Consider the following 69,810-nt stretch of genomic DNA (forward strand, 5'->3'; position numbering starts at 1 on the left):
GGGCAATCAGCTATTTGCAAGGCTGTAATGGAATAACTGGCAATTTCATACAGCTTTGGGATCGATCCTCCCCTTATTTGCCATCTACCTATGCAAATAAATACCCCATTCGACTCAGCTCCACATTGTAGTATCTGCCTGCTTCTTTCTCAGTCCTTTAATATTGAATTATTTCAAACAAGGAGAGAAATCTCTCGTGGGGATTTTTGTCTCAAAAAATAGCTGACTTAACTCTTAGCGTTTGAGAATAACAGAGGGGAGGAAAAAAAGATGGGGGAGAAAAAAGATGAGGGGGAGAAAAAAGATGAGGGGAAAAAAAAAAGATGAAAAAACACAATTCTTTTAAAGTCCCAAAATTGAAACTCAAATAAGAAGGATGAGGAAAGGGCAAAAAAAAAAAATAATCTTAAAATCCAGAAACCAAATTTCCCCCTCTCCCTTTTTTACATGTACAATTTTGGGGGGGGGGGGGGGGTTACTGTAGCTATTCATAGTCATACCTAAATGCAGTCTCTAAATTGACTAATATATTATTTAAGATGTAACTACTAGTATTTAAAAACAAAACAATCAAATATTCTGTTGGCAACACATTTAATTGAAGAGGCAGCTGGTTATTGCCAAACGTGCTTTTAGAGATGGGACAGAGAAATGAAAGAATTTCAGGAGGCAGTGAAACAAACCATTCTCATTTTCACCGTTACTTCCAGATACCCTCTCATCCACTCCATGAGTGCTTTAAGCCTAAATCAAAGGGCTTCAGTGAACAAAAGTGTACAGATCACATCAAGGAATATATATATATATATTAAAAAAATACATTGATGCTCTATTTGAAGAGAGAAAATAAAATTGCTGTAGCACTCTGCTGGCTGAGAGGTCCGAGGAGCTGCGTTTACAAAAGCAACCTGGGTTGGTTTAGCCTGGACTTTAGAGAACTGTTTCAAAATGGTCAGGATTGATGCAAATCCCTTCTTTAATTTCAATGTGCCTGTGCCCATAAAACTTTGAGGCATCGTCCTTCTTCTTAGGCTCCCTTCTGACTTTCAGTATCACAGATCTGCAAGATTCTCCAAGGCATAAGAGTAATAAATAATACTATTAACCATCCAAAGCAAGCTCAGCCTTTATTTATATTCCCCCCCCCAACAAAGTAATTTGCATTTGGTTTGAACCACTTCAGCATAACTCCTTATCAGGAAAGCATCTGTAGGAGTTAGTGAGGCTTTTTAAATCTTGACAGCTGAAAGCTGACAGATCTGCTGAAAAGGAAAGAGGTCAGTGGTGCCATTCAGCCATGGGCCAGGGATTTGCAGCTTCCCCGGGTTACATGTTTCATGTTGTCATGGGTGTCAGGAGGACAAGATATGGGGACAGAGAGAGTGAGCTGGGGGTGATGTCCTGTTACAGCCTTCCCTATCATGTACCGGGCCAGAGGGTTCTTATACAGCACAGCCTTACCAAGACAGTGCCAGACTTTGGTCCATAATTGGTTAAAAATTGCATGAGGCTGGGGAAGGGTGCGAGAGAATTATCTGCATCTGGAAAACCTCTGGAAGAAGCCTGCCTTTTAAATCAAAGATGTGGCAAAGATGGCATGGGGCTGGACGTGCTCAGTGGGACAGGGACAATCCTTGTGCGCCCCATGGTAACTGCTGTTTACTCACAGATAGTGTTTGGGAATTAGGTAGGCAGACAGGCCTTCACCCATGTGGGAGGAAAGTCATTTCTGACAGGCAAGTCTGCACTGTCTCCTGGCAGTGAGAGCCAAGAAGATATGCCAGTTACTTGGGCAATTCTACAAGAACATTATCCTGGGTTTTCATCTGAGCACGAATGCAGAGCTCTCCATCATCACAGAAGTTCTTCTCGCAGGGTCTTGGTCCGAGTGCGATTTGTCGTCCCAGGCAGGGTGTGTGTATGTGGTGTGGAGGCAACAGCGTGCTCCGAGGCAGAGCGGGGAGCCGTGTCGCTGCACCCAGGCACAGGCTGGCTGGCTGCATACCCCTCCACAGCTTTTTGGTTGTCCCTTCCTCTATGTGTCCCTCCATCCCTCTGGTCCCATCTTCTGGGGTGTCCTGCGCCACCCCCCTCTCCACCTCCAGATATTAGTAGATGCCCAGTGCTACCTACAGACACCTAAAGCCTCTTTGCATGGGGCGTGTTGGGAGCAATACAAATTGGGCTGGGAGCTTGCAGACGGGCAAGGGGTCAGTGGGCTTACTGGAAGCCAAACTGGGCAGGGGCAAGGTACAGTCAGGTGCTCCTGGGGTACGCTGGAACAGTCAGGCTCTACCACAACATTCAAGTTTTTCCACTTCGAATCCTTTGCCTCACAGTAAGGACCAAGTCAGATGATGAGCATTCCCATTAAAACAGAGGGGGGGGGGGGGGGGGGAGGAGGAAAGAGAAAAAAAGAAAGAAAAGAGAGGGGGGGGGGGAAAAAGATTAATAAAAAGAAAATAGAAGGATGCCAGGAAAAGGAGCCCCGATGAGCACTGCAGTTCTTCACTCCCTGCCATTTCCATGCGCCTGGCTGCTGCTCCCTCTTCTCCTCCCAGCCGGAGCCCATGCTTCTTCCGATACCCAGGAAAACATTTTGTTCTGCGCTAAAGGCTAAAACTAACACATGACCAGCAAGAGGCAGCAGTTTGTTTAGCTCTTGGAGTTTATTTTAATTGTGGCCTTGTTTTGTAATGAGGACGGCCGCGGCAGGGGGAGCCTTCTGGGATCCGGGGGGCTGTTCCGGAGGAGTTTCCTTATCAATAAAGAGAAGCCTCGTCTAGTTAAATTAACAAGAACCGGATGGGATGTGTGCTCAGCTGCTTTGTTTTCTTGGAAGTTCAAGCGTACACATTTGGTTATTAAGGATTCAGTGGCTGGCTGGGATTGCAGGTCCCCTCCGAGTACTACCTTGAATATCCTCCAACCTTTGTCGTGGAGGAACGGGACGGAGGGAGATGGACACTGCATTCATGCAGCCAGGCAGAAAACAGCCTGGTAAAGCTGAGTGGTTTGTTATGATGATGATGCATGATTAAAAAAAAAAAACAACACAAAAGTAAAATCATGTGAGTTTTATGCAAATCACATGAATTGGACGGTTATAAAAACCCCTAAATGTCAGGTAGATAAGATCACATACACCTAGAGCAGTGTCATGATATGCTTTGTACGTTACATTCATACTGGAAACCAAAACGTGTTACAGAAATCAGACACCCACAAAAAGCTCTGAGATTGCACTGAGAACAGGTTTCTGCAAAGCACCAACTTCTGACAACAACAACAAAAAAAAAAAAAGAAGAAAAAAAAAAAGTAGGTTAGATTAGAAAACAAGATAGTTCTACTCAGCCAGGGAATAGGCTGTCCCCATGCATCACGCAGCCTGCCCTCAGTGTATGCACACTAATACGCACAGAACTCCTTTTAAGTAACATCGATGCAGTGGCACCCAGTTCTGAAACGGGCAGGCTGCTCCCACAAGCCCATCCTCGACTGCCATGGGGAAGGGGAGAGATTTACAGGCTCTCACCTGTCAGGATTAATTTTTCTCTCCCAGACACTTCTTTAAATCTTTAGAAGTCCTGGCAGATATTTTGCACTGGGATGGGTAAACCTCGTGGCCTGAAGGAGTTAATTTCAAAAGCAAAAATGATGGTGGGGCACTGTTTATTTAAACAGTATTCTGTAAAAGATGAGGCAATTCTTTCCAGAGGTGTAGTTCACCTGGGAAAAATATGTGCTGGCTTTGACAGCGCTTAAAATCCTGCTCCGTGTCCCAGAAAGATGACCCAAACCCTGGTGGGCTCTCATTGCTACCAGGCAGCAGCTTCAGCTCTGAGGAACTTCAACACCGAACTGCAGCTTTCATGGAGTGCTCAGTAATTTCACACCATTTCGTGCCCCGCAGGACAACACACAGGCAGAGGGGTGGCTTTCCGTGGAGGGAGCTTTTCCAGAGTGGGGGGAAAGGGAGGAGCTGGAGTGGGACACTCCACAGGGGTTGCAAGGCACCTGTAGCGATGTCCAGCACCACTCCAGCCTCCACTGCTGCTTCTTGGAGGCACTCCAGCGTGCCCGGTAATGCCCCTGACAACCCCAAAGGGACAGTTTGCCATCAGCATCGCTCCTGCCCCGGCATCACCATCCGTTTGCAGGGCAGCACGTTGTGGTTCAAATCCCTGCCTGGGTGAAGGGCTCTGTGCAGGGGCGAGGGGTGCTTTCTGTGAGGAGGGTGCATGTGGCTGGCTCCCCACAGCTGCATTACAGCAACCTCCCACAGCAGAGCCTAGCGTGCCACATGCCCAGAGCCCACGTGCCACGCAGGCACCTCAAGGGTGTGCACAGGCCTCCCCGAGGACAAGGCCGGTGGAGAGCATCTTGGCAATCAATATGGGGGCTACTTGTACCTTCCAACCCACCTCTCCTCCTCCATAACCCTCTCCACCATGGGACCACCTCCCCCTCACAGTAAAGCCACTTGCTTTCAGCAGGCGAGGGAGGTCATCCTGCTGGAATGTCACTGCCCTGTCCTCCTGGCAGCCACCACGACCACCAGCCACTGCCAAGCTGGTGCCCAGAGCTGGGACACAGATGAGACAGGCAAGGGAAGACGGTGGCAAGGCCTCACTTGGCACTGATGGCTCTGGCTGACAGGAAAGAGGGGTCCCAGGGAAATGGCCTCATCCCTGGCAGCTTGAAATCTCTGGTGAGGACCATGGAGACCACTGCTGCTGCCTTTGGGAGGCAGAAGGAAGCAGTGGGAGGTGAGGACTGGTGGCAGAAACCCCAGGGGAGCTGCAGCTGGGTCCCAGGTGACAGAGCCAGGGGAAGAGAAAGTATGAAACCAGAGCAGAAAGGCCGAAAAACCTTCAAAGGCGCCCAGGCAGCCTAGTTCCCAGCACGACGGGGATGCCGGTGGCTGCTCTCTATGTCCTTGTAACGAGAAGGGTTAGAATGGAAACTCTGATGCAAGCCCAGCTTGGTGGCGGCCAGGAAGAGCGAAAAATCTCCACTGTAAAAGTGCTACTTAGACAGAAGTCGTGCTCGACCTCAGGTCTCCACCAGAAAAAAAAGAACCCCCAGCGGCAGCTTTCTTGCTGCTCCCCAGCGTCCCGTCCCACAGGCGCTGGGCTCTGCTGGGCTCTGGCTAAAGCGAAAGCGTCACACGCTGCGGAGAAACGACAAACAGAGAAGATCTACCTCCCCTCAACAACCCCCTTCATTTTAATTACATTGCTGTAAAAAACAAACAACACCCAAGACAAACAAACCATACATATCAAAACCGTAAAGCAGAGTTCGTATTATTGGGTCTGTTTTGTCTGCTGGCTGCTTGCGGACACCCGGGAGCCTCCTCCTCCCTGCCCGGGACTGTAGTGGCACAGCCCAAGCTGCCCGCACTAACTGGGAATTACATACTGCATTTTAACTACAGGAAAGCCACCTCTCCAGCATATCTGTACCATCTCAAGTGTCTCGGGAGTATCATCCCTGTCTTGTCACCAGGCTGTTTTTGATGATGAGTCGCATTAGCAGAAGGACTTTCTTCCTAATGCACCCCCCCCACCTCCGCTTTAAAGCAGTTTGCTTCAAGAGCTCAACCGAGAAATCAAAATAAAAGCAGCACCCGGGGACTTAGCATCCAAGGTGGCTGCTCCACGGGGCTCAGCAGTGACTGAATCAGTAGCTCCGAGCAATTCTACTAGAGGACCGAGGGCACTGTGACCCGCGGTGGTTACTCTCATAAACAAATTTCAATTAATTGCAAGGGCCCGGGAATGCCATCGCAGCCCGGAGCATGCCATCTCCCTGCTCCATGCCACCACGCCTCGCAGCCCGAAAATCCGCTGGGGAGAGAGAAACGAGACATGCAATTTGATGATCCATTCTCGACCCCCCTCTCTTCCCCCCCCTGCAAGACAAACAAACCCTCGCAGCAGGCCCGCTCGGAATAAATACACAAGTCAGGGGTACAGGCATAATCTCGAGGGATTTACATACAGGGCAATACATTTCCATACAGGTCCCGGGGAAGGCTGGGGTGGACCCTTCCTCTGCACCCCCCTGCACAACCCACCCGACACACGGACCGCACAGGCTTTGCGAGATGTCCCCACCACCCCCCCCCATCTCCCAGCAAAGGCCTTTACCCAGCAATAGGCAAACTGCCGAAATAAAACCCCTTCCAGAAAAGCCAACGCGGTTTCGCATCCCCGACAGAGTGCAACATTTCCATACAAGCAGAGTTATTTACAGACTTACAGGTTATTTAGCATTAATAACAACAACAGCTACAAAGAATGAACCCACCACTGCAGAGTCCTGGAAAGGAAAAGAGAAAACGGTTGAAAAGAAAGAAGAAAAAAAAAAAAAAAAAAGAAAAAAATGGGGGGGGGAAAAATCGATTTGGATCTGCAGAATCCTGGCAGAGGAATATATATGAAAAAAAAATTTAAAATAATTTAAAAAAAAATTAAAACCAAAAAGGAACAACGGAAATGGAGTGCATGGAGGGGAAGTCTTAAGAAAAAAGCATTTTTCCCCTAGAATAAATCCCGTCGGAGGCCGTGAGCTGAGTGTGGCTCTGTGCAAAAATGCTAAAAAAAACCCTGGTTGGGGGGGGGGGGGGAAGAAATAATTTGCAAAAATCCAGTGCAATGCAGCAAGGATCCAGGTTTTGCTTTGCCTTCTGAGCTGCTTTTTTCTTTCTTTTTGGAGGGGGGGGGTTGCTTTTTAAATGCGAAAGTAGAATCCCCCCGCCCCAAGTTTAACGCAAAAATAAAATAATAATTAAAAAAAAAAAAACCACAAAAATCAGGGAAAAAAAAAACCACAAACACAAAACTAAGAGCTGGGTTTGCGCTTCCCCCCCCCCGCCCCAGCTCTCTTCCTTTTCTCTCTCTTTCGGAGAGGAATAGGAGAGGACAAGGGAGGGTGTTGGGGGGGGAGGGTGGGATGTGTGTTTGCACCGGCGTTGCACCCGGGACCCCCCGATCGCTGCTCGCTTGTCGCCGTCGCCGTCGCCGTTGTCGCTGCTCCGCTCCGCTCCGCACCGCGCGCGGCGGCACCGCGGCCGCGCGCCGCCACCCCGCCGCGCCCCCACGTCACACACAGCACCCGCCGGCCACGTGACCACCCGGCCGCCCGGCCGAGACCATTGAGAAAGGGGAGAGGGGAGGGGGTCGACGAAGGGAAAACGGCTCGATGGGACCCTCGCCGCTGCCGTCGCCTTCTCGGATCCCGCGCCCCCCACTACTCCGCCCGTGACGGGCGGCGCGGGGTGGGCCGCGGGAGCCGGGAGGGTAGCGGCGGAGGAGATGAAGCGGAGGGGGGAGGTCCGCGGGCCTCCCCGTGCTTGCCGCGATGGTAGAGTCCGCAGCTCAAATTCCGAGAATTGGGCTCTGTTGATTCTTAGAACTGGGGTTCTTAGAAGTGGTGATGCAAGGAGTTTCTAGGAAAGCCCGGAGACCAGGTGATTGCTGCTTCTATTGCCGCGGCCGATTTTACCCTTTAATTCTCTCTCGCTCGCTCGCTCTTTTTTTTTTTTTTTTTTTCTCTTCTCTCCATTTTTTTTCCCTCCTCTTTTTCCCTCCCTGCCCCGCTCCGACGCCTGGCGCGGAGCCGCCTCTATATATTTCTACCTTTTTTTTTCCCCTCTCCCTCCCCTCCCCTTCCCCTCCTTTCCCGCGGCAGGTGCTCCGGCATCCCTTCAGTGTTATTCTTTCTATTCTCTCCTAAATATTAATTATTGTTTAGTGCTTTATTTACTTAATTCCACACACACACACTCTCTGTCCTTCCCTGCTGTGAAAAATAGGGGTGTCTGCATGTCTTAACGCTGGGACGGTGTAGAAGGGGAGGGGAAGGAGGGGGAGGGTGTCTCCCCTCGCCGTCTTCTCCCGGGGATTATCGGTGATCCGGGATTATTGGCTTTCCCGCACGCGTGACGGCCGGGTGGGGACGGGGAGGACGGCGGCGGCTCCTCTGCACCTGCAGCCGCCCGGCGAGCGCGGCCGCGGGGCTTGGGGTGTTTTGCGTGGCTCGGGGTCAGCTCCCAGTGGCTGGATCCTTCGGTCAGGGTGTGTTATTTTTCTTTTTCTTTTTTTTTTTTTTCTCCCTTTTTTTTTTTCTCCCCCCTTTTCTTTCCCCCTCCCCTCCCCTTCTTTCTGTACGTGTTGTGTCACTGTTGTCGTTCCATCACCGCACAAAGCCGCCGTAGAGTGGGGCTGGCGGCAGCGCGGGAGCTCGGCACCGGGTACCGCCGCTCCGGCCTCTCCGCATCGTTGTCCCTCCTCCCTCGCTGTTTTCATTATTACATTAATATACCGCTGTTATTGTTATTCCGGCCCTCCATGCAACTGCGAAACGGCTGATGCGTTTTGCAACCTGTGGCGAGGCTGCGCCGTGATCTGTCAAGCCCCGGGCTAAGAGCGGGCGGTGATGGAGAAGACTTGCGGCATTTCTCTGTCCGGGGAAGGGGGGGGAGCCCGCGGGGAGGCTCGGCCATGGCCGGCTGCTGGCCCCGTAGCGCGACGGTTCGCCGGGCCGGGAGGAAACCGCGTTCGCCTCGACGGTGTGTGCCGGGGCGGCCACCACGGGCTTTCGCCGACTGGGGCATAAAACGCGAGTCAAAGCTCAGGCAGGGGAGGAAAAAGTGTATGGAGCAACACGCAGGGCTCAAAACAACAATAATAGCAACCACCCCGCGGGGAGGAGAGGGGTCCGCGGCCGGGAGGAAGTCGGCCGGCGGGGAAAGTGGAGTGCAGCCGTGCAACCGATGAGGGTCGCGGGTGCGGGTCGTGGAGAACCGCCTGGTGCCCCCATCTCAGCCCTTCCCCTCTGTTTACTACCGTGGCGGACTTGGCGCGGCGACAGGCGCTCGTAAATCTGCCGCCGACAGCCGCGGGGCTGGCCCCCGGCCACACGCTATTCCTGGAGCGAGCGGACTGGCCGCGGAGAGCCGCGCAATCTCCGCGCCCGACCCGCGACGCTGCGTCCTCTCTGGCCTCCCTCCGGTTCCCCCCAAAAAACCCAAAAGCGGGTGGAGAAAGGAGAAGGCTTTTATTGGTTAGCTCTTTGTGTGTGTATTATTTTTTAACCCCCTCCTTTAGAAATAAAAAAAAAGGCAAAACAGAACCGAAAAAGCCCAACTTTGTTATGAAAACTTTCGTGGTCGGGCGGCAGCGACCTCTCTCGGCAGCCCCCCCAAACCCCCCAAGCCCTCTGCCTCTACATCTGCCCCCCCCTTCTTCCACACACACCCCCCGCCTTTAGTTTGCAAAGTCACAGTATGAAATGTTATGAAATCGCCTCTTGGGAAGGAGGAAAACAGAAAGCAAGGCGTTTGTTTAGTAAAATCCGCGGCGGCCTCTCAGATGTGCCTAAAAAGCTGCCTTTGACCTCCCCCCGTTGCATTTCCAGGGAAGAGGCAAATCTGGACTTAAAATCATGAGTCAGAAACAAAAACAAACCCGGCCCGGGCTAGTTTTTTCCACTGACTTCAGTAGACGCAGGATCGGTGTGAAGGGAGACTGGGTCTAGACATAAGAGGCTGAGCAAGAAGTGCAGCGTTGGTCGAACATCTCTGTCTGGGGCCAGATTTATACCTGTGCCAGTGGAAGTGTCAGCAGGGCTGGGTATAGGATCAGGTCCTCGTTCGCTCTGGGGATGCTTATTGATTCCTCTCCTGAGGTTTTAGATGCTTTTAAAATTACCGTTTGCTGTCTTGTTTCAAAGGTTTAAACTGTAAGTGCTTTAAGAGCAAATACAGGCTAGTTCTTGGGGAATGGGGGTTACAGTTGAGAAATTGCTTTTAGAATAGGTGAAACCTCTCTCTGTACATGGAGAGGCAGAACCTAAGGTTTGGTTTATTTTTTTTTTCTCCTAGCAGGAGGATCACAAGTTTCGAAACTCACATTTGTAGATGGCAATTTCTGCCCAGTGAAACAAATCTTCAAACCATTAAAATATTCAAAGGCTGTCTAGCAATTTTCCAGAAGAATGGATTATTACATTGTTCAGTAAGACAGGACTTCATCTCCGACCATTCAACTTTGACTGGCTAAACAGATCAAAGATCTCTTGGGGTGCATTTCAATTCCAATTTCCAATCCCCCTTAGTTCTAAGTGAGTCAATATTGGGAGAGGAAGTGGAGGTTAACTGGTTAGGTATTATTGTGAAGGAAGAAGTCATAATGAGAAATGATTCTTACAAATCCCACCCCCCAAAATAAAGGGGGAGGGGGAGGGGGGGAATGGAAAGAAAAAAAAATCAGTCAAAACTCTTTCAGACACTTTTCAGACATGTGCTGGGAGGACCTCAGCCTGCTGCCTGATGAGACAAAAATAAACCCAGCAGAAACATTAAGGTTTTTTTTTTTCAAAACAAGGCTGGAAAAGCTCATAAAAATAATGTCACTCAGACGCGTTTTAAGAGAAACAGAATTGCATCGACAAAATTATATGTTTTCCAGGTTTGGTTGGGGTGTTTTATTTTCCAAAGGGGAAAAAAAAAGAAGCTGCAAAGCTGACTGGTGCCATCTAGTGCCATGTGCGCTGCCTGCGCCCGGCCGGGCTGGGGCCGGAGCCGCCGGGCAGTGGGAACTTGTTTATTAACCGCTCCTTATAAAAAGAACAAAAAAAATAAAGTTTAAAAAAACCCAAATGCTTGCCAGCTTGGGAGGAAGGTGGCAGAGGAAACTCTGGATGCCACTGAACTTACTTAAGGAGCCTAATTGGAAACAACCGAGAGCTTATTAATGTCACTGACATTTCCATATGGAGCTCTCTCTGGTCTGGTCATGAAATCACATGTGAGAATCTTTCCGAGTTGCAGTGTTAATCTGCCCTTGAATTGCTGCCTAATTTAGGAGAGATTGTAAAGCTATGCTTTTTTTTTTTCCTTTTTCTTTGCTTTTTAAATCTTTTTTAAATTATTATTATTATGGGCAAGGGAAGCTTTAAGCCCTCCATGGCATCAACCTAATATTACTTTGTAGGAATGATCTTTGGGTCTGTTTGTTTTGTGTAAGAGCTTTTTGGTGGGTCTTTGATTGGGTTTTTCGGTGGTTTGTGGGGTTTTTTGGGTTGTTGGGGGTATTTTTTAGTTAACAATAATGTTGTCCTCATTACAAGAACAGGTGGTTAAACTTCACGAGGCAGTCTTGTGTTGTAAAAGCAGAGGTGGAAGTCCTCATTTTTTGTGACCACAGTATTAGAAAGAAAATCTTGTTACAAAGTCTATAGGTGAGTAACATTGAGTTCTGTGCAGTAGGTGCACTTTAAACCATGCATTACTTAGCCTCCTGTGTTTCTGGGTTTGAGGTTGAAGAACCATTTCATGCCATTTGTCTTGTGAACTCCACATCAAGAGCTTTTACAGGTTCAATTGGAGCCAGAAATGTTGTTTTCAGATTTCTGAGAAGTTTGTAAAATCTAAATTTGGTGAGAAGTTGCCTGCGTGCTCATAACCTCTCTCGCTCCGTTTTATAGTAGCTATAGTTTTATAGGAGTCTATAAACAGGAGCTCTGTACACCGAGTGCCTGTATTCTTTTCTTGATCTATTTTTAAACCATTCTTCTGTTTGGCAAAAAGTGACACTTGGTTTCCATGTTTACAGCAGGCATTGGCAAACCTCAGGAGTTCACAGTTTGCAGTTTGGTTAGAGGAGTATCCAAGTGTCAGCATCTGACCAGTGAATTCCTTCAGACTGTAAATTTAGACTGCAAATGTAGTCCTCCCTGCTTTTTATGTGTTGGGGTTTTGTTGGTGTTTTTTTTTCTCTTCTCAAATCCATGCTAGGCTTTGTGTGTCCTCAGTGCTGCAGGATGCTGGCAGCCAAGACACACACCCGTAAATAGGAGCAAGTAGTACAGTCTTCAGGATTGCTTTAAAACCCCAATAATCACAGTAGGTTTCACATCTAAAACTGGAAAAGCTAAGAGCATTGAGAGAGGGGAGAAATTTTGAGGCTGTGTTATTTTCCTTCCCCCTCCCTTCTCCTGGTCAATGTGCTGCCTTTAGGCTGCATGCTGGGTACCCATGAGGAATGTGCGACCCCTGTTTATGAGGTGAAGAGCTTGGGACAAGCACGCTGCAGGACAGTAGGTCCTGAGGAACGTGTCCTGGTTTACAACCCCCCCTGAAATGGGTCTTTGTAAATCTGCTTATCTAAACATAGTGTCTCTCCCCTGGCTAAGGGACCCGAAGCTGCATATGTGTCTCATTTCATCCAGGTGGGGTGCCAACACAGTTTTGTACTGCCAAAATTATTTGTGCCACCCTCAACCCTAAGAGGACAGCAACAAGGAGGGGACAGCTCATGATTTAAGGCCTCGTTGTGGGGTGGAGGATGATAAGACACTACCTGGGTGCCCAGCTGGGCCGGGGACCTGGGTCAGCACTCTTCCAGCTGTGCTTCACTGTCAGATTGGCATTTCAGCACAGGAATCAGTGTTTTCCTTTCACAGCCTATGATCTAGTTTTCCTCACCAAAACATTCTAGCCTGCTTCAAACTAGCACAGCTGGGCACGGTGTCTGTCCCATGTTCTTTGGAGTAGCTCGCTTGACTTCACCAGGGACAGGGTTCCTGCCTTCCCTTGAGAAATCAATGTGCCATATTGCTTGGGGTCATCTGAAATGCCAAAGAAAGCTTGACTCCTTCCTTCCCAAGGGCATGCACCACTTCTGCCTCTCAGCCAGAGCTTGGCTCTAGAAGTCAGGGGAGTCCTCATCAGTGGAAAACATTGGAGGCAGCTTTTGTGTGCTTTCCCTCCCCTCTGCATTTTCTTCTGCAAAGACCAAAACAATGCAGAGACTTGAGCTGGGCCAGCTTTCAAGGGCAATCCTTTTAAACTCTCTTTTGAAGTACAAACTATAAAGTTCCCTGCAGTGCTCGAGAAAATATGCAGTTTTCCTGGTTCCAAATGCTGATAATAAACCCGTCCAGATAATGTATTGCATTTCCTAGAAACATTTGTTAGCTGGCAGGAAATTGGAGCAGATTGAAAGTTAGCAGAGGCTGCTCGATAGAGTGAGTGCAGTCCACGCACTGAGGGGTGCGTTGGAAAATACAACGGAGCTTGTACTAGTGATGCTGCTTTTGATCTGTGCTGGCAGTGTGCTAGGACTTCTCTTGGTCTCCTCTTGGGTTATTATTAACCCAGCCACGTTTTGGCCTAGACACCAACCAGAAGCTCCTAAATTAATAAAACTCTGCTGTGACAGCTAAAGGACGCTCAGTGCCCCCTGACTGCATGACGTGGGGAAAGCTGAGCTGAGTGCTTGCATGTCCCCAGCTGAAAGCATCCTCTTCACTGTGGCTTGTGGCACCCATGACTGTGTCCTGGGGATGCCCCCACGCCACCCCATTTTCTTGGTTGTCCCTCTGGTTTCCTATTCAGGAGAAACCAGGCATTGTTGGCAGGGCGGCGAGGCAGCTGGCAGTATGCCCTGGCAGGCAGAGGGGATGTTCCTGTGAGGCTGGGACCCTGCTGAATGCTGGAACTGGGGAGGAAGGAGAGGGCAGGATGGAGCTTCCCCTGGGCGGGCAGTTTCAGAGCACTGTGTGGGATGAGGCTATGGGGAAGGGAGACTTCGCCCAGCCACCCCTCCAGGATGATGTGAGGCAGTCGGCGCTGCAGGCTCTGGAGGGGTAGGAGACTGGGGCCCAGGGAAGGTGACTTTTCCCCAAGACTGCATTTAATGGGTGGGAGAGGGCAAATACCATGGGATATAACCTGTGCAAAGAAGGATGGGGCAGCAAGAAAATCTCTACTGTGCATGGGATGGGAGAAGGATGGATGAAAAGGGATTCCCTATAGATGGGAGAGTGAATGGATGGAATGCTTTCCCTGCGTGTGGCAGAAAGATAGATTTGGTAGGGTAAAGGTCCCTGGTTCTTCCTTTTGTCTTGGGGTGAGGGTCTGTGAGGGTCTCCCCTTTGCATGGGGTGGAACTGAGAGGGGTTCCCCGACAGACAGGTGCACCCTCCCCTTGCTCAGCGAGCTGGCTGCAGGGAGACAGGAGCCAGCCCTGGGTTCCCTTCCAGGAACGGGTTTTCTCAGGGAGGTGCCGGCAGGGAAAGGGCCATTCCCTGAACCACTGGGGCAGACCCGCAGCCTTCCTGGAAGGCAGCAGCGCTGACAGTACCATGTGGCCACCCCCTAAATGAGCCCTATGCCTGGCCCAGACCTTCTTCGCTGGGCATAGCAAGTCCTGGCATGCAACCCTGAGCACTGCCGGAGAGCCCACCCCTGCAAGGTACTGCGCAGTAAAACGGTGGGGTGGGTTTGGGGTGATGCTCTCAGCTCAGCTGAGTCTGGGCGTCCCCCATGGACTTGGAGGGTGGTGTGAATGCTGAAGACCGTATTTTGCTGCAGTAGTCTCTGTTCCCCACCACTGGTTTCTGCATGTTGCTGCTATCTCCTTCTCTGCTGGTCTCTGATCAAGGCATCCTGCCAGGCTGAGGCGCAGTCGGTGCTGTGCCGAGGCCGGGAGGGGCAGGGTTAACTGGACTCGGCACAGTGAGGGGAAGGAAGGTTCCTTTCCCTTTTGCAAGCCCACATCCTGCAGCCGGGAGGTGCTTGGGATGCACCTGCCCACCTCCTGGGGACGTGGATGTTGCAGCAGTACTACACCGGGGAGGGATAATTCGGGGAGGGTGGTGAGGGGGCTGTGCTGAGGTCCAGCCATCGGAGAGAGGAATCTGGATATCTCCCCCGACAATGCTGTGAGTAAGGGAAATTTGGTGACAGCAGCAACTTCTCACGTGATGCTCAGGGGCGCAGAGTTCATCTTGCAGTTACTGTAACTTTGATTGGTCACCTCTCCACGTCTGACGGTGGGGTCAGTCTCCGGGAGTGCATCTGCTGCTGTGCCCAAGGTCAGGATGCTGCTCGGCTGCCCCAAAAGCATACATCCACTCATGGACACACGGATGCATGCTGGGCAACTTGCAGAGTGCAGTGAGTCCCTTGGCTTGTGATCAGTAGCGAGCAGCTGGCAGTGAGCATGTACAAAAAGGTCAGAGACTGCAGTATTTGGGAAATGAGTCACTTTTTGTGTGTGTCTAAAGTTTTAAGCTAGCCAGGCTTAGAGTGGCTCTGAAGATTTGCATTTGATGGCTGGAATGGGGCTCTAAGACGCCCTTCTGGGTGATACTTTGCCTTCAATCTCACCTCTGCATCACACTCTGGTGTCTCTAGGGACACGAGGGGAACTCGTGCTCCGTATCTGCACGTCTGCCACAGAGAGGGAAGGGGGTGCTTGTCCTCAAAGGGCTGGATGAGTTCTCTGCAAGTGCCACCTGTCTTTGTCACCACTGAATTCTGGGGGGCATTGGTCCTGCAAATAGTGTGATGAATATCTTGGGGTCTGCTGGTTCACTTATTTATTGCATGTATCCCCACTGGAGCATCTGCTGAAGACCTTCTTCCTGTACTGGTGCCAGGTCAATTGTCTCTGTTGGCTTTAAGTAAACTTAGGAATAGTAGTGTGACTTCTGGAAGGCAGTTAACTCCTGGGTTTCATTGTTGTGTTGCTCCAGCTGCGTTGCCCATGATGTCAGTGACTGCAAACAAAGCTTGTGGTTTAGGTGAAGGTTTTTCCAGCAGCCAGAGGAAGGCATTTGTTCTGGGTCGTCATCCGTCTCCGCCACTGGCTTCCTATGCGATTCTGGCCAAGTCACTCTGCTACTTGACGCCCATATCCTCCCAAGGCTGTTCCTCAGTCCCATCCCAGGGCGTTTTCGCTGGTGGTTGGAGCACGTGGGTATTCTGAGAAGGGCTGTAGCTGTTTCAGAGGACTGGATTCAAGCTCCTTCCAGGTTTCTGAATAAAGTGCCAATGGTTGGTTGAGTGTAAGTCACCTGTTAATGAGGTGCTGGGAATATGGCATTGGTCTTGGATGTGGCACTGGCCAGGAATTCGGTCTTGGCAGGGGAAGAGTTATCTCCAAAAGAAGCGGTGAGAAAATTCTCGCTTGACTTCCCTTCCCCACCTGCCTTTAAGTTCCTGAGTCATGGAAATTAAAATCTCCTTGGCATACGCCCATGGTTTGGGTTAGAGGGTGTGGAAGAAGCTATGATTGGATCCTCAAAGCCTGTGGTTGTGATAAGAATGTACTGTACCGGAAGAAACAAATGTTAACCTTACTGGAGAGTAGAAGGTTTGTTATCTGTAGCTTTTATCCAGCTGATACTCGAGTGAAGCAGCAGGCTTGTGCCCTGCCATGGCCCATTCATAATTAGCAGCTAATGTGGCATTTGTTTTCTTGTGCTTTACTTGTAGGTTTGAAAGAAACTTTTGGACTGTGAATTGAGGCATTGGGTATGTACACTTAAATTCTGTGCTTCCCCTCCTAGGCCCTCCCCTCCCCCCTTTTCCTTTACTGTGTTGAATGAAATGTTTCATTGAGCCCACTTGGAATTTGTTTTCAGGGGAGAAGCTGTTCATGTGCTGCTGAGGAAGGAGGAGAAGTTGAGGTTGTGGGATGGGGTTGATTGTGGAGGAATTTGACACTGAAGATGCACACTCAAACCTGGACTTTAGGCACAGGTTGATGAGGGCTCGCCTGGGTGCTAGCTAGGAGGACACTTTTGAGATGTGTTGATAGGAATTGCGTAGAGGGAGGGCCTCATGCTCCTCAAGTAACCTAAGCCTCGTTGACTGGGAGAGACTGGGCTGTGATATGGGTAGCAGCCCAGCAGGTGCTGGGTAGCACCCAGGAGGTGCTGCTCCTCATTGCTGCCATGAATTCATTGGGAAGCTGTGGGCAGGGCTTCTCCGGAGTGGACATCACTGGGGAACAGGAAAGTAGTTAGTTGCTGGGTGAAGGTTGGTGATCTATTGTGGGCTGGATATTCCAGTTACTGAAGTCCTTCAGCTTCAGCTGGGACTTTTAAGACTTGATTTGTTTCTCTTGCTGGATTTCCATCCAGCCAATCAGCAGACAAGTGAGGAGGGTAACTCTTGAGGAAGTTCTGAAGGCTAGGAATCTGTGTCGAGAGTGCCTTGGAGATTAGCCCAGGAGGTGGTGGGAGGAGTGGGCTGGGGTGGAGCCACCATGGGTGAGGCAGAGAGAAAGAGGAGCCGGTTAGCTAATCCTCAGGAGGGTCTGGTTGCCTTTACCTGCCAGCTTACTGGGTGGAACTGAGACATGCCAGGCAGAGACCTCACTGGGCAGCCTGGCAGGTGCTTGACATGATGCAGTGCTGTTTGCCTTGGGACCAAGGAGCTGCTGCTGTCTCTGCCAGCAGCAGTTGGCCATTTGAGCACATCCTAGAGCAGCAGCTGTTTCTTCAGTGGCTTTAGGGTACTTGCCTGGCTGCTTCTCCATTCCCATCCTCCTCCCACTTCTGTTTCAAGCAGACTCAAGATGGCCTCGCCAGCAGACAGCTGCATCCAGTTCACCCGCCATGCGAGTGACGTCCTCCTCAATCTCAACCGCCTTAGAAGCCGGGATATCCTGACTGATGTTGTCATAATTGTCAACCGTGAGCAGTTCAGAGCCCACAAAACAGTCCTCATGGCCTGCAGGTGAGAGCTGGGTCCCCTCTTGGCCAGTCACCCTTGCTCCCACTGCTATAGTCCCAAGGAGGCTCCTGGGATTTACAGACAAAAAAAAATGGAGGCACAATAGCAGAACTGAAGGGGACTGCTGAGAAATTTTTACCTCTAATAGGATTAGAGCTGGGAGTTTTTGCCTTCAGTGTGGTGCCCACAGCTGCCAACATGCAGCCCATGCAGACAAACAAGAGCATGGGAGACATGAGGCACATCCTTGAAGGCAGAGCACGAATGCTCTTCAGGGACAGGACAGGAGAGGGGAGGAGAGGATGCTTACTGAGAGGAGAGGATGCTTACTGAGATGAGCAAATCCTCTGTGACTGCATTGTCCTCTGCTGCTGCTATTTTTAGAGCTATTCCTAACTGGCTCCCAAGCTGCTGGCTGCACCCACCTTTGAATTTATTTTTAGTTTTGGTTTGGTTTTCCCAAGCTTCTTGGGGTTTGAAATTCCAACTCTCTAGGATTGCTGGAATTAGTTCCTAGTGAATGTTAATTAACATCCCACCATTGCCTGGTTGAATTACAGCGGATGCCTTCCAGAGTTTCCTGCTGACAAGGGGTAAAGGTCTGAAAAAGTCAAAGTTTGACTTTTAAGACATCTGAAAAATGTTTTGCTAACATTTTTTTTCCTTTTAGTGTTTTGCTTTGGTGTGTTGGAGTTTTGGGGTTTTTTTTGTTTGGTGGGGGGAGTTTTGGTTTGGGTTTCTTTTGCCTTTTCAAGAGTGAGCATCTATGCCCCAAGATCCTTCTGAAAGAAGTGAATCACAGTGGGAATGGGATGATGATAAGAACAATATGAGGAGTTAAAAAAAGGTAATTTCTAAATGAAGGCAGTGGGCAGTGGGGTGTTGTTGAGCAGGTGACATCTAAAAGCAAGCTGTTCCAGTTGGGAAAAGTGTAGTGCAGAAGGTGCTTACTAAGCTGGGAAACCAAGCTTGATAATGGAGAGGAAGCTCAGGAAATTCTGTCATTGCCTCCTCCTCCCTTCCCATTCACAAACCCCTCTGTGCAATGGGATTTCAGATAAATGCTCCTTTTTCTTTCCCCCTCTGAACTGTCATAATGCTTTCCTTGCTTCCTCTCTCTTCTCTACAGTGGCCTCTTCTACAGCATCTTCACTGACCAGCTCAAGTGCAACTTGAATGTCATTAACCTAGACCCTGAGATTAACCCTGAAGGGTTTTGCATCCTCTTGGATTTCATGTATACGTCACGCCTCAACTTGAGGGAGAACAATATCATGGCTGTGATGGCCACAGCACTGTACCTGCAGATGGAGCATGTGGTTGATACCTGCCGAAGGTTTGTCAAGTCCAGGTGAGCACCGTGAGTAAACTTCGAAGAGCCTAAGTTGGTGTGTTTGGGTGGGAGGGGGAGAGCTGGGAAAGCATCTGCAAACTTCTCCTTAGAAGCTGCAAGTGACCCTATGTCCCTTTTTGCCTGGTTCCAGCGAAGCAGAGATGGTGTCTGCTGTGAAGACCCCAAGAGAAGAGTTTTTGGCTGGGCGGATGCTGAGCCACCCAGAAGTGATGGCTTACCGGGGCAGAGACGTCTCGGAGAACGGCATGCCTCTCCAGAACGGCTCCCTCTGCAACGGGAGGGCCTTTGCACCTGGCTTGATCAATACTTTGTCTGGATCTCCCATTTCCTACCACGGATACAGCCCTCTCCCTCTAAATAGCTTCCTTGTGGATGATGAGTTGCGGGAGATGAGGATGCCTCTCTCTGAACTCTCAAGGGTAGGTGCCTTCCCCAAGGAGAGGATCTTGCCATGTGACAGCTCCAGGACAATCCCCACAGAGTACATGAGAACCATTACCGACATCTCTGCCAACATGTGCCATGCTACCATCTATGCTCCAAAAGAAGGTGCTGCTGAAGACGCCAGGAGTGACATGCACTACAGTGTAGCCTCTGGCCCCAAACCTGTTGTCCCTTCAATCCGGAACAATTCCTATTTCTCTTGTGACAAAGTGGCCAAAGAGGAGGAGCGGACCTCTTCAGAGGATGAGATCAGTCAGCACTTTGAGCCCACCAACACCCCACTGGACCGCAAGGGACTCATCAGCCCCCAAAGCCCCCAGAAGTCAGACTGTCAGCCCAACTCGCCAACCGAGTCCAGCAGCAGCAAGAATGCCCGTATCGGTCAGAATTCCAGCTCCCTCTTCACCAAGAGTCCCACAGACCCCAAAGCCTGCAACTGGAAGAAGTACAAGTTCATTGTCCTCAACTCTCTGAATCAGAACACCAAGCAAGACAATGCTGACCAGAACGAGATGGAAACTCTCTCTCCTCGCACGTACATGCCCATGTCTACTTGCCAGCAGTCTATGGAGCCGGAGCATCTCAACGTGCAATCCCCCACCAAGATGAGTGTGAATGGAGAAGATTCTACTATCCCACAAGCAAGCAGACTCAACAATATTGTTAACAGGTGAGAAGATTTCCTCCCCCTGCCACCATGAGACAGATCTCCCTGCATTGTTGATGGGGGTTTGAAAAAGCTTTAGCTTTGGGCTGGGGAATTTGGTCATGAGCAGGTGGAAGCCTCTGTACCTGATGGAGCACTGCCAGTGACATCAGCTGGGTACCAGCTGTCCCCACCATAGCAGTGCCAGCCTAGCATGGCAACAGAATTGAGAACACTGGGTCAGGAATCTCTGGCACACTTTGTCAATCCTAGATGGTTGTTGGAATGTCTATTTGCCCATCCTGGTTTTGCCCTCAGACATACCTCAAGCTTTTGCTAGGCTGTAAACACTGGAATGGCCAAACTAGCTATGTACACTGTCCTCTGAACCTGGATGTTCCTAGAGAGCTTTCAAGTCATTTAGCAATGGAGACCTAAAGGATTGAGGCTTGGGGATCTGTTGTTGATCAGGGCTATGCTGTGCATCTCACCACAAAAGTGGCCCCATAAAACATGGCTCTGCCTTGTGTCTGGGAGGGTTCAAATGAGGGCCCAGTAGCTCAAGCACAGCAAGAGCCTTCTCACAGCTGTGTGCATTGCTGTCCTTCCACAGGTCCCGGGATGGGTCCCCTCGGAGCAGTGAAGGGCAGTCCCCACTGTACATGCATTCATCGAAGTGCAGCTCCTGTGGCTGCCAGTCCCCACAACATGCTGAGATGTGCCTTCATACCCCTGGCTCAAACTTTGGAGAGGAGATGGGGGAAACCCAATCTGAGTACTCTGACTCCAGCTGTGGTGAGTCTTGCATCTCTGGTCACTTTTTTCAGTCAGCAGGTGAGGGGGTCATGCAGTCTGGCAACCCATTCACCTAGTGTCTCGTGTCCCAATGTGCTGCCACACTTGTCTGTGATGCTGGTGGATCTTAAGGTGCTTTACTGTCCCCTCGTAACTGGCTGACCAGCTGTGTGCGTGCAAATGAGGGACATCTGCATGTGGGAATCGCTTCCTTCCTCTCTTTCCTGAACACCATCCAGATACCTTGGGCAGAGAGTTAGTCACCTGCTGCAAAGCCAGCAGCTAAGGACAGGAAACAGAGTGCACCCCACCCCACCAGACCCACAGGAGAACAAGCCTGGCAGATGTAATAACCCTAATGGGGATTGGGCAAGATGGTGTCTCATGCATCCGTCATGATATCTTTGTTATCAGGGAACCCAGCGTGCACATCTGGAGAAATGCAGATAATGAGGCTTGAAATCTTGTTGCAAAACTCCACAAGCGCAGAGACAAGAATCTGTGCACCCATCTGCCTGTAGCTCAGGGAGGGGCAATGCAGATTTGTCACCTGTGGTGTGGGCAGAGATCCACAGAGGAAACTCCACTGTGGTGATGCTCAAAGCCACATATAGCATTTAAGTAAGGCACCTGCTTACTGGGAGGACCTGCCTTGTACTTCAGATGCTGCTGATCTTGCCATGCTCAAGGAAGACATCTGTACATGTAAAGCTTTAAGACCTCTAAAGGTCCTGGAGCTGCTGCTAATGGGAGTGCCTTTGGGGAACCTCTCTGAAAGGTGTCTAGGTGAGATGCTGGCTTCTCAGAAACAGTTTGTGTTGCATTGAGGCTAGGGACAGCTTTGCTCTCTCAAACTGTTCGTGTTGTAGCTGTGTGCAGAAGGAGATCAAGATGTGATGGCATGGTGCAAGCACTGCTGACAGTGAACATCTGCACTCCACTTCTTGTGCTAACACTTGCTCTAGCTGCCCCTTTCCACCTTCCCACACCCATCCTGTGGCCCGTCGAGGAGCTGACCCTCACAGTGCCCATCTCATTGCTCTCCATTTTCCCAGAGAACGGAGCCTTCTTCTGTAACGAGTGTGACTGCCGGTTCTCTGAGGAGGCCTCTCTCAAGAGACACTCTCTGCAAGTCCACAGTGACAAGCCCTACAAGTGTGACCGCTGCCAAGCCTCCTTCCGCTACAAAGGAAACCTTGCCAGCCACAAAACCGTCCACACAGGTACAGCCTCTGCCACAGGGACAGCTTGCTGGGAAGCATTCAGACTGAGGGCTGTGTGGGCATCTATGGCTGGGCTTGTCCCAGCTGCAGCATCCCGTGCTCTTTCTCACCTGCTGTGCCTGATGGGGTGAGCAAGGTGCTTTTCTCAGCTCTGCCAGAGAGCACCAAACCTGGAAATGGAGAGGACCATGACTGGCCTCAGCAGGGCTACAGCTCAGGCTGCTTTGCTGTAAAGCACTGGAACACAAACCCTATGAGGAGAGGCTGAGGGAGCTGGGGTTGTTTAGCCTAGAGAAGAGGAGGCTCAGGGCAGAGCTCATTGCTGTCTACAACTACCTGAAGGGACATTATAGCCAGGTGGGGGTTGGCCTCTTCTCCCAGGCAACCAGCAATAGAACAAGGGGACACAGTCTCAAGTTGTGCCAGGGGAAGTCTAGGCTGGATGTTAGGAGGAAGTTCCTGCCAGAGAGAGTGATTGGCATTGGAATGGGCTGCCCAGGGAGGTGGTGGAGGCACCGTCCCTGGAGGTCTTCAAGAAGAGACTGGATGAGGCACTTGGTGCCATGGTCAAGACGACTGGATGGGGCTGGGGGATAGGTTGGACTGGATGATCTTGGAGGTCTCTTCCAAGCTGGCTGATCCTATGAAACCACTGTCTCAAAATGCATGTCTGGGAGCAGATGTGTGGCCTTCAGGCTATTTTATTGTAGGCTTAAAACCCAAACAAAACCAAACCAAAACAACCAAAAAAGGTGTGGGGGAGAAGGGGCATTTTCTTTCCCCCCTTACATCTTAGAAATCCAGATCCTATCTAGCCTGCTTGAAACTCCGCTGATGGGAAGTTCTGCTAATGGTTGTAATCAGCACAATGAAAGCTGAGAAAGGAAGGGGATGTTGAGGGTTTAGTCATTTGATGACAAACCTAATGTTTGGGTTTGGCTTTTTTGTTGCTTTTATTAATGCTTAACATGTCGACAACCAGTTCACCAGCTGGGGAAGAGCAGTCTCTGCTGGTAACTCTTACACCAAATAAGACATAAATGCCCCCAGTCCCAGCAGAGATCCAGGAGGGCTGTGTAGGTGAAGGAGACAAGTGCCAAGGGTGTGTGGGGTTGAAGCCTGGCAAGAAAAGAGAAAAGGATGAAGGATGGCTGTTTCCTACATCCCACCAAGCCTGTCCTCAACCATCCTAAAGAAACCTTTTTGCAGCTGCCCCATTGCTGAGAGCCAGCAGTAGTGACTGTAATGAAGTAATGACTTGGGAGCTGGGTTGCTGAATGTGCCTTGTCTTTCCACTCTGTCAGCTCTTTTTACTCCTCTAAAGAGGTGATGAACAGCTGAGACAGGATGTGTTGGTGACCTCAAGGAGCCTGAAGGGAGCCAGGTGGCCGTGTGTGGCTTACTGATGGCAGTAGGGAGGTGTAGGTGACAGCCACTGTCACAGGGCCAGGAGTGACAATGCTGTTAATCCTTACTGGCAGAGCTACCTAGCTTTGGTTGGGTTTTTCTAATGTATTTTTTTCTCTCTTGCCCTGAAGGCTGCAGCTCCCATCACCCCAAAAAAACAACTGTCTGCAGTGCTTAGGTACCCCCTGAGCTCACCATGCTCTGGGGACACTGAGCTGTCCTCATCGATCTTGCTTGTCCACAGGCAGCTCCAAAAGGCACAGGAGTTGGGGCTAGTGCTTCATGCCATGGGGTCTGGCGTCTGAAGGGACTCTGGGGAGTGCTGAGGACCACAGAGGCTTGCTCACAGCTGTAGTCTTTACTCTGGGCTCTGCAGGGGAAAAGCCGTACCGCTGCAACATCTGCGGGGCGCAGTTCAACCGGCCGGCCAACCTGAAGACACACACGCGCATCCACTCCGGAGAGAAGCCCTACAAGTGCGAGACCTGCGGCGCCAGATTTGTCCAGGTACGCCTGCCCCCTGGCACCCGCGCTGCCTGGGCGGGTGGGACACGGCCAGACCTCTGCCCGAGCCCAGTGATGCAGGGAGGAGGCCCATGGGCCGTGTCTTGGGCAGCTCTTCTGTGGATAAATAGGGTCTTGTGGCCCACGTGGGACAGTTTAGCTTAGGGAGAAGCCTGGTTGATGGTTTTAGCTCTTCTCCTCTGTTTGCGAGACCTGGGCAGACTGAGAGCTGGGCACAGAGGAACTAGACGAAGGTCAACAAGGACAAGTGCAGAGTCCTGCATCTGGGGAGGAATAATAAACTGCACCAGCACAGGCTGGGAGGTGATCTGCTGGAAAGCAGCCCTGTGGAGAGCGACTTGAGGGTCCTGGTGGCTAACAAGTTCCCCATGGCACAGCAATGTGCCCTTGTGGCCAAGAAGGCCAATGGGATCCTGGGGTGTATTAGGAAGAGCGTGTCCAGCAGATCAAGGGAGGTTCTTCTCCCCCTCTACTCTGCCCTGCTGAGATTTCATCTTGAAGACTGTGTTCAGTTTTGGGCTCCCCAGTTGAAGAGGGACATGGACCTGCTGGAGAAGGTCCAGCAGAGGGCTACAAGGATGATGAGGGGACAGGAGGGCATGGCTTATGAGGAGAGGCTGAGGGACCTGGGGCCTTTTAGTCTGGAGAAGAGAAGACTTAGAGGGGATTTGGTACATGTTTATAAGTATCTGAGATCTGGTCGGGAGTCAGGGGACAGGCTCTGCTCACTGCTCCCTGGGATAGGACAAGGAGCAATGGGTGTAAGTTGCAGCACAGGAGGTTCCAGCTCAACACAAGGGGGAACTTCTTTAGTGTAAGGGTCACAGAGCACTGGAACAGGCTCCCCAGAGAGCCCCCCCCACAGACCTCACAGAGGTCGTGGAGTCTCCTTCTCTGGAGCCTGTCTGAATGCGTTCCTCTGTGATCTGTGTTAGGACAATAGTCCTGCTCTGGCAGGGGGGTTGGACTGGATGATCTCCTTGGGTCCCTTCCTACCCCTAACATCCTGTAAGCCTATGACTGGAGACAGTGGACCTGAGAAGCACATGGCCATGGCTCCCAGCTGGACCCCAGGAGAGAAAAAAGACATCTAGGCAGAACCTTGTTTCCCAGTGGGGTGCCTGTGCTCCCAGCCTTTACCCCTGGGGCTGTGCTCACCCCGAGCTGCTCTTTGCAGGTGGCACACCTCCGTGCCCACGTGCTCATTCACACGGGGGAGAAGCCCTACCCCTGCGAGATCTGCGGCACGCGCTTCCGGCACCTCCAGACCCTCAAAAGCCACCTGCGAATCCACACGGGAGAGAAACCTTATCATGTGAGTGATGGCTTTGTTCTTCCTGTGCTGAGGGCCCTCACCTGGGGCCAGGGGGAGGATGCTGCCAAACCCAGGGCGTTGGGAAGATAGAAATTGTAGCACCTCAATGCCCTTCACCAGCATCGTGAAGCCCTACACCAAGGTCATGTCCCTGCTCCTCATGTTCCATCCAACTCTTGTGCATTAGCTGATGCTCACCTGACATTTTCTCATGAGTGGCCATGTTGGAGATGCTGCTGTGCAGCTAAGGCTGGGTGCATCTACTGTGCTTCAATCCCATCTGAAAAACAGTCACACTTCTCCCAGTAGCTCTGGATTAAATTACAGCTGCCCACCTTGTGCGGGGATTGGGGAAAGGAGCAGACAGCCTGGCCTGGGGGTCCTCTGCCAGTGCCACCTGCACTAAGCCAGCAGCCCACCCACCTTGTTTGCAGCCCTGGGGGCTCTCTGCTCTTTGCTGAGACCTTCCTAGATTTCTCACATCTACTAGAGAGGGAATTGGAGCAGGGATTATCATCTAAACATCCCTCTGGAGCCATCCAGGTTTATGGCTGACAAAACCATCTACAAAAATGGCCCTGTAGCTGGTTTGTGCCTCTAGCTTGGGCTGGGTTGCCACCAAGTGCTGCTTCTCCCACTATGTGCTCACTTTTCCCTTGTCCACTGATACAATGGGTGCAATACAGGATCACAGAAGCATTTAAGGTGGAAAAGAGCTTTAAGATCATAAAGTCCAACTGTTGACTGAGCACAGCCAAGTCCACCACTAAACCATGTCCCTAAGTATGACATCCACACTTTCTTTTAATGTCTCCTTGGATGGTGACTCTGCTTCCCTGGAGAGTGTGTTCTGATGCTTAAGAGTGCTTTCAACAAGGAGATGTTTCCAGATACCCAATCTAAAGCTCCCCCGGTGCAACCTGAGGCCATTTCCTCTTGTCCCCTGTTACATGGGAGAAATGACCAACCCCTACTTCACCTCCTTTCAAAGAGCTGTAGGGAGTCTGAAGGTTGCCTCTGAATGTCCTTTTCTCTGGGCTAAACTGGAACAGGAACAGCTCCAATTCCCTCAGCCACTCTTTGTAAGACTTGTTCCCTAGACCCCTCACCGCCCTTCTCTGGATACACTCAAGTTTCTTCTTGAAACGAGGGGCCCAAAGCTGATCCTAGTATTGGAGCTGCAGCCTCACCAGTGCCAAATGCAAGGGGACCATCACTGCCTTCATCCTGCTGGCCACACTGTTTCTGGCAAAAGCCAGGATGCTGTTAGCCTTCTTACCCGCCTGGCTTTGCATGCATCCTGGGGTAGCTGTGGAAGCCCTGCCCTCAAGTGAAAGACCTGCTCCCTGCCATCCTTACCGTCGCGTTTCACACCCTCTGCCTTTGCCTCTTGTCCCGCAGTGTGAGAAGTGCAATCTGCATTTTCGCCACAAAAGCCAGCTGCGGCTTCACCTGCGGCAGAAGCACGGAGCCATCACCAACACCAAGGTGCAGTACCGCATCTCCGCCAGCGAGGTGCCTCCGGAGCTCCCCAAGGCCTGCTGAAGGCAGATTTCCCAGGAGGAGGTCGTCTTAGAAGGGGGAGTGAGGGGAGAAGAAGCTGTCCAAAGGATACTTGCAACACTTTAAAAGAAAAAGGAACAAATATATATATATATATATATAAAAGAAAAGAAAAATCATCACATGATGGAGTGCCTCTAAACCCATAGTGTAGATAGGTGGAACAACCATTAGACATTAAAAGAGAGTAACAAATAGACACGGGTTTTATTTTTCCCAGTTATGTGAAAGGAAAAGGAAAAACAAACCATAAAAAAACAAAAACCTCTTCAGATCTTACTCTGTGTATATAGAAAACCAGAAAAGAAACCCAGAAACAGTCCTTTTAAATGTCTGTGCAGTGGAGTGTTGATCAACTCTGGAGTCTGACCTTCACAGCCTTTGCAGTTTGAAGATGAGGAATGTAATGTTGATTTATTTGGGTTTTGTTTTTTAATGGGAACAGATCTATTATTTTTTTTTTTTGGTTTCTTGTGGTTTTGTTTGGTTTGGTTGGGTTTGTTTTTTTCTTTTGTATGCAAAAAGTTGTTTTAAAGAGAAAAGTTATGCTATTAAAAGAGAGGGCTTTAACTTTTTTAACCAAAGGTGAAGGAATCTATGGCAGAGTTGTAAATATATATAGATATAAATATATAAATATATATATATAAAATAAATATATATAGACCTTTAAAACAAAAAAAAACCCAACAAAACAAAAACAAACAAAAAACTATATTAAAAAAAATATATATATATAAAAAAATGCATTAAAGGCTCAGTTGGACTCTGCAGGCAGAAGCCACTCTGAGAATCTTTATTATGATAGAGCACTTAAGGAGATATTTTAAATATTGCATCTGTACAAGCAAGAAAATATTTTGTCTAAAATGCATCAGTGTATTTGTATTTTTTTGCAAGTGAAGGTTTACAATTTACCAAAAAAAAAAAAAAAGAAACAAACAAAAAAAAAAGAAAGAAAGAAAGAAAAAGAAAAATGTGTATTAAACCAACAAAAGCTGCAGAAGGAATTTAAAATAATAATAATAATAATAATAAAGTGTAATTTTTTTTTTTTTTTAGTTTGGGTTTTGTTTTTGGTTTTTTTTTTTTGGTTGTTGCTGTTGTTGTTTTGGGGGGGGGGGTGTTGTTTTCTGTCCTAGTTCTCAGTCTGTATATATGTACAATGTGGTTTCTCACGGTGCCTTTCTTTACCATGGAAGTTGTTCAATGTGTGGACTACACTGAGCTCAGTTTCTTCAAGGTACAGCCTGATGTTGCAAAAGGAATTTTGGTGGAACTCCTCTGTTTGAGAACGTTCTATTATTATTATTTTTATTTTGAGGTTTGTGTTTTGTTTGTTTTGGTTTTGTGTTTTTTTTTTTTTCCTTTTGGGTTTTGGATTGTTTTGTTTTGGTGTTTTGTTTTATTTTTGGTCTTATTTTACATGCTTGTTTTATAAACAACCTCGGGAGACAGGGTTTGGGCTGTGTCTAAACTGCATTAATGCGTTCTGTAAAATATAGCTGTACAAATAAAAGAATAAAATGAAGAAAAATCAAGTGTGGTGGAGTGAGGGAATCTGTTCATAGGATGTTAGGGGTTGGAAGGGACTCAAGGAGATAGAATAGAATAGAATCAACCAGGTTGGAAGAGACCTCCAAGATAATCCAGTCCAACCTAGCACCCAGCCCTAGCCAGTCAACTAGACCATGGCACCAAGTGCCTCATCCAGGCATTGCTTGAACACCTCCAGGGATGATCATCAAGTCCAAGAAAGAGCAGCTCCAGGTGAGGACAGCCCCAGGGATAAAGACTGGGAGCGAAGACATCCCACCAGGAACAAGGTTCTGCCTAGCTGTCTTTTTTTCTCTCCTGGGGTCTAGCTGGGAGCCATGGCCACGTGCTTCTCAAGTCCACTATCTCCAGTCATAGGATCATAGGATGTTAGGGGTTGGAAGGGACCCAAGGAGATCATCCAGTCCAACCCCCCTGCCAGAGCAGGTCAATACTGTCTAACACAGATCACAGAGGAACACATCCAGACAAGCCTTGAAAGTCTCCAGAGAAGGAGACTCCACAACCTCTCTGGGGAGCCTGTTCCAGTGCTCTGTGACCCTTACAGTAGAGAAGTTCCCCCTTGTGTTGAGGCAGAACCTCCTGTGCTGCAACTTACACCCGTTGCCCCTTGTCCTATCCCAGGGAGCAGTGAGCAGAGCCTGTCCCCCTGCTCTTGACCAGCCCTCAGATACTTATAAACATTTATCAAATCCCCTCTAAGTCTTCTTTTCTCCAGACTAAAAGGCCCCAGGTCCCTCAGCCTCTCCTCATAAGCCATGCCCCTCTGTCCCCTAATCATCCTCATAGCCCTGTCACACAGGCAGTTAGAAAAGTTCAGCCCAAATCCCAGAGAGAGGCTCTGTTAGCTATATTTATGTTCTTGTACATCTCATCAAGCCTATGAGTGAAGCAGACATCACTACTGTTTCCTTTTCACAGCCTATAATCTAATTCTTCTCACAAATATACCCCAGCTAGGCTCAAACTAGCACAGTAGTGCTAGTTGGAGCAGCCTGTTTCAGGCTTGAGTGAAGATGATCTCTAGCATGGTGGTCTCCAGCTTGCTGCTTTTCATCCTGAAGGGAGCTGTCCTACTGTACCACATCCTTAATACTGTGTGCATTTGTGCCAAGTAGCTGGCAGAACTGGGGCAGAGCCTAGGAGAGACCTTTTGCTGACCAGCCCAGGGCTGGTTCCAGATGGCTGAGGAGGTACTTATATTTCCTAGAAATGGATGCAATTGCCAGAATTGCCAAGGGAAGAAGGCTGCCTGCTGCTCCTTTTGCTTTCCTATGCCTGGGGTGGGGGCTGCCTTGTGCAATGGTTCAGTGGAGCAAGGTTTGTAACCCCCCCCATGAACTTGCTGGCCAATAGCATCTCTAGGCTGCCAGCAAGCTGACTGTGGGCCAGAGCTGAGAGTTTCAAGGACTTCTCAGCAGGGAGACAAGATCTGTTTGGGTGGCTGTCCATAGCTGGCAGGGGGTGAAGCCATGGGGTGACCAGGACCTTGGGAATTAGAGATGACAGTGATGCAGGCAAGTTCCTTGTGCTATCACAAGAAACCCAGTACCACTTTGCTGGCGAGGGCTTGCTGGTTGCACAAGCCCTAAGAACCTCATGCAAAAAGTTTCTCTGAACCAAACAGACTGACCAGTGCTCTGTGGAGCATGGCTACTGGAAAACCAAGCCCAGGCTCTGGTCTGGGCCTCACAGGCTATGCTTCATTTCTAGCTAATTCATGGATAATTTTGGTGCAGGGGTTGAGGGTACTTGGAAATCAGCTGGAAGGGGAGAGTCTGCCTGTTTGCAGGGTCTCAGGAATGACTGGAGCAAGCAGGAGCTGGACTTGAAGAGGAAGATGAGCTGTTCAACAGGCTGTGGAATAGAGGTGCTCATGAGACATCAAGAGCAGTCCTGCATAGAAGTGGAATGCCAAGGAGTGGGAGAACCAATTTGCAGCACAGCTTTGCTGCACCTCTGGCATGTGTCTTAGCAGAGCAGATCTGCTGGCACATGAAGCCTCCCCCAAAAAAATGAGGGCTGAACACTGAGCCAGCCTCTGCCTCCTCCTGCTATTTGATTTGACTGGGTAGGATGGCTGCCTGGTAGGAGGCTGCAGGGCAGACCTTTTGTGGGGTGAAGTCCTTCCAGAGCAGGAGGCTGTTTGTCACCCCTCAGGCTGGGTGCTGACACTTGATGGCTCTGCAGAGCTGAACCCAGCACAAGCTTTCACCAGCTTACTCATGTTAGGCACAGGATAGGGAAACATGACAGCAACTGGGGCACTGCCAGAGCATTTGGAACAGCAGAAACCTGCTCCCCCACCTTGCTCCCTCACTTGCTTATTCTCCTCTCCCTCTCCTCTCCCTCTCCTCTCCCTCTCCTCTCCCTCTCCTCTCCCTCTCCTCTCCCTCTCCTCTCCCTCTCCTCTCCCTCTCCTCTCCCTCTCCTCTCCCTCTCCTCTCCCTCTCCTCTCCCTCTCCTCTCCCTCTCCTCTCCCTCTCCTCTCCCTCTCCTCTCCCTCTCCTCTCCCTCTCCTCTCCCTCTCCTCTCCCTCTCCTCTCCCTCTCCTCTCCCTCTCCTCTCCCTCTCCTCTCCCTCTCCTCTCCCTCTCCTCTCCCTCTCCTCTCCCTCTCCTCTCCCTCTCCTCTCCCTCTCCTCTCCTCTCCTCTCCTCTCCTCTCCTCTCCTCTCCTCTCCTCTCCTCTCCTCTCCTCTCCTCTCCTCTCCTCTCCTCTCCTCTCCTCTCCTCTCCTCTCCTCTCCTCTCCTCTCCTCTCCTCTCCTCTCCTCTCCTCTCCTCTCCTCCATAGATTTTCAGTGTTTAGTACAGCTGACTGTCCTCATGACGAGCTTTTGACACACATACTGCCCTCAGCTGACACATGTACTTGGATTTCTACCCCTCTCTGCTAGAAGCTGCCTGTCTATGAGCTCTCTACCTCTCTGATTACTGCAGTTGTCACTTTTGGAAGTGGCTAGCAGCCCTGCTTGCCCCAGACAAGCAGGCTGGGTAGCCACCACCTCTGTTTCCCATGGGCTTGCACGGCTGCATTTGAGAAGTGTGTGCTGAGTTTTCCTGGACCATGGCTGTGTTTCCTCCTCCTGATCAGTTTTTGTTTCATTCAGACAATGATGTCACGGCTTTTCCAGGCAGTTGAGCTGCAGCAGTAGCAATTGCTCCCCTACCCTTCGCGGGGCAGAGGTCTGCAGACATCTGGCAGGGGCAGCTTGAGCCGGCGACCCCGGACGGTGCTTGCAGTGCCAAGTTGCTGTCATACACCGGCTGCACTGGCGTGGGGGTTCAAGTTCGCTGGGTCTGAACAGGCCTTTGGAGGTGCCCATAGCGGTGCCCTTGTGGTGAGCGTGACCTGCTCACCAATTTATTCTCCGGTTCTTGGGTCTGGTTTTGGTGCCGGGAATGCTGCGCTGGGTGAAACAGGCGGCAGGGCCCCGCGGGCTCCGCTGTATTCTGCTGTGTGTCCACCAGAGGGCAGCAGGAGACGAGCTTTGAGCGAGAGGTCCTCGCAACGAGAGCTGGACCTGCACAGCCCCAACTCTCACCTTCCCTAAACACGGGAGATGGTCCAGCCCACCAGCCCGCTTGCCACCTTTTGTGGCCTCCTCTGGACCCGCTCCAGCAAGTCTATGTCTTTCCTGTGCTGAGGACACCAGAGCTGGGCACAGCATCGCAGGTGAGGTCTCAGCAGAGTGGAATAGAATGACAGAATCACCTCCCTCTACCTGTTAGTCACACTTCTTTTAACGCAGCCCAGGATGCAGTTGGCCACCTGACTTGTGAGTGCACATTGCCAGCCCACGTCCAGCTTTTATCCACCCAAAACCTCCAAAGCCTTCTCCACAGGTCTACTTTCAATCCCTTCACACACAACCCTCCCCCCCCGCCGCCCCCCACCCCAGCCTCCATTCATAAGCATGGATTACTGCAGCTCATGTGCAGGATCTCACTCACACTTGGCCTTGTTGAACCTCATGAGGTTTACACAGGCAAACTTAGCAGATCTGACCAGGTCTCTCTGAATGGCAACCTCTCCCTCAGGTATGTCAACTGCATCACACAGCTTGGTGTCATTTGCAAACTTACTGAGGGCACACTCAGTCCTACTAAGTCATTGGTGAAAATATTAAAGAGCACTGGTCCCAGTTTAGAGAGGATGATGTGTGGGAATGCATCTAAGGCCTTACAGAACTCCACATAGATGAGATCATAACTCCACATGATGAGAGAGAGAGAGAGAGAGAGAGAGAGAGAGATTGCCACCTAACCTGAGATGTTTGCTGCTATTTGGGAAAATCTTACAAAGCAGGGCAAGATTTGCAGGCAGAAGGCAGGTGCTTGTCCACATCTTGTTCCTAGAACCATCTCATGTCCCTTCTCAGTGTGATTCTGCTGTGGGGAATAACCATCTGCAGTCCAGGGTGGCCAAGAGAAAGCCCACAGGGAGGATGCTGTGTCACTGGGATGCACACTATCTGTTTGTGGGGTTGAACCCAGGTGCTCATGACTACCTAGAGCCTCCTCACCTGGCCTTTCTGAGAGCATCACAGACAGAGGGAAGGGAGGCCTAAGCTCTTGTGCAGAGCTGATATTTATAGAGCAGTATTCTAATAGTGAGAGAAAGAAGAGCCCATCATTTCATGATTTCATGTGCTCACCCATTTGAGGTCATCACCTCCTGCCTTACACTAGTAACTCCTCACAGCACAGGTCAGCATCTGTTTGCAGAGTCCCTAACTCAGCCCCATCCATGGCTCCTAATTGTCACTGCAGTAGTACAAGTAAGTACTCTGCTAACCACTCTTAGATCACCCTGTTTCTCTTTGCTTCTGCATGCTTCTGCTGCTCTTCCCCTTGTCTGACTTCAAAGGGGCTGCTTTCAGTCTTGGTAGCATTCCAGGAGGCTGAGACTGGGAAAGAATCTCAGCAGCAACAGAAATCCTGGTACAACTTGGGCTCTTAGGTAGAGACATCACAAACATTAGGTAGCAGGATGCCTCTGTGAACCTGTGCAGCCTGGCTGCCCTCCCACTTTGTTACTTGGAGCAGGAATCCCAGAGGCCTGTAATTAATGAAGAGTCAAATTCTTTTGGATTCGTGCCCAAGTTTTACTACAGAAACAACAGTTTATCCAGAAACCCCTCAGGGCTGTTGCAAGTCCATGTATGATCCTGACCCCAGTGCTCTCCATATGGCCTGTCCCAGGAACATGTGGTACAATTCAGCAGGAATTTCTCTCCCTTGTCAAGCTTTTGGTTTTCAGTGTCACTCACGTATGACTGACTGCTCAACCTTTGCTCACCTGCATCTCTCAGGGCAGCATCACTCCTCCACAATCAGGCACCTGCTCTATCAGGTTTTGGCAGGCTGCAAGAGCTATGAGGCTGTGGCAGCTTCCTCACTGTTCTACAGCACTGACTGCATACCCAGAGCCAGGATGAGGAACTACAGGGGGATCTATTTTGTGGATGGGGACAATCTTTTTAGCAAAGACCATTGCAGCAGCACAAAGGGAGATGGTTTAAACTAAAAGAGGGGAAACTTAGACAAAATACCTGGACCTGAGCAAGGCCTTTGACACTGTCCTGCACCACATCCTGGTCTCCAAGCTGGAGACACAGGGGTTTGATAGGTGGACCACAAGATGGATAAAGAACTGGCTTGATGGCCGCACCCAAAGAGTGGCTGTCAATGGGTCCATGTCCAAGTGGAGGCAAGTGACAAGTGGAGTCCCTCAGGGATCAGTCCTGGGACCAGTCTTGTTCAACATCTTTATGGCTGACATGGACAGAGGCATTGAGTGCAGCCTCAGCAAGTTTGCTGACAACACCAAGCTGTGTGGTGCAGCAGACACACTGGAGGGAAGGGATCCATCCAGAGGGACCTGGACAGGCTGGAGAGGCAGGCACAAGCCAACCTTATGAGGTTCAACAGACCAAGTGCAAGGTCCTGCATCTGGGTCGGGGCAATCCCAAGCACAAATCCAGGTGGGGCAGTGAGTGGCTGGAGAGCAGCCCTGAGGAGAAGGACTTGGGGGTGCTGGTGGGTGAGAAGCTCAACATGAGCCAGCAGTGTGCACTTGCAGCCCAGAAAGCCAAGCAGAGCCTGGGCTGCATCAGGAGAAGTGTGGCCAGCAGGGCCAGAGAGGTGATTCTCCCCCTCTACTCTGCTCTGCTGAGACCTCACCTGGAGTCCTGTGTCCAGGTCTGGAGCCCCCATTACAAGATGAATGTGGATGTGCTGGAGTGTGTCCAGAGAAGGGGCACTGGGGTGATCAGAGGGCTGCAGCAGCTCTGCTGTGAGGACAGACTGAAAGAGTTGGGGCTGTGCAGGCTGGAGAAGAGGAGGCTCCCAGGTGACCTTCTTGTGGCCTTCCAGGATCTGAAGGGGGCCTACAAAAAAGCTGGGGAGGGACTTTTCAGGCTACCAGGGAGTGACAGGACTGGGGGGAATGGAGCAAAGCTGGAGATGGGGAGATTCAGGCTGGAAGTGAGGAGGAAGTTGTTGAGCATGAGAGTGGTGAGAGCCTGGAATGGGCTGCCCAGGGAGGTGGTTGAGGCTCTGTCCCTGGAGGTGTTTAAGGCCAGTCTGGATGAGGCTGTGTGCAGCCTCATCTAGGGTAGATGATCCTTGTGGTCCCTTCCAACCCTGACTGATTCTATGAAAACAGAAGGAAGGCATTTTTTGCAGTGAGGGTGGTGGCACACTGCCACAGGTTGCCCAGAGATGTGGTAAAAGCCCCATTCCAGAAAATATTCCAGGTTGGGCTGTATGGAGCTTTGAGAAACCTGATCTAGCTCAAGATATTGCTACTTACTGCAGGGATGTTTGACTACAAGCCTTTGAAAGGTCTCTTCTAACATAGAGCATTCTATGATTCTATGGCCCTGGCTCCCAGATCACAGCATAAGTGCTGGAGTGTAACAAAAAGGGAATTTCCCTGCTGGCACGGCAGCGGTACGAGGCAAAACTGCCCTGCTCATGAAAGCAGAGCTGAAAGGATGCAGAGGGTGTTTTGCTGGCGCTAGCCAGGGAAGTGAGCTGCGATGAGAGCTGGGTTTGTGGCCACGATGACAGCAGAGGGCACGCTTTGCTGGTGCAGCGCTGAGCCGACCGCCTGCGCGCACAGTCCCAGGCGCTGCTTGGACCGCTCTGGATCCGCGGAGCAAGCTGAAAACGCGGGGTAAGGAAGCAGCCACAGGAATTCAATGCAATTCAATCGTCTGCAAAGCCACATGCCCCGCAGCGCTGCGGCAAAAAAGAAAGGAACCAAATCGCCTTCGCTGCAGCCCAGCAGATGATGGATTTATCTGGCTGGGGAATGAGTCTAAAAAATTCAGAGCAGACTGATCCCACGGAGGAGCTGGGGGAGGAGGAATTGGTAAATCAGCCTGCAACTTGTTTGCCTCTGCATGCCTGTGACGGAGTCAAAAGGATGCCTAGAGGTTTGCCTTTACCCCTTCCCCAGGATTTCTCCACTAGGAGACAGTCCAAAGGTGTATAGAACAGACTCCCTTTCTCCAGTCCCTCATTGCTGGTTCCTTCAGGTCCACACAAGAGGATTTTCTAAACCAAAGCACACATGTTTCCATCTTTGGTTAAGTGGTATTTTTTCTTTCACATTTCCTTGCAATTACATGTCAAAGCTTCTCAGAATCAGAGTGATCCTCCAAATCGCTCTGAGATCCTAAAAAGCTTCAATCCATTCAACAAGGGTCAGACTTGATGGCAACAGTTTCTCTTCAAACAGACTGAGATGTTTCTCAGAATGCATTCCCACCAAAGCCTTGACTCTGGTCTTGCTTCCACCTGCCTCACAACCTCAGTCAAATCCCAAGAGGGGAAAAGCAGTGAAGGTGGACATCAGAGCTCTTCTGATGCTGCTCTATCTCAGGACTGAAGTCATCTCCTGATGTAGCCCAAGAACAAAGAGCCTACTTCCCTTGGGTAGGTGTCTGAAATTCAGTGGAACAAATACAAGACATTTCCATGAGGTAGTTTTTTAACTCGTGGTAGAGATCACCACTGTAATTCCTTCAGCCTCCTCCTGTGCTGCACAGAGAGGTGGGGACAGAGCCAAGCTCTATTCCAAACTTTGCTTCTATGTGGCTGGAAGAGCCACAATAGCTGAAATGGTCATCAGCCCCAGCAGTTCCCAGTGTGACTGAGGGTCAGTGATTGCCTGGAAGAGATAGGTCATACAGGTGCCAAAACCAAACACAATTTCCCATCCCATGCAACAGTTTGTGACTGTGCTCCAGGCCATTTCTGTGCCCTGGGAAACAGACACTGAACTGATGTCCAGACACATCAGTGCAGATCCATAGCTGTTTCAGCTCAAGAAGAGCATATCCATTCTGCCCCACTCAGAAGTAATGGAGATTCCCAGTGTTCTCTTCCCTTTGGGATGACAACATAAATGGCAAAAGAATGCCAGGCTGGACAGCTGCCTGTTGTGTAACGTGGCACATTAGGTAACAGCTTCCAGCAACCACAGAGGAGTCTTAAGTAACCCATTGCTGCCTCCAATTTCCATCTCTGCTCCTCCTCAACACAGCACACGAGTAGGCTGCTCTGCCCTGGGCTGTGGGAGCTGGAATGAGCTGATGCAGAGTTGGGGTCCTTTGTAAATCTGGTCCAGGTGAGCATTGCAGCACAGCACAGCTGGATTTTGTTGTGCCAAAGACAAGAGCCTGGGGGCTACAAAAACAGTCCATTCATGGTGTAAGTAAACTGGAAGAATCAAATTTGCTGCTACAGGCACAACTGGAAGAAGTGGGAAAATTACTGTACTGGCAGAAACCACACCTAAAAAAATTCTTTTGAAAGGGTAGGTTTGACACCTTGGTATACGCTGCCTTGACCATCTTCCACATCTAGGACTGGCTCTGTTTCTTTGACTGGGGGAGGAGAGACATCCTGGCCCAGCTGCTATCACAGGGACATGGTGGAGAGCTCCAGAAGTCATGGCCTTTGAAGCCAATTTGTGGGTTTGGGATCCAGATTCCTGCTGATCTTGGCAGGAGGCTTCATCCTCTGCCTGAAATAAAAAGGGTATGTGTCTGAACAGGAGCAGAGGCTGACTTCTCTCTACCAGTTCCCGAGAGTAACACCAGAGCTAGAAGGACAGACAGGGTACCAGAAGTTCAGGATTCATTCAGGTCAGGCAGCTGAGGAAAACTTGACTATAAAAGCAGCACAAGTCCTCCCAACTAACAGGCTCTCCTGGGCTACAAATGAAAACTTCTCTCACGGGTGTCATTCATTTTGCACCATGATTTGGGGAGGACAAAGAGGATGAAAGCTGAGTGTGGTTGCAGGTGTCCACACAAAGGACATGAGGCACTATGCAGGGAAGGCAGCTCCAGTCCAGCCCAGAGGTCTGCCTGGTGCTGGGAGTGGCCAGCACCAATTCCTCTTGTGCTGTAAAGTAGAGCAGAAACACCTTACCTCATGCTCCCAGCTCAACTTCAGCAAGCCCAGTCAGCAGCACCAGGGTTGAAAGGGAGGAAGGCACACTGATAGGAGATCTTTGTGCAGTACTAGGGTCCTTGTCCCCACAAATCTTTGTTTTTCCTCAGCTGGAAACTGAGGCATGGGAAAGTCCCTGATACCTCTTTATTAGGTGGTAACAGAGCTCCTGCCTTGCACTTCATCCACTGCTCCTGCCAGTTGGGAGATATCTAAAGAGACCTGTCCTTCATCCTTCGAGGTGACAGGGCCTTGCAAGCAGCTTTGTTCAGTGTGGGCATCAACCAGGTCTTGAGATCAGGCTGGAGGAGTTGGGGAGACCGACCAACTAGGCAGGACAGGCACATCCCTTACGAGACCAGCAGGTCCATCTATCCTGAGGAGACAGACATCACTGCAGCCTCAGCCAGGGCTCTGCACACCCCGACCGAGGCACCACTTTGACATTGCTTCCCCGAGCTGCAGAGCTATGGCAGAGACACCTTCCCGGGAGGCTGCCGGCAGCAAACAGCTCTGCCCCCGCAGCCAAGGGCTGGGTAAAGACAGCTGCTGGAGAACCTCGTAGGGGCCAAGAAGTCAGTAAGGACCCCCGGACGCAGCTCAGCATCGCCCATTCTCTGTTAGAGCCAGCTGCAAATCCGCCTTTAAGGGGACCCTCTCCAGCTCCCCGGGCTCTGCAGCCGTGTCTTACCCGAGGGAGAGTAAAGCCGCGTTAGGGCGAGCGGCTCTGGCACCGAGACCGCGGGCGGCTTCGCCCTCCGGCCTAGGGGTCAGAGCCGCGGTGCGGGCGGCGCGCAGCCGGCACCCCCGCGCAGCCGAGAGGCTTGGTGGCTGAGGAGAGAGCGGACGAGCAGGATGGAGAGCTCCAGAGGGGCACTGACTGCGAGAGAAAACGCGCCGTGAGCCAGACTGCGGCCCGTGGGCGGCCAGAGGTGCGGTACTCCGGTGGCACCGGGGACGCTTGGCCGGCCTCGGGTAGAGAGCAGCATCCACGGTCGAGGCCCCCCCGGATCCCGGGCAGGGACCCACCCCCGGCGGCGTGGGGTGAGGGGGGCGCCCCCGCCTTGACGTCAGGAGAAGGGTTTATAAAGAGGCGGGAGGCGAGGAGATCCCCAACACCGGAGCTGAGCCGCAGCGGAGCCGCCAGCGCCTCCCCGCCGCCGCCTCTCCGCGCCCGACCCGCCGGCGAGATGCTGTCGTGCCGCCTCCAGTGCGCCCTGGCCCTGCTGTCCATCGCCCTGGTCCTCGGCACCGTCTCGGCCGCCCCCTCGGACCCGCGGCTCCGGCAGTTCCTGCAGAAGTCCCTGGCTGCCGCCGCCGGGAAGCAGGTGAGAGCCCCGCGTCGGGGCTGCCACCCTGGGCACCCCTCAGGCATCCCGCTGGGCATCCCGACGGCCCTGCTGCCGACCCCCGCTTCTCCACTGCAGATCCTCGCTTCTCCTCCAGAGATCCCTCTGATTCCCCGTTTCAGATCCCCAACAAAGTCCCCGGCACCTCTGTTGCATTCTCCCGGCTTCCCTGCTGCAGATCCCTCTAGTTCCCCACTACACCCTTTACCTCAGTATCCTCAATGCAAACCTCCAGTCTCTCACCAGACCTCCCTAGCGTCCCCATTTCATGTCCCCAGTTATTTGCTGCTGGCTCCGATTCCCTGACAAGATGCCCTGTTTCCTTGCCAGGGCTGAGCCAGGGACAGGCTGGACAGCCTGGGGGTGAAAAGGGGGCACAGCCAATCAGCCCAGTTCAGCTGGGTACAGGTGGAGTATAAGGAGCAGCCACTGTTGGGGAAAGGCACAGAGAGCCTTTTGAAGCTCTCCAGGGCTTCTCTGGGGCATTGAATCAAGGCAGCTGTCCTGGTGCAGGGGGAGGATGTCCTTATCCATACAAGAGGGCAGCCGGCACTTGGAGGGACGAGAGAAAATAATAACCCCCGATGACAGGATGACCTGACTCGACCTCACGTTTTCTGTGTTGCTTTAGCAGCAGCCTTCTCCACTGAATTCAGCGCAGTGTGATGGAGCAGTGGGAAGGGAAAGTGGGGTGGTGCTTGGTTGAGTTTGCCCCCTGCCAGGACCAGGACAGCAGTCTCTTCCCCACGTCAGGACTCTTCTGCTCCGCTTTATTCCATAGGCACAGCTGCTGTGTAGCACCTGTCAGGCTGCGCCCTTCGGAGAGCCAGGGCTGCTCTTCTTCTCCAGAGTCTTGCATGTCTAATCTGGGCACAAATGTGTCCTAGAAAGACAGAGAGGTGAGACCCCAAAAGCCAAGGAGTAATTGTGATCTCTCTTTCCCTCTTTCTCACCCCCATCCCCCCATTCCTGCTTCAAGGAACTGGCCAAATACTTCTTGGCAGAACTGCTCTCAGAGCCAAGCCAGACAGAAAATGAAGCTCTGGAGTCTGAAGACTTGTCCCGAGGGGCTGAGCAGGATGAAGTGAGACTGGAGCTGGAGCGTTCGGCTAACTCAAACCCCGCTCTGGCACCCCGGGAACGCAAAGCAGGCTGCAAGAACTTCTTCTGGAAAACTTTCACATCCTGTTAGCTTTTGAAATTCACCTCTTCTCCCCATCCATCCCTGCCTTCTTCCTATCCCCCCACCCTGAGCAGAACCTTCACCACAACAGGCGAAGACTGTAAATACACAAATCCACGGTTATGGTGAAATTAAACAAACAAGGAAAATTCGAGTTTGATTTCCAGTTTCTTTAATAAAACTTTCTGTTCCAATTGTACCTGATCCGCTTGAGTTGTGATTTCTGACCAGTTCTTTAATGACATGCATTCTGCAACTCTTTCAGATGTACTATTTTTAATCCTTTGTTGCAATAAAGTTTATGTTTCAAACGGTGATGCTGAGGCTTGGTGCTTAATGAGAGAACCTGTCGCCTCTCAGGGTGTTTTGTCTTCACAATGCCTCCTGTCTCACGGCGGCAGCAGCAAAGGGCATGCACGTTTCCCCCCCCCCCCCCCCCCCCCCCCCCCGCCCCTTTTTCATTGTATTTCTTTGATGTGGCCTTTCTGAGGGACCTAGAAACACAGCGGTATTTTAGCTATCAAATCCCTCTAATTGTGGCTGAGTCAAATCCACAACGCTGGCACTTCAGTCAGTCTGGAGGATTTGCACCCATCCCCAGAGGCGTCGCAAATAATTTACGGCTGTGTATTCCGAGTGATGGGGACGACAAAAGCAGTTCACAGCACGAATTTGCTCCACACACATCTCCTTCCCTCCTTAGTCGCAAACACTAGAAGGTTTTCTTACCTGGCATATTTTATGCCTTGCGACATCCCCTACTAACGCTGCTTCTCGGATTCCTTTGGAAACTTTCCCTTTGTTCTGTTGCGCAGGGAGAGATTTCGCGTCTCTACAAGGCTGAGATGTCAACTCCAGGCTCTTAGCCTCTCTCCATCTAATAAACTGGCTACAACGTCTTCTCTGCTTAGTACATCGTCACTAGAGGCAACATTAGAAGGGTATTAAAAGGCAATATTCAGTAGGGTAGGAGACAGCGCCAGAAAAAAAAAGCCACACTTCTCTCCATGGAAGAGGAATTCTTCGTGCTTTTGCAGAGTCTCTTCCCTTTCTGGCCACGCTGCTTTCAGAAACCCGACCGTGGGTGGGTTTAGCTGCAGGGTATGCATCCTGCACAGGGGACCCGTGTGACTTCAGTGAGAAATGCATCATTCAGGAATAAAGCTAACAAACACTTTTAGCCATTATCTGTGCAGAGAAGGTGGAAAATAGAGGATGGCTGAACACACTCCCGGCGAATGTGGATTCCCAAACAGAGAACGTGTGAAGTTGCCGCTGGTCTGTGGCGACATCACTCTGTGGGATGTTGTTCTTGATGGGTTGTGGGCAATCGTCTTTATTCTTGGTCTACCCTTTATTTTTTTTCTCTGTGAGCAGAGGTTTGTTAGATTTGAGTTGGGGGCACTTGAATCCCTTGTTACTGCTTATTATAGAAGTGCCAGCATGAAATCCCAGCCCTGCCACACTCACTCACTGCAAGGCTTGGCCCGGCTGCTCCACAGCCGACTGGCAAGAGGCAAGGGCAATACTGACATATTTGGGAGGGAGTCGTTGGCATCACTTCAGCCCCTTTATGCTCAGAGGTAGGGCTGGATGTGCTGCAGGCAGGGGTTAAGGACTGCCTGCTCCCTGCCTGGCTGCGGCATCCTCTCCTCCTCCCTTAGAAGAGAGATAGGTTTTGTGGTGTGATTCAGGGGAATGCATGGTGTTGCAGTGCCACTGGTGGGGTTAAGGGCTCTGCCTTCTGTACTGGAGCTGAGTGTGTTGCAGACTAGACTGGGAAGTGTGATCCTCCTGGTGCTTCGGGGCACCCTCTGTCAGCTGCTGGATTTCTGTGGCTGGTGCAGCTGTGGAGGGTGCAGGATTAACTCACCCCTGGGAAAAGGGCAAGGTAGACACTGCTGGAAAGGAAGCCTCCAAAAAGATGTTTGACAAGTACAGATAATGTAGACAGTTTCTCAGCACTTAAAGCAGACAGAGTAAGAGTAGGACCCTGTTTTAAAGTCTGAAGATGGACTATGAGAAGAAAATCATGGTCCTAGCTCATGGCTGATTTTTTTTCCTGCTCTGCATCATCAAGAGAGTAGATTTTATGGGATTCATCAGAGACCTCTCCATCTCTGGCTGCTTGCTCCTATCTTGACTGAGGTTCCACTTAGCTCAAAAAAGCAGCTAATTCTTCTGTGCCGAGGCAGCCTCAAGACAGCAGCTACAGGAACAGAAAGGGGGTGGGAGTGCCAGGGGCTTGAATATTCTTACTCACCAAGTCCATTTTTCATGGGCTATAAATAGACCACTACTTGCCGGAGGTTTTTCCTCCTGGCCACTACGCTCAGCCAGAGCTTCTGAAGGGAGTTTAATCCTGCCAATTGCTGGAGTGAAACTCATCACAAATAGGGATGGGGATGATCCTCAAGCACAAGTAGGAATTAAAGGCAGTGATTCACATGCTACGCCAGCCTGTTTCAACAACACATCTGGCATCATGTCACGGCAGCCCCTACAGAGTTTAATGAAGATATACTGGTGGAGGCTTGCATGAATGTCCTCAGTTCAGAGGCAGAAAAGCAAATCTGCTCTTTCTGTCAGCTCAGAAGCTCCTGGAGTTTGGGAAGAGGGCTGCCAGGGCATTAAATACAGTATCAGCACACGTTATTGCACTGCAGCAGCACTGGCAATCTCAGCTGCTAGAACCGTATGAACACAGTGCAAGAGACACTCTTGCCCTGCTTGAGCTAAAAAGACTAGAAAGACAAAGAAAGATTTAGTGTTTCTTCTTGAGGTGGGAGTTATGGAGTAAAGAGATTAAATGGCCACATTTACTCCCTGGACACACAGCCTGGAAAGAGTGCCCTAGGCTGGGAAGACACTTGCTGAGCAAGTCTGAATCTAGGATGAGCAGATGGATATGGTCAGCTCCCATGGGCCAGAGCTGCTGAAGGTGAGAGACGTTTTCAAGTGGTGATCTCTGCAGGTCATAGCTGAGGGTCCACAAAGGAGCAGCTTCAACAGAGGCCTGGGGGAGGCTAGAGGCTGTGATGATCCACATGACTGATTCATCTCCCCTCTTACACTCAGTGTCACAGGCAGACCAAGAGCAATCCCCTTTCCAGCAGGTGCTTTCAACCTGGTGATTCATCTGAAACAGTGCAGGCAAATGTCCACGAGGAACCATATAAAAGGCCTTGAAACAGCTGTCTGAAGAGCTGCATTTAATGAAAACCAGCAAAGGTTGTGTAAGGCCTGGAAACACATATCACCCACTGGGAAGTCAGAGATGAGCTTCTCAGTCATTCCCAGCAGCAAGCTCTACAACTAATGATGCCAGAGGAGGTCATTCACTTTAGCAAGTAGCACAGGAAGTTTCTCATGCCCTCTCCAAACTGGTGAAAAAGGCAAGTCTGCCTTGCCCCAGAAGGCTTGTTGGTGACAGATAGCTTGAAGTGATCCTAGCTGTGGAGCAGAGCAAATAGCTGTAGGATCCAGGTTTCATAACCTGGGTTCCCTCTGGCACCACCTAACCCCTTTGGGCTCCACAGATCCATAAGCACAACTACCCTTCACTCAGCCTGTACAATGCTCTGTGTTGCCTTTGTCTTTACTCTGCCTCTGTGACTTCTAGCAAGGATTAGACTGTCGCTGATGCACAGCCACAGGGAGCAACTCAAATTCCCAGACCTCTGCTTTCACCACAGGAATCTTCTTTGCTTTCATCCTGCCTAATTCCAGCACCTGTATGGGTCAGCACCAGGTGATGGCAAAGAAGCACTTGCTGCTGCAACTGAATCCTAATTCTCTGCAACCAAAGCAGCAGGATGTTTATTGGCCAGGGTGAGAAAAGCTATACCTAGGCAATAGAAGTTATTTGGACAAGGAACAGAATGTACTCTGCTCTCTGAACACCCTTCTGACTCTTTTGATGGCTTCTCAACAGAATAAAACAATAAAGCTGAGCATTTTATTCTCCTTTGTTTTACTAGGGAATCACTTGTTACATTTTGTCAACTCTCAATTGTACTTCAGAGAACAGCTGTTGAGCCAAAGGCTGTGGGTATCTCAGAAGGCTTTTAGATCCCAGTCTTAGGAGATTTATCCCATAAACAACCTGTAGAGCACCCCAAAAAAAACCCAAAACACCAGGTCATGAAAAAATCACCAAGCTCAGCTTTCCTCCTATATATAGTACAAGTTCCACTTTGTGCCATGGATGAGTATTTCCAGCATCGTTGGGTGAAGAAGAAACTCACCTGGTCATTTAATTAGTAAAATTCATTTAATGAAGGACCCCAGGATTTCCTTTGGAGAGATGATTGAATTTTCCATTTTGCTCATCACCTGAGTTGGCTGCTGCACGAAGGAGAGAGGAAGGTAGTCCTGCACACATCACCAGAGCATCTTTGCCCCTGCTTTCTGCTGCCTGCTTCCCGCTCTTGCTGCCAGCAGCCTGCTGCTGTCCTTGGTGCAGAGGGGGGAAATGCTCCTGGCCTCCCGCCCTGGAAAAGCATTCCCGGGAGGTGAGCTGAGAGATGCACCTGGGTCCTGCCTTGCTTGTCCCTCAGCCCTTGTTAGGAGATTCCCAGAGGGGAGCAGAGCAGATGTCAGTGAATCCCTCCTTGCCAGCAACAAGCCGGGTGCTGCTGTGCCCCGAGGTAGAACATTTGCTCCCTTGCACAGCTCTGCGCTCTGCCCTCAAGGGAAATCTCACCTTTTGCTCAGGACTGAAATTTAAGGAAGAAAAAGGATCCCCCTGGAAATCGACTGTAACAACTGCAAGGTTCTTCTGTAGGTCTTTGCCGTTGCCTCTTTTATTCTCTCCTTCATTTCTTGTGCTTGTCAGGGTCTGTGATTCTTCCCAGAGGCTCAAGCACAGCATTTCTTTTCCTGCATCTCTGCTCTCCGTATCAGCTGGCTCCTCAAAGGATGCAATGTTGGGGGACATTGCTGAGCACCAGCTCAGGAACGGGGTGCACTGCAGCCAGCAGAGAGAGCCAAAGAGCACGGATTGTCCTGTTTATGGTCTGCATCAGTGAGAGCAGATGCTAAGGATGGGTGTCCTCTGTGCCAGGGGCTGTCAGAGCTCTGGCTATGACTCCACCACAGGGAGATGGGCTGGAGACAGGGGTCCTGCAAAGTGGAGCTTCCCACGGAGCAGCAGTTTTGGGGACCAGAGCTATGTGAGCTGCTGTGCTGACAAAGACTTTCCTCCAACACTAAATTGCATTTCCAAAGGGCTCAGGTCTGAGCTGCGAAATTTGAATGGGTTAGAAGAATGTTAAATAACATGATCATAGCAGAACCTCTCTAACTAGGGTCATATGTAGTGGGATTTGTTCTAATGGCAAGCCATAAGAAATTGCTTCCATGCAAATCCTCTTCCCCATGCCTTCCTCCCCCCTGCCTCCCCCTCCGTTGTTAGCATCCAAAGCAACTCCTTATTCACATAGCTCTTACAAAACATCACAGTCTAAGCAACAGCAGCAGGGGCAGAGGGAAGAAGGGCTATGGACCTCGATGACCCTGGTGGTGGCACATGTGACAGTTACTCTTTCCCAAACAGCAGGAGAGCTCTAGGCCAAAGGAGGGAAAAAATCTTCCACAGTTTGAATGAACAGTTCCTGAAGGCAGTGGAGGCTGGAGATGATGTAACTTGCACTGATGCCTTCCCTCAGCTGCAAGGGGTCCTGGACCTTGTAGTCTCAGACATCCCTTGCACCTAGGAAAGAACCAACCCCAGGTATAAGTATAGGTTGGGGACTGACATGCTGGAAGGCAGTGAAGAGGAAAAGGATCTGGGGGTCCTAGTCGATGGGAGGTTGAACATAAGGCAGCAATGTGCTTTTGTGGCCAGGAGGGCCAATGCCATTCTGGGGTGTATTAAAAGGGGTGTGGTGAGTAGGTCAAGAGAAGTTCTCTTGCCCTTCTACTCTGCCCTGGTGAGGCCACACCTGGAGTACTGCATCCAGTTCTGGGCCTCTCAGTTCAGGAGGGACATAGAACTGCTTGAAAGAGTCCAGCACAGAGCCATGAAGATGATGAAGGGAAAGGACCATGTCTTTTATGAGGGGAGACTGAGGAAGCTGGGACTCTTTAGCTTGGAGAAGAGGAGACTGAGAGGTGACCTGATCAATGTTTATAAATATGTGCAGGGTGAGTGCCAGGAGGCTGGAGCCAGGCTCTGCTGGGTGATGCCCACTGACAGGACAAGGGTAATGAGTGAAAGCTGAATCATAGAAGTTTCACCTAAACATGAGGAGGAAATTTTATCCTTTGAGAGTGACAGAACACTGGAACAGGCTGCCCAGGGAGATTGTGGAGTCTCTCTCTCTGGAGGTATTCAAAACCTGTCTGGACTCATTCCTGCGTGATCTGGTCTAGGTGATCCTGCTCTGGCAGGGAGGTTGGACTGGATGAGCTTTTGAGGTCTTTTCCAGCCCCTGATATTCTGTGAGTCATGGTAGCTACCTGCAGCAAAGGGACTCTGCCACCTTACCAAGGATGGTACTCTTTGAAGCTGTTGCCTGGGCTCCATGGACTCTCTGAAGTGCTGTTCTTACATCTCCTTACATCTTGGCATAGCCTAGAACTAGGGATGCATAACAGTGCTCTCTTGCTCCTGGTTTAGGGTCCTTGGAAGGGAATCTCAATATCCTTAGCAGGACAGAGGTCAACAACAAACAGGGAAATATGCCTTGAGCAACAAATTTAAATGGAGAACTCAGTATAAGAGTGTGGGCAAAAGGCCATACCTGTTCTCCCTGCACACAGCATCTGGAAATCTGGCCCAAGGCACAGAACCAGCTGGGGGGGCTGACCTTGCCCAGACAACCTCCACAACAGTCTTTCTAACATGGGATTTTCCAGTCCAACTATTCATGGTTAGTAACATTCCAGATCAACAGTGTTGTGATTCCCAGCTGAGAGCTGCCTGGAGAGATGAGGGCTTTCAAACAGCATCTCTGCCTTGCTGTACGACGACCACCAGTTACGCCATGTGCCTGCCGAAAGGAAAGGTTGCAGTAAGAAATTCATTAGGGAAAGCCATTTGTACAAGTTTCTGGGGTTTTTCTTAGGTAAAATCAATAAGACATAGACTTTCAAGCTCACTTCTACTTGTCAAACAGAAAGAGTTCAAGAGAGCAAGGTTGCTATAGACAGCTGCAGAATGCCAATGTCTCAGCCCAGCCCAGGGCACTACTTCCATGTAAAATCACCTTGATTTGCCTTTAACATCCCTCCTGCCTGTAAGTTCCTGAAGGTAGGAGTCCTCAGCTCTGTGTCAGCTGTAACAGTAAGCCTTTCAAGGAGGTTCAGTGACTTGCAAGGCTTATTTACCAATAGACAACTCAGGCAAATACAAAGTGCTGCTGAGCCTTTGCACTCAGAGCGAGCTGGCCACCTGGTGAACGAGGCAAACCAGCACTTGTAATTGAAATAAGAACAACAGCAAAAAGGACTCATGGTCTGAATGCTGGCCAACAAGAAAAATTCACCCTAGAGATCTCAGAGTGAAATTACCCTTTCTACATGGCAAAAATATCCTGCTTGCTACAGACTATTCTTTTTAATGTGACTACCAAGTCCTAGCCATCCCCTCTCACTTAGCCCATTCATTCATCCCATGCTCTACCTGCCCAAGGGCTCATACAGCCAATGCCTGGTAAATTCATGTCTAGCTTCTGCCTTATTTTCTGTCTGGGTAGCTGGAGGATTCACAGTGAGAACATGACTGAAGCATCTAGGCTTTCTATTCTTTTGTTCCTTCCTGCTCTGCCCCTGAGACACCCTCTTTTGTGTACTAAGGGACTTGGAAGTTGGAATGGAGCTGTGTAGCTTGCAAGGGTGCCCTTTATGTGGGCTTCCAAAAATAAATTGCTAAGCATGCTGAGCTGTGAGCTCAGGAGACTGGACATGCTGTTCCAGGAGTTTCCTTCAACGTTGTGCTCCTTTTCTGCCAGTGGTCAGTGCCCTACAGGCAGATACTCTCGTAACTTCCTCCTCACTGCAAGAGCTTGTTACAGATGCCCAGATGTCACTTCAGCAATTACCTGGGAGGGCAGCTCATCTACTGCTTTGACACTGAAACTTGTCCAGTAAAAGAACAGCCTCTTCTGGTGTGATATCACCAGGCTCTCCTCCTGACCCACATCATCTGGCACACTGGTAAAGACATTAACCAGCAGACAGCACTGATAGGCTGATGCCATACACTATGTTGTAGCCAGAGGATGCAGGGATGCTTCTCTTCTTCATGCTGAAGTCCTTAGGGGTTTCAGAGACTGTAGAAAATGGGAGAAACTCAACTGCTTTGTAAGTCTTTCAGTATTTGCCAGGCAGGTAGAGTATCCATCGTGCTGCATTGTGTTATCAGAGTGTCTCAGGGCTCTTGTCAGCAGCCAGAAACCTCCCACAGTGGGTGCAGCATAAAGTCAGAGCAAGTGACAGTCCCTGTCCTGCAGATATTAGATGTGATAGGAGATAAGTGCATCAGCAGAGATGCCTCGGAGACATACAGCAGCAAGCAAACTTGTGACTACTCTCATTGCTTTCTCGTGTGTGCTCCTCAGCACAGCCTTTGAGAAACATCACTATGATGATCTACAAGTTATTCTTGCTTGCAACTCCTTGCCCCCAGCAGAGAACAGTACATAGCATGGTATGAAGGTCCAGCACAGGTCTGGGTGCTTACTCTGGATTTTACCCAACAGCCACATTCAGGTAGCATTAAGAAAGCGAGCAAGGCTCAGAAATAGGATTTGCATTGTGATCTGGACAGTGGAGGACTGTGCCCTGAAAGAACTGTTTGCAGCACATGTAACCCAATCTGGCAGGAGCTCATGCCTTCTGGCAGGGAATTTTTACATGTTCAGAATTTTCCCCCATCCTGCCTCACAGGCAGCCAGTCCTCCAGGCTCTTCATCCTCCCCCACAGCCTCGGGGAAGTGCAAAAGAGCACCTGGGTCAGGAGGTGAAGATGGAGAGCTGCAAAGAGCTCATAAAAGAGAGCTGACCTGGTACCTTTTGCTCTTTCCAGGTTCAGTCCTCTTCCATTTGCCAGAATCATGACCAAACTGGATGCTCCGGAGACAGCAGGGTCAGGGAGATCAATGAATTATAAATAAATGCATTATAAACAAATCAATCAGAGGGATAAAAGCATCTGACAGAGTCACAGTAATTAAAAATATAATAATCCAGATAGCGGACATTTATTTAAAACGGTGCAATTACAGCTTTTAATCATCCAGCTCTAAATTAACAGCAGCAGCGAAGCGGCTGTGCAAACGTGTTCTGTGTAATGAAGCGATATTAGAAAGCCAGCTTGGTGATCTCTCCCTCTCTCAGGCTAATTCTCTCTCCTCTCGTTGTAAAATAACCTTTTGGTGCCGTTTTCTTGTGCAGTCTTGAAGATGAAGACACAATATTAGAGCTAAATTAAACCCTCTTCACATATATTTCTCTTCTTTCAAGCTGTAAAAATTGCTGGTATCAGTCATTCAGTCTCTAGTGCTGACGCAACCACACTCGAGGAGAACATCTGGGGGCCCCAAGAAACATTATAGGGAAAATAAAATGCTATATTACAATCAGCCAGCAATTAAAAGGCAGGATGCAGCAGGGCCAATCCTGCAAGATGCTGAGGAGGCTTCGTAGAGATACCAAATGGTAGAGGCTTGCAGTGCTCTGGGGTCTCTTTCCTCCTTCACTGTGGGGATTGTGAGGAGACTGGAACATTTATAATTCTGCTCCTACCCAGCACAAATGGTTCTGGAAGTAGCTTGTGTAAATTCAGGTCAGTGCTGATCCAGAGGTCACAGGTTTAGTATCTATTCACCACCAGCCAGCCCAGTTTGCAGAGCTGTGGACCCAATCTCTTGCCTTGACTTGGCAGGTCCCAGCCAGACTTGACATTCACAGAAACACAGAATGCTTTATAGTGGAAAGGGCTGTTAAAGGTCAGCTGCCCCAACCCCCATGCACTGATCAGGGACATCTTCAACTAGAACAAGTTACTCAGAGCCCCATCCAGCCTGACCTGGAACATTCCCAGGGATGAGGCATCTACCACCTCTCCAGACAGCCTGTGCCGGTGTTTCACCACCCTCACTGTAAAAAATGTCTTCCTTAAACCTAGTCTAAATATCCCTTCTTTCAGTTTAACACAATCACCCCTTGTCCTGCCAGAAAAGACTGTCCTCATCTCGCATATAGGTTCCCTTTAAGTACTGAAAGGCAGCAATAAAGTCACCCCAGAGCCATCTCTTCCACAGACTGAACAGCCTCTACTCTCTCAAACATTCTTTCTATGAGAGGTGTTCCAGTCCTCTGATTATTTTTTCCCAAACAGCCACGATGTGGCTGAAGGCAGTGCTCAGCCTGGCATGCAAAGCCTCTATGGTTAGAGTGGGCTCAGCACAGTCACAGCCAAATCAGAGACGTGAAAGCTCTATGCACCTGGCACAGCTCTGACACAGCAAAGCGAAGGCTCTTACCTGCTTTGGGCAATGCTCATGATCTCTCTTCCCACATATGCATCTACACCTGACCTGTAGAAGCATCCTCCCTGCAAAAGAGGCCAATGCCTACCAGCCATGTTCATAGAATCATAGAATCAACCAGGTTGGAAGAGACCTCCAAGATCATCCAGTCCAAACTAGCACCCAGCCCTAGCCAGTCAACTAGACCATGGCACTAAGTGCCTCATCCAGGCTTTGCTTGAAGACCTCCAGGGACAGTGCCTCCACCACCTCCCTGGGCAGCCCATTCCAATGGGAAATCACTCTCTCTGTGAAGAGAGTGCAGCGATGAAGTGAGGAGATTTACAGACGCAGGGCAAGTAAAACTATTGAAGGCAAAGCCTTCCAGACATGGAAATCCTGAGGTGGGTTGGAACCAGTAGCCAAGAAGGCAAAATTCTCCACTGACTGCAAAAGCTCTCCTGGTCTTCAGTCTCTCCTTCCTGACAGAGTGCACGCTCAGCTCTGCTCTGTTGCTTTGCAACACCCCCACACTGGGGGAGTCACAGCAGGGTGGAAGTAGCCCAAAACAGTTTGTGAGCATGCAAAGATTTCAGTACATGGGGAGAGCATGTGTGTGGCTGTGCCTGGATGTGTCTCTGTGCCTGCATGTGTGGCTGTGCCTATGTGTGTCTCTGTGCCTGGATGTGTGGCTGTGCCTGGATGTGTCTCTGCACCTGCATGTGTGGCTGTGCCTGGATGTGGCTGTGCCTGCATGTGTGGCTGTGCCTGGATGTGGCTGTGCCTGCATGTGTGGCTGTGCCTGGATGTGTCTCTGTGCCTATGTGTGTGGTTGTGCCTGAATGTGTCTCTGTGCCTGCATGTGTGGTTGTGCCTGGATGTGTCTCTGTGCCTGTGTGTGTGGCTGTGCCTGGATGTGTCTCTGTGCCTATGTGTGTGGTTGTGCCTGAATGTGTCTCTGTGCCTGCATGTGTCTCTGTGCCTGTGTGTGTGGCTGTGCCTGGATGTGTCTCTGTGCCTGCATGTGTCTCTGTGCCTGTGTGTGTGGCTGTGCCTGGATGTGTCTCTGTGCCTGTGTGTGTGGCTGTGCCTGCTGTGTCTCTCTGCCTGCATGCATACTTCTGCATGCCTAAGTCACAGCTCTTTCCACAGCTGCTCACTCACACCCAATTCTTGGCCACTATCACCAACCACAGCCACCTATCTGCGCCTGTAATTCTAAGCACACAATTAAAATCAGGAGCCCTTTGCAAAGAGAATTTCCTCTCTCTCATTAGCATCAAGACCTCCTCTCTCTCCTGTTTGCCTGAAGGATGTACAAACATCCAGCACGGGAGAAAGTGAGAGTGGCAGGGTCCTCACTTCCACCATGGGCACTGTAATTACCTGACCTGCACATTAAGATGAATAAATATTAACTTTACTTGTGTTTTTACTGTCCACCTAAGATGGAAACAATGAACTTTACTACTTAATCAAATTAGAGCTATAAAATGATTTCCCTTTTAGAAGGTTCATTTCTGGTTTGCTGGCAATTAGTGCTGATGATTTGAATCCCAGCTCTGAAGCATTTTGAAATATGGAAAATGGCAGAAGTGCCACAGTGCATTAATGGAGCCATAATACACATCAGGTAATAAAGCATGAAGAGTCTGTTTACTTTAAGTACTCTAATTATTTGAAAGCTTTAAAAACAAAACCAAACCAAACCAAACAAAAAAACCACCCCAGACTTAACGTTTGAAAACCTTCATTTAATTTGAATTAACTTAAAAAGAGAAAACAGAAAAACAAGCAAAAAAAAAAACCCAAAACAACCTCCCCTTTTTGAAGTGCTGCTTTGAAATTCCTTTCAATTAGGCCAGGTCCCAGGCAGACACTGCAAAGCAAATTTTCCCTTTTGGTTTGTTTTTGTTTTTTTTTCCTCTTGATTTTTCTCTCCTGAGGATGTGCAGGGCAAGGAGGACCACTCTTGCACTGCATGCTCACACAGCCACTCCTGTGCCATCCCTGTAAACATCTCAGTGCACCATCTCATAGGAGTCTCCCATCCCTCGTTGAGCTGTAGAGTCGCTGCTGTTGACAGGTTTAAGAGTGCTGACAAACCCTTCCAACCTTTAACACAGCCAAGAAAGTGTTTGTCAGCTGTACCTTAGCCTGAGATACAATTCTCTGAGGCAGAGCACAGCTCCCCTGGCTTCCTTGCCTCTGAAGAACCAGCAAGGTTTCATACCTCTTCATTTTAAACCAGCACCAAACCAGCAGCACAACTGATTAAGATCTCTGGAGATCTGTGGTCCTCTCCCATGCACAACAGGGTTGATTTCAAATTCAGGTCATGCTGGTCTTGGCCTTATCCTGCTGAGCTTTTCATGTTGCCAGAGATAAAGATTCCCCACACCACTGCTCTTTCCTGGGACCACACTGCTCATGGTGAATTTGTTTTTTCATTCTATCCTGTAGGTGTTGCCCCTGCTGCAGCCTGTGCTCATGGCCTCTTGACTTATTGCCATGCATCTCTGAGGACAGTCCAGCCCCAGTCTCTCAGTTCCCTTGGAGGTAGCTGAAGCTGGCAGCAAGATCCTCCTTGTCCTTCTTGTCTCCAGGCTCAAACAAACCCAACCCTTCCACCTTGCCTCAAACATCTGCCTCTGCCATCTCAGTGGCTTTTTAAAGGCATTCTCCAACTCAGCATGCTTTGAGCCACATCATCCAGCCAATTGTCCTAATATACACTGGTCCTCTCATCCTACTTCCATCTCTGCCATTTGGTTACAGCCACAGAGAGCAAAAAATTACACAGAAGAGACCAAATTGCTGATATCAAAGAGAGAAAGCATGGCCAAACCTTTGCAGTCTGCCTTAATGTGACTCAGTAATGCCCACAAGTTGGCTAGGGCCAAACTTTCTCATACAACACTTACATAGCTCTTTACTTCATAGAATCATAGAATCAACCAGGTTTGAAGAGACCTCCAAGATCATCCAGTCCAACCTAGCACCCAGTCCTGTCCAATCAACTAGACCATGGCACTAAGTGCCTCATCCAGGCTTTTCAGTACGGTGACTCCACCACCTCCCTGGGCAGCCCATTCCAATGCCATTCACTCTCTCTGGGAAGAACTTTCTCCTAACACCCAGCCTAGACCTCTCCTGGCACAACTTGAGAAGCAGTTTCTCTGACCCATTGCCTGCAGCTTCATCAGCTCTCCATGGTCTGGGAGATCTCATCACAGATGACAGACTCTCACCTTGGGCAGATCAGGCAGCATCATGCAACGATGGAGTTAGCTGAAGACCTTTGCAAGCACACAAAGAACAAGGCAGCATAGAATCTTCCCTCAGATCTGATGGCCTGGTTTTCTAAAGCATGGCTGTTCTCCCTGTTGCAGTACCTGGATTGCTTCAGCAGTCAGGTGTATTTGCAAGGCTATCCAAGTCAAGACAAATTTGCCCCCAAAGTAATAACTTTTCAATTACCTTCATTATTCCTTGCTCAACACAAGAACAGTACAGCACCTCCTAAGAGAGCAGCTGAGTATTTCTCTCCAGGGTGCACATTTATTATTTTAAGAATCATTTAATTTTCCATCTGAACAAAAGAGGTGAATGTAGGTCCTGAATGACTCCAGGGCCCAGTTCAATACACTGCCATGTTATCCATCACTGCAATTACACAGTGGTAATTCATCTCTGAGAAATTTCAATACACAGATCAGAGAGCATTTGTGGTACCTGGAATGGCTTAAAACTCTGGGTGCCCACAGAGAGAAGGCATCAAAACTAGGATGCTCAATAGATCCTCTAACATATTCCTTTTTGTCTGCTTGAGGGTGGTCTAACAGCACTTTGGATTATGTTACAAACATAGGTTTAAAATGTCCTGCAAGACTCCTTCCTCCTCTCCTTGCCTTTGCCTACTATCATTTGCATCTGATCAGAAAATAGTGATTCTGCCCTTCTGTCAAAAGAAAATTTACATCATATGTTGAAGTTAGTAAGTAATAAGTAATCAAAAAAGACTGGGGGGGTGGGGGGGGTGGGGGGTGTTGTTGGTCAAGCCAGAAGTAAATTTGTCCAAGCTTTATAGTGAAATCAGATCCACAGAATCACAGAACATTAGGTTGGAAGAGACCTCCAGAGATCACACACACACACACACAGAGTATCATCAGGGTTGGATCAAGTCCAACCCCTCCTGCCAAAGCAGGATCACCTAGGGTAGTGAAATAAAGTGAAAAAACTGTGGTTTGGCTCAAGCTTTAATCATAGAATCAACCAGGTTAGAAGAGACCTCCAAGATCATCCAGTCCAACCTTGCACCCAGCTCTATCCAGTCAACCAGACCATGGCACTAAATGTCCCATCCAGGCTTTTCTTGAACACCCCCAGGGATGGTGACTCCACTACCTCCCTGGGCAGCCCATTCCAATGCCAATCACTCTCTCTACCAACAACTTCCTCCTAACATCCAGCCTCCACCTTCCCCAGCACAACTTGAGACTGTGTCCCCTTGTTCTATTGCTGGTTGCCTGGCAGAAGAGACCAACTCCCACCTGGCTACTGTCATCATCAGATTGTTTAACCCTTTAAATTATGATTTTTGTGATTTTTGAAGACTGAGAGGAAGTATCAAATTGGGTTGGTTTTGCTGAGGTGAAGTATGAAATACTTCTGGCATAAAGGGATTTGATATTACTTAATCCTTTCTTCTTTGCATCTTCTCTGTCTTTTCGAGTCAGAACCATTTCATAATTGGAGGCTGAATTTTCCATGAAGAAAACTCTCTTCTTAAAACAACAACAGTCTGATGCAGCCCAGGATCTGGTTGGCTTTCTGGGCTGCAAGTGCACACTGCTGGCTCCTGTTGAGCTTCTCACCCACCAGCACCCCCAAGTCCCTCTCCTCAGGGCTGCTCTCCAGCCATTCACTGCCCAGCCTGGATTTGTGGTTGGGGTTGTGATGCATATGTTCTCTGCCTCAGATGAGGTTTTACACCCTCTGAAAGAGCCAGGTACCATATAACTGATCACCATCAACCCCTGCTCCTCCTGCATGTGAAGGTTTAGCTCTGTGCACTAAAGCACTTGCCTGGGGTATTTTAAGCAAACACTTTGCTGTCGAATGCAATCCAGGATGCCATATTCAGGTGAACATTTCCCAGACTCTAGCCAGGTTTGCAAAAGGACTCACATTCTCCTCTAAGGACCTTGGTGCACTCCTGCCATTCAAAATGCTTACAGGGCTGGGTGAGGCAATGCCAGGATTCAGATCCCTTTGTTAACAGGGTCCTTCAGGGTGGCCAGAAGAGCTTCTTTGCTCTTCCACTTAAACGTTTGCAAGAGGCTAAATTAACATGTGTACAGATGCTGAACAAGTGACGTGCAGCTCTTTGGTCTCTCTCCCCCTTGAGAAACAGAGCACTTACCTCTAATTGTATAGGCTGACTGTCAGCTAAGGGTATGACAGCACTGTGAGCTGCAGAGCAAGGAGCTTAGATTTCTCTAGCAGTGTGGAGTGGTCTTTTTCCAGGAAGGCCAGAGCATATCAGCACTGCCAGATGTATGAAACAGGGAGAACCACTGTGGTTTGGTAGCAGCAGACCAAGGCATCTGTGCAGAGATGCTGATCTCACTGGGTCTTTCACAGACAAAGAGATGGTATAACAAACCTTCCTCCAGTGTAGTGTTCAGAGGATGTTCTTTGTTTCTTTCTGCTGGCGATTGGAGATTAGCCACAATCAAACATCTGACACTATGCAGGGGACTCAGAAATAATAGGAACATAACATAGCTAATTAGCTGCATGGATTATTTCAGCCAGCTCCCTCTGGAATAACCTTGTTGCACAGGGCTAGGTTTCTTCCCACCCTCTCATAACTGATCCTCATGTTTAATTACACTGGAAACTTGGCTGTGCCCAGCTCAGGTGGAATGTGTTACTGCTTAGATGGGGTTTGTAGGTAAGAGGCACTGCTGCTATTGCACAAGTGGTGAAGTGGCTTCGAGGGATTTTATGTCTCCTTTGGAAAGCTGCAGCTCCACCCATCTTCAGCAGTAAGACCCAGACAGAGGCAGATGTCTAACAAGTAGTAGCAGCAATGCCTGTGCCTATGCATTGTATAGAATCATAGAACCATAGGAGGGACAGTGCTGTCATTGTCTTGATTCTTTCTGGGCCCCTCAATTCAAGAGAGATGTTAAGGTGCTGGAAGGTGTCTAGAGAAGGGCAAGAAGGCTGGTGAGGGGCCTGGAACACAAACCCTATGAGGAGAGGCTGAGGGAGCTGGGGTTGTTTAGCCTGGTGAAGAGGAGGCTCAGGGCAGAGCTCATTGCTGTCTACAACTACCTGAAGGGAGGTTGTAGCCAGGTGGGGTTGGTCTCTTCTCCCAGACAACCAGCAACAGAACAAGGGGACACAGTCTCAAGTTGTGCTGGGGGAGGTAGAGGCTGGATGTTAGGAGGAAGTTGTTGTCAGAGAGAGTGATTGACATTGGAATGGGCTGCCCAGGGAGGTGGTGGAGTCATCATCCCTGGAGGTGTTCAAGCAAAGCCTGGATGAGGCACTTAGTGCCATGGTCTGGTTGACTGGACAGGGCTGGGTGCTAGGTTGGCCTGGATGATCTTGGAGGTCTCTTCCAACCTGGTTGATTCTATGATTCTAACTGGGGAGATTGTAAGTGGTAAATTGTCAGATGAGTGGTCCATGTGGGAGAGAGGAGATTGCTTCCAGCAGAAGGCAAGTTCTCAGAAGGATAGTGAACTTCCAGAATAGCTTATTCAAAGGATGATGTCAGGCAGCATCTGGAGAAAATAGGCTGGGCACCCTCTCTGCACAAGGGTGCTCATGATCAAAGGCCAAGGTGAAACTGCAGTATGCCAAAAATCTTCAGTCCCGTGAGTTGATCAGCATACTTTCAAAGAACACAAGAGTCCTTTCAGGGAGGAAGTGATCACCTCACAGATAAGAGAAGAGACTGAGCAGGAAACTGAGCCTTTAGCCTGGCATTTTTTTATACCAGCCGAGGATAAGACCTTTAAAATGTTTCCCCAAAACTCTGTGTCCATTTAGAGCAGAAATTCTTTAATGTCAAGGCCATGACATCATCTTTTCTTCTGTGCTGTCACCATTTGTCACCTCACTATCTAGCGTACTGCGTCTGCCAACAGCCAGGGACCGTCCCAAGACAAGCCCAGCAGAGGGTTCTGCGGTGTCCTAGAGCTCTTTATGACACAGCTGGACTTGGTTTCCATGTTAGAGTAGCAAGAATTATGTTTGAATCACATAATGCTCCCAGATTTACATCTTCTCAGAAGTAATCTTCTTCTGACAAGCTGAATCCCTCCCCTGCACCTCTTACATTAATATGGAGCTTTTCAGACAAAGCTTTCAAACTAAGCATGCACTGTGGCAGGTTAAAGTGATCAAAGGACCTAATAGGCTTTCACATGTATTTACAGGATACAAGGCTCCCAAATTCAAAGACTGGATCAAGAGATTTGTGATAAATTGTGCGAGGATTATTTGTCTGCTTCTTGTGCAGCAGAGAACTTGACTCTGTTTAGTTGCAAAAGTCAGCAAAGCATTTGCCTGGGCTGGGCAATGGAAGCTTTCTTGCTTTTGCTATCTTCTGCAAACACAGGATAACCACAGCAGCTGGCATTAGGCTAACTGAGGTCCTCATACAAAAGAAGAAAGCAGATCTCCCCAGTTGTGACCCAAGAAAGATGCTCGAGAGCAGACTTTCTGCTGGGCAAGGCAGACACAAGAGGAGGGATGAGCATAGGCTGGAATGGAAGCTACACATCAAGGAAGGGGGCATTTTTCAGGAAGGTGGAGCAAACTTTGCCCAGCAAGAGCAATGTCAGCATTGGCTGCTTAAAATGAGTCAGATCGAGGGAAGGGAGACTACAGTACTGGAGGGATGCTGCTCTAAGCAGGGTCTAGGTAAAGCCTAACAGGTCTGGCTTATTTATCTCGTGGAAAAGTGGAGCAGTATGAGTAGATGCCAAGGAGAGGCCCATAAGAGATAAATAAGGCTTTATCCATGTAGAAAGCATACACCAGAATTTCCAGTTCATATCAAGAAGGTGTAGGATGTGAACCTGGGTCACAGAATCACAGAAACATCCAGGTTGGAAAAGCCCCTCAGGATCACCAAGTCCAACCTATAACCCTACTCTACACCTTAGACCATATCCCTAACCACCACATCCAAACGACCCTAAAACACACCCAGGGTGGGTGACTCAACCACCTCCCCTGGGCAGCTCATTCCAGTGCCTGACCACTCTCTTCCTCATGTCAGCCTGTTAGAAGGAGCAGAGTGGGAACCCCCTGGCTTTTCTTCATTAAAATTCCACAAATCCTTCCTTTTTCTTTTTTAGTTCTGCAGTAGAAAACCCCAAAGTTTTGATTGTAAAAAACTGTTTTAATTGAAAATGTTTTGGGTTTAGTGAATTTGAGCTTTTTTTTGCTTTGACCTTTGAGGCTATATGAGATACATATAAAGAGGTATATATAGGAGGGGGGTGTGTGTATATATATATATAGGTATATGTAGGAGGTATAGGCTGGATGTTAGGAGAAAGTTGTTGTCAGAGTGATTTGCCATTGGAATGGGCTGCCCAGGGAGGTGGTGGAGTCACCATCCCTGGAGGTGGTCGAGAAAAGCCTGAATGAGGCATTTAGTGCCATGGTCTTGTTGACTGGATAGAGCTGGGTGCTAGGTTGGCCTGGATGATCTTGGAGGTCTCTTCCAACCTGCTTAATTCTATGATTCTAATTCTGTTCAGAGACTTTACTTCATAGTTCAATCTCTTCTAAGTAACTGCACTTTTCAGAAGTTCCTCCTAGCATCCAGCCTACACCTCCCCCAGCACAAATCAGTTCTATTCTAATTCAGACCAGAACAAAGGCAATGAACTCCTCTCCTTCCAACAGCCTCAAGTTGTGCCAGGGTAGAGGCTGGATGTTAGGAGGAAGTTCTTCCCAGAGAGAGTGAATGGCATTGGAATGGGCTGCCCAGGGAGGTGGTGGAGTCACCATCCCTGGAGGTGTTCAAGCAAAGCCTGGATGAGGCACTTAGTGCCATGGTCTGGTTGACTGGCTAGGGCTGGGTGCTAGGTTGGCCTGGATGCTCTTGGAGGTCTCTTCCAACCTGGTTGATTCTATGATTCTATGATGATTCTATAAGATTATCATTTCTGCATAGAAACACACAACCTTTGGACATGAGAGCTCATTTCCTGGAAACTGAGAGCACATCAAACATACTGATCCTTTTTGAGGAAAGATGAAGAGAGTACATGTCCTAGAAGGTGGAGAGGAGGCTAAAGCTAGTGGGTTGGGAGCCTTGATGTCAAGCAGTGTCTAAAATATCATCTTTGCATCATACTGGCCCTTAATTTTCACCAACCATGGAGGAACTGATTGAGCCCAGCAAGGGTCCAGCAAAACAGCTAATTTCTCACAAGCCTCTAAAATTCATAGGCACGGCGGTGGTCCTGTCACACCATTGCTATGTTGTTCCACGGCCCAGACTCTGCCTTGAAGGGTGACAATATCAGGGGCAATGTTTGCTTTTGCTTTTTTTCTTCCCCTCCCCAGGAGCAGAATACATTTGGGTTGTTAATACACGGCTCACACTTCAGTCAGATCCTTACCGAAGGGCTGAGAGCTCGTCTCAAACCGCGCGTCGTAAATTAACTCTTAATGTGATGAATGCATTAAAGGGCTGTTAGGCCTGAAGGATGTGCTTGGGAACCCGAAGTTCTGATTAAGGACTTGATTCATAAAAGCTCTACGCCCCATTTACGCAGGTTTCTCTATTGGAAATGTTACTTGGAAAAAGCTCTTGAGTGACTTCTTGCCAGAGAAAAGGGGTTAGGAGTCTGGACATGCAGTCGCACACGTGCTCTTGCAGACATAGGTGCTAGCAGAGGCAGGAATGTAGGAGGCACACGTGCAAAGACCCAGACATGCTCTTTACACACTGCTCTGCACCAAGCCCTGTGGAGGATGAAATGTTCCTCTCCAGACTCAAACCCATGCATTGCTCAGCCTGTCAAAAGCTCAGAGCTTTCTCCATGCGTGGCTGCTGCAGTCTGCAAATGCAACTTCCCAGCTACAGGGATGCCTTCTAAGTTGGGACTTCGGGGCGCAGCAGCCCCTTCTGATGCTCGTGGGCTTGGGCAGTTCAGTTCAGAGAAGGAAATCTGAATGAGACCAAAGAGAAGATACTGAGCCAGGACAAGAGCTGAAGGACAAAACCCAGAGAAATGAAGGAATAAACTTCCAAGAGCAAAAGCTCTGGGAAATGACCCATGCTGGGTGGGACAGAGAGATGTATCACAGTATCACCAAGGTTGGAAGAGACCTCATAAATCACCAAGCCCAACCCTTTACCACAGAGCTCAGGGCTAGACCATGGCACCAAGTGCCACGTCCAATCCTGCCTTGAACAGCTCCAGGGACGGCGACTCCACCACCTCCCCGGGCAGCCCATTCCAGTGTCCAATGACTCTCTCAGTGAAGAACTTTCTCCTCACATGATGAGCAAATTAATCCCTTTTCTCATATCTCATCTGTACATTTTGTGTGGCTTCACTGTTACAAAATCATTCAGGTGTCCCATGATGCAGGAACTGGACTGGAGCATCCCCAGATGGCCTTTATGTCAGAGAAAGAGAGGTGGAAGCCAGCTGCACTGAACTGGAGGGGTGCTACCCGGGCTGCTGAACACACACAGCCTGTGTCTCCAAGGGGCTTTGACAAGGGTGTGCCTCTGCAACCTGGAGCAATGAAGCAGCTTGCCAGCTATGCTACCTTGGCTCCTGGTTGGGGTAAAATCTGTCCCCTGAGGAAGAAAGTTGTTTAATTTCCACACTGACTGCATGAAAGGAGATACATTCCATTTTCTGTATCTCACGGATCCATAGAGAGGAGCAGTCAGAAAATTGCTGGAGGATAAAGAAGAATTCATATTAAACATGTCATTCCAGGGGGGATCTGGATGAATCAGGTTTTAGGTGACACCCCACACTGATCATGACAAACATCCCACTTGCAAAGCAGCCCTATTTTACAGCCTCCTTTTGGATAGCTTACTCTGAGGAGAGTTTGCTGAGCACCGAGCAGCAGGACAGTGCTGTATTCCTTATGGTTTCTGCCCTGTGCTGTAGGTTGAAAGACATGCACAAGAACACCAGGTCTGCAGCATGAAGAGCTGCACTGACTGAGCTGTCACCATCAGCTTCCAAAATCTCCATACAGGGTGTTCTGGAAATGCACTCTCTGCAAAAACCTGTCTTACACTGATATTCTTCAATGAGTGTGCTATGAGGTGTGGTGAACAAAGCTGCAGTCACCTTACCTAAGCCTTCACAACTTCATCCTTCTCAAGCTTTCTCCTTGCCCTGCTACGAGTCCCAGCTTTTTTATTCTCTCCTCCTAAGATAGCTTTCCTGTTTCTTGCATCACCCTGTGCCCCCTCTACTCTGAGCTTCTTCATCCTATTATCAGTGCAGATATCAGGGCTCTCCACAGTGCTTAAGTGCATCTCCAAACCCATGGCAGGGTTTGGGTCTCAGGGTCCCACCACTCCCCTCCTGTGCCAGCTTCTTTGAGCACTGGACACAGCAGGCATTACCATCAGTTCAAGCAACAGCAATAAATCTAGTCTGCTCCTTCAAGTCTCTGGAATTGCCTTGTGTTCTATATCCTAAATTCCCACAACACTGAACAACTACAATGTCCTCCCATGTGCTGAAAGAAAGGATGTCGCAGGGTCTGTGCTCTGTGTTCCACCTGACACGCCTGGATGTGCACAAAGGCCAGAAGCTCTTCTCATCAAAGTTGAGCAATGACACTTATCCTGGGTTTAATTATAAGGTGCTTCTGTGAGTCTGCTATTAGTGAGATAGAATAATGGCCCACTCAATCCAAGCAGCCTGCCTGATCCAGGAGATGTTTAATCAGACATCAGCACCCGTACCTGAAATCACTGCATCAGCGGTATGGCAACAGCCCTCCTCTCATGATGCTGCAGTGATGAGCCTCTCTTCTTTGAAGGTCATAAGAAGAATGACTGATTCTTCTGGGTTTCAGCTCAGCATTTATTGCTATCAGCATCTGCTTTGACCTCACAGACAGCTCCAGAGCCCCAGCCCAGCGCTGACTCCTGTGCTGTGTGTGATGGTTTGGGCTCTTACCTGCCCCCCACACTTTGTATGTGCCCCAGCTAACTCAGACAGACCCTGGGAATATAGATGAAGCAATTTATTTACAGCTAGCAGAATTTACAAGCAGCTATTTACAATATATACAGTTATATACAATTATATACAGAAATATACAAAGGATAAACAATACAAAAGCACAACTCCCCTCCCAGAAACCTGAGTCCCCAGGAGGGGCTCTCAAACCACCCCAACACCTCCCCCGGCCCTCTCAACCTTACCCCAGTTCTCAGAAAGAAGAGAGGTGCAGCCAAGAGGTTAGGGAGCAGGGTTAGTAGGAGCAAGGTTAATGAGATGTGACTAGGTCTGAAGGCAAAGGCAGAAGAAAAAGACAAAATGGAGAAAGTTTACTTCTTCTTCCCAGAGTTCTCAGCGTAACTGTGAGAGAAGGAGACACAATTGTTTTTCATTTCACTGCCTGTTATCAAGTTCTTTTACCAAAACATTCCAGCTTGCTTCTAACTAGCACAGCTGTGCATCCATTGCAACCAAGCCTGGTCCTGCCTATCCCTAAGGGAAAACAGGGAAAAGAAGATTGAAAAGTCAGAGGATAGCAAATCAAACAAAAAATATGTTTGCATCTTTATGTCATGTACAAGTGTTCAGTTTTCAAGTGTCCTTGAGGGCTTGCTGCTCAGCAGGCAAATCTGGGGAAGCAACATGCCGAGAGCAGAGCATCAGCTGTGTTAGGCAGATGCTCCCTGCTTCAGGAGCAATATTGCATGGCCCTGCCATACCTTAGCACCCTGTTGGGTCTGTTCAAGGCAGCTTCCATTTGGGGTGCAGAGTCCCTAAGCATCCAAGAGAGAACTAATGGACGAGTGGAGAGCTTGGCCTGGGTAATCAGTGATCCTCATGTGCAGCCAGGACTCTGGGCACTTTGTCACTGCTCTCCCCTGCAAGTACAGCTCACAGTCAAGCTGGAAAAACAAAACCCTGAACAGTGGCAACATCAAAACAACAAATGAGTTTTCCAGCTGCATTTGAAATAAAACAACTGAAACAAAAAAATAAATCAACAACGAAACCACACAAAGCAAACAGCTCAGTCTGGTAATTTTTAAGTCAGCCTCAGAATTTGGAAGGAGGAGGCTGGTGTTTGCTGTCTGAATGCACAAGGTGAGGAGAGCAAACTGGAAGGCTTCTCCTGAGAGCTTGTTTACAAAGTTACTTTTTCCCCCTTCTTTCTTTTGCCTTTTTTTGCCTTTTTTTTTTTTTCCTGGCAGCATAAAGCTGCAGTTTAATCACTGTTTGCTGAGGAACAGCCACAGGAAGCTCTGCTCCCAAGAGCAACAACCAGAGACATTCAATTTTGAAGCTGCCAGTCAACAAAAGGGCATGAAGTTATTAGCTCTGAAGACTCCATTATCTGCCAGTTTGTACCTCAGATACTATCTTTCACAGATTTTTCTGGGGATTCCCCTATTGAGCACTGTCAAAGGCACAGATTACAACTTGGTGCTTTCCAAAACACCTCCAGAGGTAGAGTGAACACAACTTAGTGTTCACAGTTGGTGCAGTTTGTTAAAACCCAGCAGGTTAATAAAATCACAAAATCAGTCAGGGTTGGAAGGGACCACAAGGAGCAGCCAGTTCCAATCCCCCTGCCATGCCCAGGGACACCCTACCCTAGAGCAGGCTGCACACAGCCTCAGCCAGCCTGGCCTTAAACACCTCCAGCCATGGGGCCTCAAACACCTCCCTGGGAAACCCATTCCAGCCTCTCACCACTCTCCTGCTCAACAACTTCCTCCTCACCTCATAGTATAGTAGTATCATAGTATCATCATCAGGGTTGGAAGAGACCACACAGATCATCGAGTCCAACCTCCAGTCTTAATCTCCCCACCTCCAGCTTTGCTCCATTCCCCCCAGTCCTGTCACTCCCTGATAGCCTGAAAAGTCCTTCCCCAGCTTTTTTGTATGCCCCTTCAGATGCTGGAAGGCCACAAGAATATCACCTCAGAGCCTCCTCTTCTCCAGACTGATCAGCCCCAACTCTTTCAGTCTGTCTTCACAGCAGAGCTGCTGCAGCCCTCTGAGCATCCTCGTGGCCCTTCTCTGGACACACTCCAGCACATCCACATCCCTCTTGTAACAAGGACTCCAGAGCTGGATGCAGTACTTCAGGTGGGGTCTCAGCAAAGCAGAGCAGAGCAGAGTAGAGGGGGAGAATCACCTCTCTGGCCCTGCTGGCCACACTTCTGCTGCAGCCCAGGCTCTGCTTGGCTTTCTGGGCTGCAAGTGCACACTGCTGGCTCCTGTTGAGCTTCTCACCCACCAGCACCCCCAAGTTGCTCTCCTCAGGGCTGCTCTCCAGCCACTCACTGAGGATGTTTCTATCCAGAAATTCATATGTTTTTAATGCAAGTAGATGAAAAGCAAAGGATGAGAAATTTCATGGACAGATGAAGCCATCTTACTTCCCCCGATCCCTGTGGTCCCCAGCCATTCCTCAGGGCATTCCCTTGCTCATTCATGGGACTCTCTCTCAATTCCCAGAGCAGGTCAGTGCCAGAAGTGCCCCTCTGCAGAAAATGTGCAGGGGCAGGACAGGCAATGCCTCACAGGAGCAGCAGGAACAGTCTGTTTTGAGCATCAAAAAGCAAATAAGGGTTTGCTGCTTAATCCCTGCTCCAGCCAGGACCATTTCTGATGTGGCAGTTTAAGCTGCAGGAGGATTTATCTATCAAAGAACAACTTTGAACACCTTAAAGAAATGCACACAGAGGGAAGTCAGCAGATATCGCAGTGAGGAATGAGAGAGGGATCAGTCCCTGTCCATCTGTCTGTCTGTCTGCCTACAGAAGTAAGTGGATTAAATGAGGAAAGTGAATAAAATCCTCTAGAGTGGCAAATAAGGTGAGGAGCTTCAGCACACATCCCAATCTCGGTGGTTAATAGACTGGGGAGCCTTTTCAATGCATTCATCTTGGTGTAGTTCCCATCATTTTTACCTTGAGTAATCAGAGGCTCCCTGCTCCCCCAGCCCTTGCCTTCATTGCTCAGTACTAATAGGAGTTTCTGAGCTGCAGCAGCTGCTCAAAGCACAGCCTCCCAGCCCAAGTAGAGGGCTATAATTTTACAATTTGCCTGTGGGTAATGGAGCAAACAGAATGGAGTTCATCCAGTCAGGGTTTAAAAGGAAGGAGATGTGTATTTATGTGCCGAAAGGAGCATGCTCGGAGATGCCCTTCACTGTGAAGCTTCTTGTATCGAAGTTGGATGATACTAAGCAGCTGGGTGCAAAGATGCAAGAATCTGCTGGACTTAACAAGCAGTGGTGGCATCTGGACAAGATCAGAGAGGAGGGTGAGGAGTTGCAGCAGCGCCAAGGCAGGTTCGCCCATGCCGGAGAGCTCACTGCTTCAGGACTTCAAACAGGGTAAATTCACAGGGAGTCCTTCCTCAGCTTTGCATGCAGCCAGGGAGGAGAAAGAACAACTCTAGGGAGCAAGCTGGAGATGGCACCAAGTCTAAAGTCCTCTGACAGACCTCCTTTCTCTTTCCAGTACCCATGGAGAAGGGTGAGGTCCAGGAAGGCAGTGCAGGCAGCAAAGAACGGGACAGCACCTGGGTATGAAACAGCCTCAAACCACCACTACAGAGCTCTCCCCTAGCCCCTGTGCACCGGGCAGAACCCCACAAAAACCTTTCAGGACCTGGGAGAAGCCTCTGAGAGCATTATCAGGCATTACATAGCATCAGAGAGCCATAATCTAGCCTTGCTGACAAATGAGGCCAAGTTGCCATCCAATTTATCTCTACTAATCTGTTCCTTTATAGGTCTGCTAAGGTAGAAATCTTCAAAATGAAGGCAGAGCTGCCAGAAAGCTTTGGAATTGGCAGTGGGATGCTCAGCTGTTTTAGCACACTATCATCCTAAATTTGCTGCTGCTCAGCGCTCACACCGAGACTGCCCTAATGGCACTTCTGCACCACGCAGAACTGAAGGCTGCATCTCCCTGCATTTATGAGGAACTAGAACATTATGTGAAGAGGGAATAAAACATCTCTGAGATCAGCTGTTAGCACCAGGGATATTTTATTTGCTGGTCCACAGGAGAAAGTTAGGAAGAGCAGCGAGAATGCCCTCGAGGGGACGAGCAGCCAGACAGACGGTCACTGCCGAGGACCAAAACCCAGCCCTCGATCGTGAATCAGTAGAGCAGATAAAATGCTGCTGGTGGCTGAAGGAGGCTCAGTTAATGGGGGTTGGCTGTGGTTTGGAGGACCTGCCCCAGCACAGCTTTTAGATACCATCCGTTGTGGGAATGCAAAGTGAAGAATCATAGAATCATAGAATCAACCAGGTTGGAAGAGACCTCCAAGAGCATCCAGGCCAACCTAGCACCCAGCCCTAGCCAGTCAACCAGACCATGGCACTAAGTGCCTCATCCAGGCTTTGCTTGAACACCTCCAGGGATGGTGACTCCACCACCTCCCTGGGCAGCCCATTCCAATGCCAATCACTCTCTCTGGGAAGAACTCCCTCCTAACATCCAGCCTATACTTCCCCTGGCACAATTTGAGACTGTGTCCCCTTGTTCTGTTGCTGGTTGCCTGGGAGAAGAGACCAACCCCACCTGGCTACAATGTCTCTTCAGGTAGTTGTAGACAGCAGTGAGGGCACCCCTGAGCCTCCTCTTCTCTAGGCTGCACATCCCCAGCTCCCTCAGACTCTCCTCACAGGGCTGTGCTCCAGGCCCCTCACCAGCTTTGTTGCCCTTCTCTAGACACATTCCAGCACCTCAACATCTCTCTTGAATTGAGGAGCCCAGACCTGGACACAGCACTCAAGATGTGGCCTGAGCAGTGTTGAGTAGAGGGGAAGAATAACCTCCCTCGTCCTACTGGCCACACTGTTCCTGATACAGGCCATCTGGGCACACTGCTGGCTCATCTTCAGCCTACTATCTATCAGTACCCCCAGCAGGCAGATGCTGACCTTGGTTCCCACCAGCTGCTGGCTGCCTTATCTCAGAATGGATAGATAAAGGACACCTCGTTAATGAGGAAACAGGGCATGGTTCATGCAGATGGACTGGGCTGGCCTTGCCTAATTATGAGAATGTGTAGGTGTGAGCTCTATGCTCAAAGACTATATAATGAGAGTCAGAACAACCAGCAGTCTCTGGCATAATTCACATTGAATTGGTCTGGAGTCCATGCAGCATTGCCTTGGGTCACACTGACCTGTGAGGGCCTTGACCACATCTCCCACAGCTAACAGAAAGCTGCAACAATCCTTAGGCTGAGTTTTGAGGATAATCTTTTTTTTATGTTTTCCAAGGCAGAGAAGCAGACATTCCACACCTCTGCACGGAGGCTACCTAAGAGCCCTGCAGTGGCCACAGCTCTCAGAAACCAGCCCAAGCATTGCCTTCAGCAGAGAGCAAATGGACATTGCTGAGGCTTAGAGATGTGGTATTCTTCAGGGACCTCTGTCAAACCAGCCTTGTGGGGTGTTTTGGAGGCATTTTTAGAAGAAAAAACATTGGAGCCCAGGTTTTGAAAGCCTTTTTTGCAGCAAGCAACATAAATCGAGTCAGACAATCACTGCCTTAGGGGAGGTGTTTGCTCTGTAACTGGTAGAACTGAGCTGGGAAAACTCTTGTTTTGAAATACATCACTGCTGGAGGAGGCAGCAAGGAAGGGAAAAGAACCCAGGCCCTTCTCACTCCCTTATTAGGGAGCAACAGGGATTAATTCAGTCTGGGGAGAGAATGACTCTGCTTGGAGCACAGTCAGAATGACCCTGCACCCTTCTGTAGAGGATCAGCCTCTCACTCTTCCATACCTATCCATTCCAGACAGTCCCAGCACAGTTCTGAGGGAAGCAAGCAACTTCCAGCATATTTATTCTTCAGCATGGGCACAACAACACAGAGGCTGCAAGTGAGCTGCCAGACACTGCAGTCACTGGAGATGAACCTTCATGAAGAGCATGAGAAAAAAGGAACTACCCTGAACCTGAGAAGCTCAGAGGACAGGTCAGGACAAGGGCACTCTGAAAGCAAATCATGGTAGTAGGAGGAGCATTTTTTGCTCTGGCATCCCTCATGGTCTTGTTCAGTTCACGTGGTTGTGACCCACATCCTGCTGAGCTTGGCCAGACCATGCAGAAAGATAAAACTGGGTCTGTGAGTGGCAACCTGGTACTCCTGTCTTGCTGTGTAACAGGCATCGTGTCACAGCTGCAAGGGGGGAGGAATCCACTCTGCTGAGACCTTACCTGGAGTACTGTTCTGGAGCCCCTGGTACAAGAGGGATGTGGAGATGTTGGAGCATGTCCAGAGAAGGGCCATTGGGATGCCCAGAGGGCTGCAGCAGCTCTGCTGTGAGGACAGACTGAAAGAGTTGAGGCTGTTCAGGCTGGAGAAGAGGAGGCTCCAAGGTGACTTTATTGTGGCCTTCCAGGATCTGAAAGGGGATACCAAAAAAATGGGGAAGGACCTTTTAGACTGTCAGGTAGTGACAGGACTAGGGGCAATGGAGCAAAGCTGGAGGTGGGGAGATTCAGGCTGGATGTGAGGAAGAAGTTGTTGAGCATGAGAGTGGTGAGAACCTGGAATGGGTTTCCCAGGGAGGTGTTTGAGGCCCCATGGCTGGAGGTGTTTAAGGCCAGGCTGGCTGAGGCTGTGTGCAGCCTGCTCTAGGGTAGGGTGTCCCTGGGCATGGCAGGGGAGTTGGAACTGGCTGCTCCTTGTGGTCCCTTCCAACCCT

At 49.7% G+C, this 69,810-nt stretch overlaps 2 protein-coding genes and 1 long non-coding RNA gene across 4 annotated transcripts; 2 read left to right on the top strand and 1 right to left on the bottom strand.

Moving 5' to 3' along the window:
* Positions 1–2,650: 2,650 nt before the first annotated feature.
* On the bottom strand, positions 2,651–7,543 carry LOC135187159 (uncharacterized). Its single transcript, XR_010307215.1, has 2 exons — positions 6,975–7,543; positions 2,651–6,327 (listed from the first exon to the last, which is right to left on the bottom strand). It is a non-coding gene; the product is annotated as an uncharacterized LOC135187159 (long non-coding RNA).
* On the top strand, positions 7,427–28,352 carry BCL6 (BCL6 transcription repressor). 2 transcript variants are annotated; one of them, XM_064165649.1, is made up of 10 exons: positions 7,427–7,477; positions 16,295–16,333; positions 17,375–17,542; positions 18,669–18,890; positions 19,024–20,007; positions 20,597–20,778; positions 21,834–22,001; positions 23,785–23,915; positions 25,111–25,248; positions 26,650–28,352. In XM_064165649.1, exons 3-10 carry the CDS (start codon positions 17,382–17,384, stop codon positions 26,791–26,793), a joined length of 2,130 nt encoding a protein of 709 aa, XP_064021719.1. In that variant the 5' UTR covers positions 7,427–7,477; positions 16,295–16,333; positions 17,375–17,381; the 3' UTR covers positions 26,794–28,352. The 2 variants fall into 2 exon arrangements, with proteins under 2 accessions (XP_064021719.1, XP_064021720.1); XM_064165650.1 differs by having other exon boundaries at positions 7,440–7,477; positions 17,372–17,542.
* Positions 28,353–38,928: 10,576 nt separating this feature from the next.
* On the top strand, positions 38,929–40,685 carry SST (somatostatin). Its single transcript, XM_064164770.1, has 2 exons — positions 38,929–39,166; positions 40,167–40,685. The coding sequence occupies exons 1-2, from the start codon at positions 39,029–39,031 to the stop codon at positions 40,377–40,379; spliced, it is 351 nt and encodes a 116-aa protein (XP_064020840.1). The 5' UTR covers positions 38,929–39,028; the 3' UTR covers positions 40,380–40,685.
* The last annotated feature ends 29,125 nt before the right edge of the window (positions 40,686–69,810 follow it).

Source organism: Pogoniulus pusillus, chromosome 26 (genome assembly GCF_015220805.1).
Source record: "Pogoniulus pusillus isolate bPogPus1 chromosome 26, bPogPus1.pri, whole genome shotgun sequence".
In the NCBI taxonomy this organism is placed as follows: Eukaryota; Metazoa; Chordata; class Aves; order Piciformes; family Lybiidae; genus Pogoniulus; species Pogoniulus pusillus.

Coding starts and splice junctions, on each gene's coding strand:
- SST (XM_064164770.1), top strand. CDS start 39,029: ATGCTGTCGTGCCGCCTCCAGTGCGCCCTGGCCCTGCTGTCCATCGCC. Junction 39,167..40,166: donor CTGCCGCCGCCGGGAAGCAG/GTGAGAGCCCCG, acceptor TCCTGCTTCAAG/GAACTGGCCAAATACTTCTT.
- BCL6 (XM_064165649.1), top strand. CDS start 17,382: ATGGCCTCGCCAGCAGACAGCTGCATCCAGTTCACCCGCCATGCGAGT. Junction 20,779..21,833: donor GTACTCTGACTCCAGCTGTG/GTGAGTCTTGCA, acceptor CCATTTTCCCAG/AGAACGGAGCCTTCTTCTGT. Junction 23,916..25,110: donor GCGGCGCCAGATTTGTCCAG/GTACGCCTGCCC, acceptor TGCTCTTTGCAG/GTGGCACACCTCCGTGCCCA.